Source organism: Rhinolophus sinicus, linkage group LG01 (genome assembly GCF_036562045.2).
Source record: "Rhinolophus sinicus isolate RSC01 linkage group LG01, ASM3656204v1, whole genome shotgun sequence".
Classification (NCBI taxonomy): domain Eukaryota; kingdom Metazoa; phylum Chordata; class Mammalia; order Chiroptera; family Rhinolophidae; genus Rhinolophus; species Rhinolophus sinicus.
The window spans coordinates 117,206,275-117,278,363 of record NC_133751.1 but is presented as its reverse complement, the minus strand read 5'-3'; the positions used below and the strand labels follow the sequence as shown (position 1 = coordinate 117,278,363).

General features: G+C 43.1%; 2 protein-coding genes across 3 annotated transcripts in view; both read left to right on the top strand.

The window, feature by feature from the left end:
• Positions 1 to 11,546, top strand: part of TSN (translin) — a 17,375-nt gene extending 5,829 nt beyond the window's left edge. For both annotated transcript variants that reach the window (XM_019749093.2, XM_019749092.2), the window contains one exon: positions 2,926 to 11,546. In XM_019749093.2, the coding sequence (XP_019604652.1) occupies positions 2,926 to 3,059 (134 nt within the window). In that variant the 3' untranslated portion in view covers positions 3,060 to 11,546. The remainder of the gene's footprint in view (positions 1 to 2,925) is intronic.
• A 26,684-nt stretch (positions 11,547 to 38,230) lies between these two features.
• LOC141570553 (uncharacterized) lies at positions 38,231 to 43,502 on the top strand. Its single transcript, XM_074327462.1, has 2 exons — positions 38,231 to 38,272; positions 42,366 to 43,502. The coding sequence occupies exons 1-2, from the start codon at positions 38,231 to 38,233 to the stop codon at positions 43,500 to 43,502; spliced, it is 1,179 nt and encodes a 392-aa protein (XP_074183563.1).
• Positions 43,503 to 72,089: the final 28,587 nt, after the last annotated feature.

Sequence of the window (72,089 nt, the reverse complement as noted above, 5' to 3'; positions counted from 1 at the left end):
TGATGGACACTTAAGTTTTTTCAATATCTTGGCTGTTGTAAATAATATTCAGTGAACATAAGGGTGCATACATCTTTTCACATTAATGTTTTATGTTCTTTGGCTAATACCCAGAAGTAGAGTGGCTGGATCATGTGGTACTTTGAGGAATCGCTATACTGCTTTTCATGGTGATTGTACCACTTTACATTCCCACCAGTAGTGTATATGGGTTCCCTTTCTCCACATCCCCACCAACGTTTGTTATCTCTTGTCTTTTTGGTAATAGCCATTCTAACACGTGTGAAGTGATATCTTACTGTGGTTTTGATTTGCATTTCCCTGATGATTAGTGATGTTGAGCATCTTTTCATGTGTCTGTTGGCCATCTGTATTTCCTTGGAAAAATGGCTTTCAGACCCTTGCCTATTTTTCAGATTTTTTTTAAGGAGGGCGCAGCTCACAGTGGCCCATGTGGGGATCGAACTGGCTCCTTGGTGTTATTAGCACCATGCTCTAACCAACAAGCTAACAGGCCACCTCAACCTTGCCTATTTTTTACTGAGGTTTTTTTGTTGTTGTTGAGTTGTATGAGTTCTTTATATATTTTGGATGTTAGCCACTTAGCAGAAATATCATTTGCAAATATCTTCTCCCATTTGGTTGGTTCCCTTTTTGTTTTGTTGATGGCTTCCTTTGTTGTACAAAAGCTTTTTAGTTTGATTTAGTCCCATTTGTTTATTTTTGTTTTTGTTTCCCTTTCCTTTGGAGTCAAATTCACAAAAACACCACTGAGACCGATGGCCAGAAGCTTAGTGCCTATGTTATTGTCTATGTATTTTGTTTCAGGTCTTACATTCAAGTCTTTAATGCATTTTGAGTGAATTTTTGTATATGGTATAGGTTGGTGATTTGGTTTCATTTTTTTGCGTAGGGCTGTCTAGTTTTCTCTCAACACCACTTATTGAAGAGACTTTTTTTCTCCATTATATATTTTTGGGTCCTTTGTTGTAAATTAGTTGTCCATATATGTGTGGGTTTTTTTGTGGGCTCTCAGTTCTGTTCCATTGGTCTGTTTTTTTCTGCCACTACCATATTCTTTTGACTATGGTAGCTTTGTAGTATAGTTTAAAATCAGGTAGTGTGATACCTCTGGCTTTGTTCTTTTTTCTCAGGATTTCTATTTGGAGACTTTTGTGGTTCTGTACAAATTTGAGGATTTTTTTGGTTCTATTTCTGTGAAAAATGCCATAGGGATTTTGAGAGGGATTGCATTGAATCTGTAGATTGCTTTAGGTCATGTGGCTATTTTAACAGTGTTAATTCTTCCAGTCCATGAACAGAGATTATCTTTTCATTTCTTTGTGTCTTCTTCAATTTGTTTCAAGAATGGCTTGTACTATTCAGTGTAGGTGTTTCACTTCTTTTGATAAGTTTATTCCTAGATATTTTATTCTTTTTGCTGCAATTATAAATGGGATTGTTTTGTTCATTTCTTTTTCTGATAGTTCATTGTTAGTATTTAGAAATACAACAGCTTTATGTATATTGATTTTGTATCCTGCAACTTTACTGTTTTCGTTTACCATTTCTGATAGGGTTTTGGTGGAATTTTTAGGGTTTTTGGTATATAAAATCATGTGATAGATTTACTTCTTTCTTTCCAATTTGGATGCCTTCTTTTCTTTTTTTTTTTCTTTCCTAATTTCTCTGGCTTGGATTTCTAGTACTATGTTGACCAAAAGTGGCAAGAGTGGGTATCCTTGTCTTGTTCCTGATCTTAGAGGAAAAGCTTTCAGCTTTTCACTGTTGAGTATCATGTTAGCTATTGATTCGTCATATATAACCTTTATTATGTTTAGGTACTTCTATATCCATTTTATTGAGAGATTTTTGTCATAAATGGATGTTGTATCTTGTCAAATGCTTTTTATGCATCTATTAAGATGATTATATGGCTTTTGTTTTGTATCACATTGATTGATTGGCAAATGTTGAACCATCCTTGCATCCCTGGAATGAATCCCACTTGATTATGGTGTATGATCTTTTTAATGTATTGTTTGAACTGCTAGTATTTTGTTGAAGATTTTTGCATCTATGTTCATCAGAGATATTGGCTTGTCATCTTTTTTTTTGTGTTGTCCTTGCCTGGTTTTCGTATCAGGATATGATGGCCTCATAAAATGAGTTAGAAAGCATTCATTCCCACCTCTTCAAATTTTTGGAAGAGTTGGAGAATGATAGGTATTAAATTTTCTTTGAATGTTTGGTAGAATTCACCAGTGAAGCCATCTGGTCCTGGAGCCATTTACTTTTTTGCTCTTCCCACTTCGGTGTCATTTTTAAAAATGGGTACCAAAATTCAGGAAGTATGATTCTTTTATAAGCCATCTGTTTATCACCAAGTAGTCATTGACTGTGCACTGTATGTGTTGTTTTGCTAGTCATCAGAGAGATGCCAGTTCTGACGATGAGGTAATTGTGTGCATTTATTAATGTATGAATTTTTAAAAGACAATAATACCTCTTTGTTTCAAAGTAGTGGCAAAATATATATTCTTGGGTAACTGTGTTAGTTCATATAATTTTTTCGAGAACAACTTAACATATAAATATGTGAATTATTCTTGCTTTTATCTCCTTAGTCTCTTTCCTGAGAAACTCTTATAAAAATAATTTAAAGATGAAAAAAGCAGTTATAAGGGTATTCACTATAAGCTTACTCATATTTATGAAAAATTGTAGACCACAGGAACTCCAACAAAAGGGAAATGATTTCTTAAGTTATTAAGTTAGTAGTAATGTTAAGCAGTTGTCAACAATGTAATTATCAAGGACAATATGCAAAAGTTCTGTGGCCTGAGCGTCTTGTAGTTGTGCTTCGGAGGCCATGCTTGGAGGAGCCATGTTGTAATGCGTCCCAGTTTCTCTCTCCCTGTGTAGTCAAGGCTGTCTGTCAACAGTGTGACTGCTGGAGACTACTCCCGGCCCCTTCACATCTCCACCTTCATCAACGAGCTGGATTCCGGGTTCCGCCTTCTCAACCTGAAAAACGATTCCCTGAGGAAGCGCTATGACGGCCTGAAGTATGATGTGAAGAAAGTGGAGGAGGTGGTCTATGATCTCTCCATCCGGGGCTTCAATAAGGAGACAGCCGCAGCTTGTGTGGAGAAATAGGCTCTTCCCTGACCCGGCCCTGCTGACCTCCCAGTTGCCAGGGAGGGTGAGCTCAGTGCCGCTCACCGTAGTAATGATGCCCTGTTGCTAAGCACCGTGCTGTATTTTCTTAGCCAGTTGTGTGCTGTATGTATCAGAATGGAAACACTTTTTTGGGGGTAAAAGTACAGCCTTTACAAAGACAGATTTTTCTTTGTTGTTTCAGTGAATTTGCTCTGTAATTCAGTATATTTTAGTTCTGTCAAAAGTGTAAATGTCAATCTCTTGGTAAAGTTCATTTCTTGCTTACCCCAATGCTGTTGATGTACTGATTGAAAAGTTTATTGTCTTGTTTGTGATTCTTCCAGAAGTGATCCTTGATATTTTCTATATCCAGATTAAACTTTCATACACAGGTCTAGTCTGGATAAGGTATGAAAATAGATAATTAAAAAGGATGGTGACCAAGCAAATGACACTTATTTTATATTTTCCTTCCTTATTTTAAACCTGGTGAGTAAATCAGATGTTGAAATTTTTTGCAAGGGAGTTTTAGCTCTAGGGTTCTCTCTCACTGCCATCAGAATATAGAATTAAATTGCAAAGTCAAGTTCAACCTTATTTTGGGAAGTTTTTATATTAAGGGATTGAGTAACACCTTATCATTTGGCTCTATTTACCAGGTGTCTGGGTTGGGGCTTAGTGTTTTAAAACACCTCTGTTTCCTGATGTTGCCTTAACATTTTGCTATTGCAAGCAATTACAAATTGTTTTCACACACATCTTGAACTAACATTTCATATGATACAGTTCTAAGACAGGAAACCTTTTTCCTAGTAGCCAGCGAGACTGTTTAGTCTGGTGTACAAGGCTACCCAGTCAAGTTAATTGGCAATACCCTGACTGGTATGTTCTGAGAGGAAAATGCTGGGCTTTGTCTGGGAGAAACAAAACCTTGGAGTAAGAAAAAAAAGTGCGCTGATTTGGTAATGTTTTTTAGACTAGGCAATTTCAAGTTGTTGATGACTCTCCCAACAGTCAGGTTTTAGATTTACAGTTTTGGGGAAGTCACAAACATTCTATTGGCACCCGCCTCCCTCTCCCCATTTTTAGGTAGTACTAGTATAAGAATACTTGCCATGTCATTTTTGCTGTTGAATTGAAATTATTAAAATGGTGACAATCCACAGTGCTTTGGAATCCACTGAAAGGAAAGTGCTAGTGTTTATAGAATAATCTGAAGTATTTAGATGTATCACCCTTTTGTGCCTGATACCAGTTTGGGCTTTCTGTTTGTACAGTGGGAAATCTGACATTGCCATCAGAGCTTTTATCAGGCTGAGTTAAGGACCAAAGTTTCCATCCTGAGGAAAGCAGTAGAAATGCATAAACTGCTATGCATTGTTGGATTTTAGAAAACTTTTCTTGACAGTTCTTCCTGCAGAAGAGTTTGTAGAAAGAAAGGTGTCAGGATCTTTAAAGTGCCTCGGATGGGCATCTACAATGTGTGGCTGCCTGGATTGAGCATAAAAGACTTTTAATTACATGGTGACACACAGTCAGTTTGATAACAGTTCTCTTTGCCTCTTTAAGTATCGATTCTGCTTGAGAATATTAAACTTCTTGGCAGAAGTTGTGGATTTCAGTTTTAACAAATGCATTCTAAGTGTAAGAACACTGTCTTATAAAGCTCCCTTTGAGAATGTAGACGTGTCCTGTTGATAATTATTCATTTGTGTTTGTTGCTGGCTTATTGTAAAGCAAAACCAGGGTTGGTTGTTTGGGGGGGAGGGGAGGTGTTTTTATAATTGAACGTGCTTCTGTGAGAGTGCCTCTATATGGAGGATAAATTCTGAGTGTTGTGTGAGGCTGAAGAAGACCAGAGGTGATGAGCACACGTTGCTATGTAAGTTAAAATAATCAAAACACAGCAAAAAGCGCTCAGAGTCTGTGCTGTCAAGTGCAGGTACCATTTGTGTGGCTACCTTGATTGTGAAATTACAAGTATTTTAACTGAAGTTGAGAAGAATTGGCGCTGGTTTTAGTACATCAAAATTGCTTTATTCAGTGTTAGGAAATCAAGCAGGTTAGAGAAAGTTGAGATCAGTTAGTGGATGCTTTCTTCATAGACTTATTTATAAGAAGAAGAGAACCCCATAAAAACATCGTAAGATTTGCCCTGTCTTAAAGTTGAACAATAACAAGAGTGATGCTTAAGAGAATTTAATAAAGAATGGGAGCTTCTCCAGCAGTGTCCTGAGACCCTTACTTAACCAAGTGACTACAGAGATGAGATGAATATGCAGGTTGCTACTGGCGTCATTTCATAATTGTCCACTCACAAGTGACAGCTCTCTTGTTTCTTGGTCTGGACTAAACTATTTGTCCTCTAGGTAGAGCAGCGTTGTCATGGCTGACACCAAAAGAAGGCTATCTGAGCCTGAAATAGTTTTTCTTAGTATTCATTGTAATAAGCATTAAGCAAATAAGAATAAACCATCTTCACTCCCCAAACAACAATAACAAACATTTAAGTGAGGTGAAATTGACTGGACTGTTTGGGTGAATGAAGGTGGGGTGAGGGAGAGGGAGGAGCCTAGTTTAACCGTGAGGTTTCTGGTCTGGGTGACAGTGGATGTAGGTGCCGTTAACCGAGGTAGGGGTTGTAGGAGCAAATGCACGTCTGGACGGCTTGGTGGATGGTGCATTTGCTTTTGGATGTGTTGGGTTTATGATGCTTGTGGAGCAGCCACGTTGGCCCAGCAGGACTTTGGGTATGAGGAGGACTCCGAGCAGCCTGGAGCTAGCTTTGGATAGCCTTAGCGTATGTGGTAACAGTCAGGGGAATGGGTAAGATCTCCTGCGTGCAGAATGAGCAGAGTAATGAGCTGAGGACAACACCCTGGTTAACAGGGTTTAGTGAGTTAGGGGGAGGAAGTAGAGTTCATGAGGAAATGGAGAAATGGTTAGAGAGGTCGACAGAAAAAGGAGCATGGCTTGTCAAGAAGCCAGGGGAATAAGTCTTTGGAAGGCTTTTTTGGGTGAGGGATTTAAAACACATAGCTTCACAGTCGGAGGGCCATGCGAGTTTGTCAGGCGAGGCTAGATGATGCTGTGGTAACAAGCCCCGAAGCTCACAGGCGTGGAACTAGGTTTATTCCTCACTCACACTCCCTGCCCACTGGGGCATCTGCTCCACGTCCTCATCTAGCTGCCAGAGCAGCCACCAGCTGGCCCATTGCTAATTGCTCTGGGAGACAGACAACTGTGCAGGATCTCAGACATGCACTGGCTTGGAAGTGACATGTCACTTTCATAGTTTGTTGGTTAGAACTGGACATGTGACTGCTAAACACCAAGGGGGCCAGGAAGTGAGAGTCAGACAAACTAAATGTTGAGAGTTGTGTTCAATGTTTAGCTCCTTTTGTTTAAGTGATTAGTAGCAGTAGTAATAGTCGTCATACACGAGCTTTAGTGGGCTTTGGGGGTGGGGGCCGGGGTAGATGTCCCAGGGCCACTCTTTTCAAAAATTTATAATTTTAAAATTTATTTTCAATTGCAGTGGCATAGGGCCACTCTTGCCTGGTGGATGGCAAGGAGGTTAGATCAGTCTGTAGTTGTGCTCTGTGTTGTTGAAGGTTCCTGTTGGAAAGAGATTTCTCTGGTGTGTGTGCATTTGTGGTTGGGTTTGTGTAAGCATGTTCCAAGCACTCGGCTGGACATTTTATCTAGACCATCACATTTCGTCTTCATAACAATCCTATGTGGCAGCTACCACTTTTTCTTTTTTCATTTTAGACCTGCGGAGTAGGCTTAGGGCAATTAACATGCCCTGAGCTCATAGCTACGAAGAGGAGCTGTGATTCAGACTTCCACACACACCATTTCTTCCTTGATGCTCTTTCTACAAATAGTTGTGAACACAGCGTATGGATAGCTTTGGATTACATGCAACTCATAAATTAGCATAAAAAAGTGGGGGACTTGGTCTGTGTTCTCAAGATGTTTAGGGTCTAATTGCAGGGGAGGGTGATGAGAAAAAATAAAATAAGAAATTAAATATTCAATTAATATTTGAGCACCTACTATAATTATAAATTTTAATGGTTTTATTGAAGTGCACTTTACATATAACATTGACTCATACCAAGTATACCATTCAGTGATTTAATTTGCCAAGTGGTGTAACAAATCCCAGTAAGTCCGTTTTAGAACATTATAACCCCCAAAGATCCCTCTTCCCACTCGCAGCCCCAGGTAACCACTAATCTACTTTCCATCTCTATAAATTTGTCTTTTCTGGATATTTCCTGTAAGTGGAGTCATACAGTATAAGGTCTCTTGTGTCTTTTCACGTAGCCTAATGTTTTTAAGGTTCATCTGTATTAGTAGTTTGTTCCTTTTGATCCTGAGTAGGGCTGTATTGTATGGATAGTCCACATTTCACCCGTTCATCAGATGATGGAGATTTAAGTTTCTGTGGTTTGGCTATTAGAAATAATGCTGCTGTGAACGTTCTGTGCGTCTGTGTGTGAATGGATGTTTCTGTTTCTTCTGGGTAGGTACTTAGGAGTCTATGGTAAAAATGGGAATTTTATGTTTAGCTTTTTAGGAAACTGCTAGTCTGTTTTGTCATCAGCAGTCTATGAGGTTTCCCTAGTATAAATTAAAATTCAAGATGCTACTAGGCAAGATGTCATAATAACAGTACTTAATTGCAAATAACTTGTGAACAATTGCTACAGAAATTAGGTTCCTATGAACCTAATGAACTGGTTCATGAACTGGTTCGTGAAAGAGGTAGGATTTAGATAAGCATGGAATTGGGAGTAAGAATGGAACCAGATCATTTTGGGTGGACAGAATAACAAACCAAAGCAGAAATGTGTCATACGTTTAATGGGGATGGGGATGTCACCCGTCCGAATGGAGGGCACATTCGGGCGAGGTTGGATTACTAGATTTAGAAAAGCCTGAATGAGAGATTAGGGAGTTTGGACTTTGAATAATAAGCATTGGAGGACTAGGTTTTTTTGAAGAGCGGAGGGTGCAGCTGTGGAATCAGACAGCCATCACTTTGAATCCTGGCTCTGTCACGTTGCCAAGGGGAGAGAACAAAGGTGGGGAGACCTGTGAGGAGGCTCTTGCTGTGAGGTTGTTATAAGGGTCAGCTTGGGGAGCCGGTCAGAGGCATGACTGGGTAAGGTGCAGACGAAACACTGCAGAGGAAACATTGAGTAAAGGAGCTGATTGGAGTTGGGGGTAAGGGATGCTCTGGGCTGAATGTTCATGTCCCCCCCCATTCATGTATTGAAGCCTAATCCCCAGTCGATGGTGTTAGGAGGTGGGGCTGTGGGAGGCAGGTGATCAGGTCATGAGGGTGGGGTCTTCATGAATGAGATCAGTGCTCTTCTAAACGGGCCCCAGGGAGCTTTCCCGCCCCTCCGCCCTGTGAGGGCACAGCCAGGAGAGGGCTGTCTGTGCGCCAGGAAGCCGGCCCTCGCTGCGCACTGGCTGCTGTGCCTTGAGCTGGGACTCCCAGTCTCCACAGCTGTGACAAATGCGTTTCTGTTGTTTCAGCCGCCCAATGTATGTATTTTTGTTACAGCAGCCTGAACACACAAAGACAAGGGAGGAAGAGTTGAGAGGCGGCAAAGGTGCCTGAGCTTCTGAAAGAATAAACAGGCGAACGTTGGAGCTGTTTGTGGGGTGGGGAAGATGAGAAGTTTAGTTTCGCTAGTGTTGAGTTTGTGATCGTGAGAGACTGCACAGGTGGCTGTACCTTTCGGGCTAGAATTTAGGGCCCTAAAACGAGAGGAGAGAGTCCTTTATGTAGACTGGATAGAGTTGCTATTTGAATCTGTGACTACGGACGAGCCTTGGAAGGAGGAAGAGAAGTGGAGCGGTCTGTTAATAGTAATCAACCCTGGGAGCCTGTGGAGGGGGTTGAAGACGTTGAGATGAAGACATGAGAGGAGCCGAGGCCTGTGTCATTCAAGTAGGAGCTGGGACTGACAGAAATGTGACATATGTACACTGCTTCCTTCTATTGCCATAGAAATCCTTGGAAGACTAGGGTTTTGGGCTGAAGGAAAATAAATCCATGAAAATACGTAGACTCCACAGACAAGAAAGTTGGGCTTGTTAGATACGTCTTTTGTCATTTATTCCCTCATTCACCCTGTCCCTTATGTTAGTTACTCATGATCCTCTTGTGTCGTTTAGTATTAATTAACATTTGCCCACAGCCATCTGCTCCAGCTGGAGCTGTGCCTGAGTCCATTTTGGCTGTGTGTTTCAGTGACGAGATGCTGGCCCTGCTATCTGCATGTACCAGCTGGACCTGCCAGTGAGACCCGCTCAGAAGGCAGCAAAGACTCCCCTTGGCTTCCTCTGTCATGTCCCTGTGGTCAGACCTGCCACTGATGAACTTTTTACTTGCTGACAATTGATAGGAAGCCAGAGAATTGTTCACATTTGGAAAATACAAATGGTTCGATGTTTGTTTTCGCTTTCTGGGGGAAGACTGCAAGATTGTTTCCATTATTAAGGAATTATTTTGGATATAGTGTCAATGGATTGGGCCCTTCTACTTGAATAGGAAACAAATTAGACCCAGAACTGACAACTAAGAAGACCCATAATCAGTGTTAAAAAAAGACTAAAATCAGTACACTTCATTTCTTCGCACCCAGAAGTTAACTCGCATATCCTCAAGAGGAAGCACAGAGGATGAGAGGGATGGACCCAGCATCCTGGCCATCAGGCTTCCTGGGACCAGTCCTGGGAGGTGGGCCTAAGGAGGGAAGCAACAGGCGTCCTGCCCAGGAGGGTTGTGTGGCTGAGGGAGCCTTCTCATGCTTTGCCTGTAGGCCCAGCCCTCAAAGGGCTGGACATGACTTCGTCTTGTTTAACCAACCTGGCCAAATGGGCCCCTGGGTTATGGGGCTGTGGATTGCCTTGTGTCATCCAGCACCTCGCACCTTTCCTTAAACTGAAAACAATCTGGGAATATGAATACCCCTGTATTTCCAAAAGATCCTCACTGAGGAAAAACAACGAAAAAGGAAAATAGGGTTGGCACAAGCATTTTTCAAGCTGACTTTAGAACTTTGACTTTAACCTTCATATTTTATACACATTGGAAAGAGAGACTAGATGATACCACCTGGTGTTCAGTTAAAGGTTATATGATAGGTGTTACTGAGACACTTGGAGGAATATGTAAATGCATGCCATTGCTTTATGATACATTTTATATTTTTTCTCTTTCAACTTATGTTACTTTTGTGATTATAAAAGAAATGTGGAAGTATTATAGAAAATTGGGAAATTACAAAAAATCTTAAAGATGCATATATATATTTTTTGCATTGTGGTTTATCCTTGAAAACAATTTTGAGGTAATTGTGGATTCTCCTATCAACTTCTGATCAGAATATCATCATTTAGCTAACTGCTGTGTGAATGAATGGCCATTCTTTCCCAAGGTGGAGACATTGGTCTCCAGTTCTCAGTAGGCTCCGTGGAGGGGCTCAGGTTGTGCAGTTAAGCTTCTCTGTCCTTCAGCAGCACACTTGACGTTGCACCTTTTGTACAAAGCTGGCATTGAAACAAACATACTGTAAATAGATATTGCTATGAAAAGAGAAAAAACTTTTTATGTCATTTTCTGCTTTGTCAAAGTATTTTTACATTCATCACATCATGTGACTTTCAGAGCTGTCCTGTGATACGTTCTGTGTGAAAACTCAGGAGGCTGAGGCCCAGACAAATGGAGGAGGAGCGTTCCCCAGGGGTTTCCTTCTTCCTTCCTTAGCCGTCTTCTCTCCGCTGTCATCTACTTGCAAGCTGATCGGCTTGTTCTCTGGTCTTGAATTCTGATCACCACTTTGACACCTCAGCGTCAAGGGTTCCAAACTGATCTTGTGCTGCTGTGGAAAGTCTGGCGGGTCCTCACAAAGCTGACCATGTGACCTAGCAGTTCCACTCCTGTGTATGTACTTGAGAGCCCGAAACATAACTATACGAAGACTTGTCCACGAATGTTCATAGCAGCATTATTCATAATAGCCAAAGAGTGGAAATAAGCTAAATGGCCATCAACTAGCAAATGGATAACAGAATGCGTTTTATCTACACAATGGAATAGTATTTGGCAGTAAAAAGTAATGAAGAACAGGAAGTCCTCACTTAACATTGTTGATAGGTTCTGTGACTTGTGAAACGACTCCTAACGGAACCAATTTTACCATGGCTGATATAAACAAGAGTTAACTTCCTACGGCATGTTATCAACATTATAATGAAACGATGTTATTCGAGGACCTGCTGTACGGATGGATGAATTTTTTATAGTATGCGAATTACATCTTAATAAAAGAATTGACTTGCTATTTACCTTCCCATATCACTGGTTGTGGTTTCTGTCTGTACCGTGGTGCTGTGGGGAGAAGCCCCGCCCGCAGGCGCTGTGCTGCAATCACATGCAGTGTTAGATTTAATCTGCCCAACAGTGTTTGTGGGCCCGTATCTCCATTTAAAGAGGAAGAAATGGGAGTTTGGGGCACAGGTGCCTGCTTGCTGTCCTCCAGCCAGTCTGTGGTTCAGACCCCTCTCAGCCCGACGCGCTCCGTGTTTCCCATACCTCTCACCGCCTCTCCGCCATTGAGGCCGAACACGTGGGGGCATCTCTGGCTCTTCTTTCTCCCTTGCCTCTCCCTCCTCCGCCCGTTCCTAAGTGGTCCACCTCCAAATGCCTCGTGGGCCTTTCTTTCCTGTTTTCAGTCGACTCCACCACTTTCCTAGATGAGAAGACCATCACATTACCAAGTGACTTAGCTTCCCAACTGTCACGTCGCTAACCTGCCCAGTACTCAGCTGCCACAATACTGTTGTGAAGTCTGAGTCTGATCACTTCTGATCAGACTCAGTGGCTACCTGTGTCCTAATGGATTCAGTATATACTCCTTAGGCTGGCATCCAAGGCTTTTGACAATAGTGCTTCTCTATCTTCGCGCCCACTCCTTGCTCCATATTGCTGTACACTCTGCTTCCTGGAGCACAGCCACAGCAGGCTGGAATTTACAAAAGGCTCTGACCACTCAGGCGACAAGCGTACTTTGACACTCAAAGGGGAAACGTTCAGAGGCCTTAAGGGCTTCTCAAATCTGTGAGTAACAAAAGAGCAGTGATTTTCCTTCTTTTTTTATTAGTTTCAGGTATACAAAACAATGTAGTAGACATCTCACCCCTCACAAAGTGATAACCCCCCTTCCCCAATCTATCGCTCCTCTGACGTCCTGTATATCTATTACAATTCTATTAACTCTATTTCCTGTGCTGTACTCCATAACCCGTGGCCATATATATATATGATTATAATTGACATTCATTATTATTCAGCTTTGTGTACAGCGCAGTGGTCAGGCATCTACACCGTCCCTGAAGTGGTCTCCCTAATAAGACATGTGTCCATCTGACACTCTACAAAATCTTTACAACAGTACTGATTGTACTCCTCAAACTGTCTTTCATATCCCGTGGCAATATTGTGACTACCAATTTGTGCTGTCTAATCCCCTCCCCTTCTCCCTTATCTCCACCCCCTCCCATCGAGCAACCGTCACGTTTTCCTCTATATCTCTGAGATTAAGAAACAGTGATTTTCAACTGGGGGAGTTTTGTCCTCCAAGGGACATTGGTCAGTGTCTGGAAATATTTTGGGTCATCACAACTGGGGGAGGGCAGCCCACTGGCATCTAGTGGCTAGAGGCCAGGGATGCTGCTAAACCTCCTACAATGTACAGGACAGCCCCCACCACAGAGAATCGCCCAGGCCTAAATGTCAGTAGTGCCAGGGTTGAAAAACTGCTAAAGCAAATAATTTTACTCTTTCAACGTGGTGAAGAATAAGTGAAAATGCTGAGTGATTTCAGACGTGCAATGCAAATCCCTGCGTGTCAGTGAAGAGAGCACTACAGGAAGGCCGTCCTGAGATGTGGGGCTGAGCAGAGGATGAGTTCGTTTACCAGCTAAGTGCTTCACGCTCACTTCCGGGCCCCTCGCCCCAGCGCCACAGCCCTACAGGTCACGGCATCGAAGCTGGTGTGATCTTGAGTTACGGTTGTTCCACTTGCCCATTTGCTTCTCTGCATTCCACACCAGGCCTGAGCTCTTTGTGGGCAGGCTTGGGTCTTGCCCACCATTGAACAAAAACCCCTTGCACTAGTGCCTGGCATGTAAAAGAGGCTCAACAGATACTTTTAGATTGAATGACTAAGTGACTAGAAGAAGAACATAATTCATATATATAGATATGTTTGTTTTTTTTAATTGTCTTGTTTTTAACTTTTTTTTTTTTTGGAGGGGGAATATTAGGGAATAGTGTGTTTCTCCAGGACCCATCAGCTCCAAGTCATTGTCCTTCAATCTAGTTGTGGAGGGAGCAGCTCAGCTCCAAGTCCAGTCGCCGTTTTCAATCTTAGTTGCAGGGGGCTCAGCCCACCATCCCATGCGGGGATTGAACTGGCAATTTGGTTGTTGAGAGCTCGCACTCTAACCAGCTGAGCCATCTGGCCGCCCCTCCGGAAGCTCAGCGGCAGCTCGTTGTCTTCAATCTACCGTTTCCCCGAAAATAAGACCTAGCTGGACAATCAGCTCTATCTAATGTGTCTTTTGGAGCAAAAATTAATATAAGACCCGGTCTTATTTTACTATAAGACCGGGTATAATATACTATAATAATATAATATAGTATTATATTATTATATTAATAGTGGGTCTTATATTAATTTTTGCTCCAAAAGATGCACTACAGCTGATTGTCCGGCTAGGTCTTATTTTTGGGGAAAAACAGTAGTTGTGGAGGGCGCAGCTCACCGGCCCATGTGGGAATTAAACCGGTAACCCTGTTGTTCAGAGCTCACACTCTAAATCAACTGAGGCCACCCCATAATTCCTGTTTTATTTCAGCAAATAGAAAAAGTGTTATTCGTTGTGGACTCCTTTAGTCTTTGGAGATAAAACAGGATGCTAGCCCCTCAAATGTCAAAAGCCTTTCTGTAAGCACAGAGAACAGTGTAACACTATTGGGACCCTGATTTCATGCCTCACCCCCTCTCAGCCTCTTATGTAGACTGCAGTTACAGGGGGCTGTTGCCTCCATAGGAAGATGGATGGGGGGAGCTACGGAGGAGACCCTAGGGAGGGGCTGAATGATCCTGTACCCTCAGAAAAGATGGGGGACAGAATCAGATAAAGAAATTCGGCAATGTCAGTGTTTAGACTGGGGTCAACCATGGGCTGCCCTGGAGGTGTTGGGAAGGGGGTCGCTTGTATGTATCAGGGAGAGACTTGGAGAGAAGAATCAGGGTGCAGTTTGACGTTCAGCTCTCTGCTGGTATGTATCAGACAGCTTGGAGCTTTCTTTGTTCCCATTAACTGGGTAACTGATATAAAAAATCCACATAAAGTTTGTGTAGTTCCAAGATTACTGACACCCTTAACACATTGGGGTGGTTTTCTTCCTGGGTATATCCTGCAGATGGACATTGCTAATTTCTTAGGAGTTAGAAGCCTTTAGTTTCAAGAATTACATACCATAAAAGGAATAAAAAAAGAGTTTATTGGAAAGATGTGGAACAGCTCACAGAAGCTATTCAAAAACTTATGGGCTGTACTTTTTTTTTTTAAATTGTGGTTGAATATACATAAAATTAACCATTTTAACCACTTTAAAGTGTACAGTTCTGTGGCATTAAATACATTCACCTTCTTGTACAACCATCACCACCATCCATCTCCAGAACTTTCCCATCTTCTTTAACTGAAACTGTACCTGTTAAACACTAACTCCCCATTCCCTGCTCCCACCAGCCCCTGGCAACTGCCAATGTACTTTCTGTCTCTATGAATTTGATTACTCTAGGTGCCTCATATAAATGGAATCCCAGCGATCAAACAATGATTATTGCCCTATCTCTGTTGTTTTCAGAAAAATTCTTTCCACAACTTTACAAAGCAGTAGAAGATCATTAGTAAATTAAAAAAAAATAGGAACCTATAAAAAATAAAATAATCTTATTTTCACCACCTAGAAGAAAGCATTGTTAAAATTTTGGTTTATATTGTTCTGATTTTTTTTCTATGTCTCTATAAAGAGTAATATTGATAGTCTCTCTGTACAAAGTTTCCAGTTTTTCATTATTGCAAATAATAGTGTAATGTGTACAATCTTTGATTGCATTTCTGAGGTTATTTCTTTGAAGATTGATTCCTAGAACTCAGGTTCTTGCACTAAGAAAATGAATATATTTAAGGCTCTGGATACATAATTTTAAGTTTTTTTTCCTGAAAAGTCCCAGTTTATGCTACCACCAAATGTATGTGAAAATGGCTGTCTCTTCCACATTGTCACTAACATAGCTTCCTCTTAGTTTAAAAAATTTGCCTACTGACGAGAAAAATTCTGAGATGTCCTAAATTAAATGACAGTGGGCCGGAGAGTGAGAAGAAGGGACAAGGAGTTAATCAGTTAACACAACCATGAGCAGAAACCAACAAAAGATTGCTCCCATTCTTGAATGTATGTTGAATCTTTGAATCAACTTCCAGGTGGCTATTTAAGCTCTTATCTAAAAAGGTGTAGCTGACCACCAGACTCTGGACTGTTGCCCACCACCAAGCACTTCCTAATTATGGACTGTGCACCTGTCCCAGAGCCAGCCCTGCTTCACCCTTTCCCGCTCTTGTTACCTATGGCCAATGTAAATTCCTTCAAAACATCTTACATCTTTCTTCTCCAAACTCATATTATAAAAGAGCCCTGTCAATCCCAGCACAGGGGACATGTTTGCCTTGTGTATCTGGCTCCGCTGCTGGTGGTTTAGATTGCATGCCTCAGGGCCTGGTCTTTTTTCTCGCTAGAAGATGGCTCTATAAGCCCTGTTTTTCAGAAAAGTTTTGGCCTCGAAAGTTTTTGTTTAACATTACTTTTACCAATGTATCTTTATTTTAAACCATTTTATTATTTATCTTTTCCTTAATACCGACATCTAAAAATATCCATTGTTAATATTTGTGTGGTTCTAAATTTTACATAAAATACAATCATACTGTACATTCTCTTATAAATTGCTTCTTTTAATTAGAAATATATAATGGATCTTGGTTTCATTATTTTTTTGTATCAATTTTAATATTATTTAACATTTTTTATTAGTTAAAAATTACATCAGTAGTAATGCTCATTATAAAAATCCAAATAGTCATGAGTATGAAAATTAAAAATATTTATACTTTAATAATATTTTAAATGTAAATGTAAATATATAAGCACTATATTTGTGAATTTTAACAAAATCTGTTCATATTATACATTTTATTTGCAACTTGCTTTTTCAATTAGTCAACATCTCAGGACATATAGATTTGTCTTATTTTTTCCTTTTAAAAATATTACATAATAGTTTATAGTGTGGCTATGTAATTTAATCATTACCGCTTTCAAAGACATTAAAATGTCTTGAGTTTTTTCATATTATAATTAATACTCTAATTATATCCTACAGCATAGTTTTAAAATGAAATCATAGAATGGATGAATGTTCCACAGTTGAATGCTATTGTTGAACATTTTGGTTATTTTCCTTTTCCATTTTTACTTTTTAAACAAATCTCTGGGAATGTCTCAATATTGTCTGAGGATTCCTAGAGTGCGCTCATTTTAAAGCTTTTGCTTTATATTACAAAACTGTCTTCCCGAAAGGTTACACTAATTTGCACTCCTATCATCTGCTTCCTTAGACTCTCCCCGACCGTGGATTTTACATTTAGAAACAGCTTACTGACTACGGAGGAAATAATAAGCTTCAGTCCACTTTAATCACCTCAGATTAGTGGTAGGGTTTATTGTCAGAATGCTGAGATTTCATGCAATGTGGTCAGGACTTGTGGGTGCAGGGCTGGGGACTTTGTAATGACATTTGACCCTAAGAGGCTAAGCTGGAGCCTCTTCCCTGTCTCTCCTGAGGCTTCAAGACCCCTCATGCCCCATTTTCTGCTCTGGGGCTGGTTTCCTCACTGTTCTCTCTTCTCCCCTATAAGCTGGGCCTGCCATGGTGCCCGACATGCATTTTTAGATTCACACCCTGTCTCTTAATTAAATTATTTTAAAAAAATGTTTAGATTTAACACATGTTTAGTACAGTATACAGATGAATTTTTACATGTGGTCATTCTCAGACCAAGATGCAGAACATTTCCAGCTCTCATGGCCCTTTCCTCTTCCTGAAGGGAACAGGTTCTCATTTCCATCACCATGGATTTGTTTTGTAGAACTTCATATGTATGTGATCAAACAACAGGTACTTTTTTGTGTCTGGCTTCTTTCACTCATTATGTCTGCGGGATTTAGCCATGGTGTTGTGTGAGGCAGAAATTCTCTTTTTTCTCTTTTTGTTGTGTACGTGTTCATAGCATGAATATACTGCAATTTTTAAATCTATTCTTTCGGTGGGCATTTGTATTTCCAGCTTTTGGGTACTATACACAGAGCTACTATGTACATTCTTATATATTTTTAGATGGGGTGGTCTAGACCTAGGAATGGAATTTCTGGGTCATGGGATAAAGGCCAGTTTAGTTTGAGTGGATACTACCATATCATTTTAGAAAGTGGCTGTACAGTTTCACCCTGTGCTTGTCAACACACCTGAATCCCAGCAGCTCCACCTTCTCACTGTCTCTTGGTACTGGCAGCCTTTTGCTTTAAGCCATCGTGATAGGTGTGTCATGATATCTCATTGAGTTTTTATTTCCGTTTATCTGATGTGTAGTAATGTTGAGCACCTTTTCATACATTTATTGGGTATTTGGATACCCTCTTTTGTGAAGTTGTATCAGTCTTTTATTTTCAAAATTGGATTGCTGAAAATAATTTCATAGTAATTTGTAAGGGTTCTTCGTATATTTTCGATCTGAGTCCTTTGAAAGAGAAATGTGTCACAAATTTTTTTTTTTTAGGGAGGGTGCAGCTCACAGTGGCCCATGTGGGGATCGAACCAGTAACCTTGGTGTTATTAGCACCACGCTCTAACCCACTGAGCTAACTGGCCACCCCCCTTTTTACTCTCTTGATGGTGACTTTTACTGAACAGAAATCCTTTATTTTAATGTAATCAAATTATCAATATTTTATTTTATGGTTAATGCTTTTTGTGTCCCTTTTAAAATGTATTTGTTTATACTTAGGTCATGAATTGCCTGTTTTCTTCTGGAAGTTTTATTTTGATTTTCATGTGTAAGTCTTCAAACCATGTAGAATTTTTTTTGTGTGTGTGTGTGTGTGTGTGTATAGTGTTAGGCACGGTTAATTACATTGTGAGTGAGAGAGCGAATCTGAGTGGTTACTGACCAGCGGCAGAAGGGCTGGCATTGGGCCTGGTGTCTGTCCCAGGCCTGATCCGCCATGGAGGTGTGGGGGGAGGGGCATGTTTGCTGAGAGGACTCAGGGACAGGTATGCTAAGCTTACCCAGTAGGGGATGCTTTTCCTCTCTGCACTAGATTCTATTAAAATTATTTTGATCATAATGTGATAGAAATTTCAGGTTGATCCTGGTTGAAGGTTTTTTTTTCCCCTCTGTCAATTACAATACCCAGATCACATGGAAATATTATTTGCTTGAAAATGGGACTCTTCAATTGTCAACTGTGGCCTATAGGGAAGTATAAAGACACTTTTCTTCCTCTAGTTTTTGGAATATAAAGCGATTTTCCCGAACACAGACCTGCAGAGGTAAACACAGGGTGAGTAAGCAAGAGTGTGACAGAGGAGCTGTAATTGGGAAGCTGCACATGTTGCTTGTGTGCGGGTGTCTCCTGCCCTTACACCCCCCCCCACTCTTCCCTCAGTGTCCTTCCCTGAGGGGTGCTCTGGCCAGCCCTCTGACCTGTGGTTGTGCTCAGCCGGGAGCACAGGCAGATCAGAGAGAGGGGAGGAGAGGAGGGAGCCTGCTCCTCTGGACGCTTGCTGCGTTGTCACCCTGCCTTGGCTGTGGTCCTCAAACGTCACACCTCTGCATGTAGCCCTTTCCACACAAGCCCCTTTCTGTACGTCCCAGCACTGCTTTGTCCTGTTGTCCCTAAGGATGTCTGATGTGGCCTGTGGTTTTGCACCACCCCAGGCCATTTCCCTACACCCTGCCCACGCCCTCAGGTATTTCTTTTATTAAACTCACTCCACATGATCCAATGTAACATACCATCTGTTTCCTGTGCGGACACTGACATAGTTCACTTTCCCTCAGTTCAGATGTGCAGTCTCTCTTCCAGGAAGGGGTCAGCCACTTTGACATACCTTGTTCAAAAGCTATGATCATAATCTGTTTGTCCCATGAGAGAGAACATTTGGTATAGGTATGAATGCCAAGGTTCCTGGCCTCTATGTGGGGATTGTCTTTCGGGTCTCCCATAATAGTGTAGTAGGCTATGGACCCTGTCTAGTGTAATCTCCATAAAATATCCAGAGGCAGCTTCTCTTCTCTGCTGTGGAATGCTATCTATACCAGAAAGGATTAGATTACCTGCATAGAACAGAACCCACAATAAGGGTGGCTCAACACACCAGGGTCATTCTCTCACATAGATAAAGTCCAGATGTTAGCGTCCAGGCTGGTCCTCACCAGTTATCAGGAACCTGGAGTTCAGTCCTCAGCATGTGGGCCCTGCCTCCAAAGGGGTCCACAAGACCTGGAATGTTTGCATTCCTGATCAGAAGAAAGGGGAATGGGGAAAGGGCAAATGGAGCGCCCATCCCAGCTTAGGTGCCTTGGGACTGCTTTTGTAGAAGCTCTGGCTCCAGTGTGAATACTCAGGGAGCAAGGTGGACATTTCACTGTGTTTTCTGACCTGGCCCCCGAGGTCTCGCAGCAGCACCTCTGCTGCGTTACAAATGAGTCACAACCTGCTTTGATTGAGGGAAGGAAAATTAGTTCACTTCTTGATGTGGCAAGCTTCTAGAATAACATGTGGGACAAGAGTACGTCCCTTTTCGGAAAAAGCAATCCATCACAGCTTCCCTAAATGCAGGAACTCCCGTGGGGACCCTGGAAACTCTTGTCTATGGACTTGTTACAGAGACATTGGGCCCATAAGGCTACCATGTTAGCACAGCTCCTGCACCTGCCATGTGGAGTTCTCCCCTGGCACCTAGCTCTCGCTGAGCTGGGATGGCCCAAGGGCTGCTGGGTAGGCTGCCTGGAGGGCACGTCCACAGAGGGGGAGTGCCTGGCGCGGCCTGCTGGCCAGCGGTGTCCCTGTCCTCAGGCCTCCCAGAGAGTGATTCTCCACGTGGCCCATGGTTGCCTTGAGTCGAATGTTTAATAGAACCTAAAAGGACCAGGTAGAAATTGTACCTTGAGACGTAGTCTGTACAGAAGAGGCAGGTAACTGCTTGATTCTTGCCCTTCAATTATCAGTTTTCAGAATAGTCAACTAATAATGCTCTAGCAAAACCCAAAGTCACCAATTAGAGTCCCCCCCTTCCTCCTTATTCTTAAAAACAAAAACAAAAACAGCCTTATTGAGGTATAATTAAAATAAAGTTCACTAATTTTAAGCATACATTTTGATGAGTTTGAATAAAATTATGTAACCACTACCACTATCAAGATGTAAAACATTTCATAAATCAGACGGAAAAAGTCGAGAACCATGTGATGTCACTCATGTGTGGGAAAGCAACAGATGAACAAGACAGAGAAAGAAACAAAAACTCACAGACACAGACAACATTTTAGTGGTTACCAGAAGGTAAGGGGGATGTGGTAGATGAGGGTAAAGGGGATCCAATATATGGTGATGGAAGGAAAACTAACTCTGGGTGGTAAACACACAATGTGATATACAGATGGTGTATTGCAGAACTGTACACTTGAAACCATGTAACTTTACTAACCAATGTCATACCAATAAATTTAATAAAAAGACGTAGAACGTTTCCACCAATGATTGCTCTCTGCTGTCAGTCCCCCCCTTGAATGCTGGCCACTGGTAACTGCTAGTAATTTGTTTTGTCCTTATAGTCTTGCCATTTCCAGAATGTCATGTAAATGGAGTTGTACAGTATGTATGTAGCCTTTTGTGTGTATGTATGGATTCCTTCCCTTAGCATGATGCTTTTGAGATTCATCTGTGTTGTAGATGCATCAGTAGTTTGTTCCTTTTCTACTGCTGGGTACATTCCATGGTATGGGTGCATCACGGTTTATTCATTCACCAGTGGACAGATATTTCAGTTATTTCCAGTTTTTGGATGTTATGAATAGAGCTGCTATAAACATTCCCATTTACTTCTGGGCATCCAGAACGTAAGCCCTGGCAGACAGACAGACAGACAGACAGACAGAACACCACACACACACACTCACACACACACACACACACACACCATGTAAGGACTATGGGTGGGATCAGAAGAGGCGCATACACAGGAGGTGACAAGAGGAAGAAAACAGAGGTTGGAGGCACCACCTACACATGGCAGCGCTCCTTCAGTTTTGTAGGTATTATTCCACATACGCCTGTGGAAATCCCTCTGCAGTACGTGCTAGAATAATCCCCATTGTGCAGACAGGAGACAGACGGGCCCTGGGAGGCACTAGAGCTTATCAGGGTCCAGAAGAAGTAAGAACGAGGAGCTGGGTCTGACCCAAGGTCTATTTCAAAGCTGGGACCCAGGCTGCATCAGATTTCCCAGGGGGCCGTGGGGAGTGGTGTGTTGGTGTCACTGTATAAAGACAAGATCTTGCATGGACAAGGGGGTGAGAAGTCAGCAGCTCAGGGGACTAGTTGGACAGGTGTGACTCGAGAAGGGGACTTAGGGATGGGGATCCCAGGAAGTAAGCACTTCTTTGATAACACAGCCCAGCAGAACTTGGAACCCCTGTAACCAGGCACCCACATTCTAGTGACAGCCCCACAGCCAGCTCATGTGGCTACAGGCACTCCCTAGTGAAAGGTGTCTTGCTGCTTCCCTACTTCCTGGGGCTCTTGCTTTAGGAAACCCCACTGTGAGAGCCTCCCCTGATGCTGCAGATGTTGACTCGACCCTCATCTGGCCATTTTCCCAGAGGTCCCGTAAGGTAACATTACACAGCGCAGGCCGGGCCCCTCCAGGCCACCGTACCTCTGTGAGCCCTGTCTGAGCAGATCCTCCTCTTCATGCACTGGGAAGAGGGACATGAAGGAAGGGCCTGCCCTGCACAGGAACACGGTGTTGGGCAGTGGGTAATGTGGTGGTCCTGTCACGATTACACCCCAGGACAGGGATGGCAGGGTGGAAAGGGGATTCCTGAGGGCACTCTAAACTGTGCCAATATGCATCAAATGTATACCTCAGTACGGTGGTGATGGACCACTGACCAGCTGGGAGTCTTCAGACTGTCACTGCATCTCTGAGTCTCAGTTGGCTCCTCTGAGCACTGGGTGAATGGAGGACCAGCCTGAGAGGGTTATTACAGGGATTCAGTAGGCTCCTCCCTGGAAAGCGCTTTCTGTGTGTCTGGCCCTGTGGGAAAGTCTGCTGGAGGCTGCAATGGCACTAACTTTTCCTTTGCCTCTTCCCCACGACGAAGCCTCTGCCTCATTCCTCACTGTCCCCAAGGCTTTGGGCTGAGCTGTGTTCTCATTGGAAAAGGAGACTGGAGATGCCAGTAGGGGTGCCTGTCCTGGGAGCAGCCAGGGCAGAAATGACGGGGCGAGCAGTGGGGCCCTGGTTCATTCACGTATCTGTGATGGGGCTGCTTGGGGCTCACTGATTCAGCAAATGTACAGGAAACCCTCTAGGTGCAGGCATGTTTCTAGGCATGGACCCTAATCCAGTACCCAGAGCATAGATCACAGTCCTGCCCTCCAGAGCCTGCATTCTATTTGGGAGTAAGACAGTCACACTTGCCTTCATAGGCAGGCAGTGTCCATTGTCCAGCCGATGTGATGCCCTCCTCGTCTCCTCTCAGTATGGATGTGTCCCCCCTTTACTCTGAAGAGGATGGTGGACCTCTGGACAAATTGAAAAAGTGCATGGGCTTTGGAGCAGAACTGTGAGGGGACGTGCTGGCAAAACCCTGCATCCCACACAGCATGTGATTTCTGCAAGAGGGCACAATGCTGCAAAGTCACCTCCACCCCTCTATTCAAGAACATTTTGTCAAAGAGAAACCCTGTACCTATTCATCACCCCCCACCTCCAAGCCTGTCCCCAGGGCTGGCACCCACCAATATTCTTTATGTCTTTATGGATCGATCAATTCGAGAGTTTTCATGTCAGTAGAATCATGTTGTGTCCGGCCATGTAATGTAGGAGGAGGCTGATTCCTGTTTGTTTTTGGGTTTTAATAAACATTTTGTTTAAAAGTTTTATTAAAATAAAAAGGCAGGTCAGCAAGTGATGTGCGCAGCCCTGGATGTGTTCAATCTGGGGGAAATTCTGAGTTGCAACAGCAGGACCCTTGAGCTTGTCTGAGCACAAAGCATCTTTACAAATTCTGTGTGGAGCTCGAGGAAGCTATGGGAAGGTCAGAGCCTCAGACCGAGGCTTTTAGAACTGAGCACAGCCCCTAACCAATCCTCAAGGCTCTTGCAGTAGCGACCCTCTGCCCCCCCCCCCCAACTTCCCTCCCAGTCAGCTGTTGCCTGGGAAGGAGCTCCACCTCTTGCCCAAGACTTCACCTGAGGAGGAGGGTGGTGCTATCATCTCCATCAGAGTAAGATCAGGAGGAGGAGTGTCCTGTGGGAGACCCTGCTTGCTGCGCCATTTGTCACGCGGGGCGGCCTGCGGGGTCTCAGCTCCCGCTCCCCACATAAGAATGCAGGACATGGTGAGGCCAAAAAGGAACACCCACGGAGCCATAGGTAGGGGAGTCATACCACTATGGTCTCACTGGAGGATGGATTCACACAACGTGTGACCTGCTGTCCGCTTTTCTGCCAACCGACCAACTTGCTAGCTGCAATCCGCCTCTGTGCAATCCGCAATCCACACTCTGCAGCTTGCTGGCTCAGCCACTATCTTCTCGCCAGCCCCCATTTCCTGCTACCATAGCCACAGCAGTTATATTAGTGGCCAATGGCTCACTGGTTATAGCTGACGGCCAACTAGCCACAGATGATAGCCATGCAATCACAGTTGATGGCCATTTACTACCTGAGCCAGCCCCTTTCCACGTGAGGCCGAGAGCCTGGAAACTGCACTCCTGGCTCTGTCCCAACAAGGAGTCTCATGTTTGGAGGCTGTTGAGTGAGGCTATGGCCAGGGACCACTCTCTTCTCTGCCTAGAATGGTGCCCCTGTGCGGAGAACATAGGTCCTCAAAGGGAGGAAAACAGGCCCTCTTGCAGGAGGAAGATAGAGAAAAGCCCCTGGGGAAATTGGCAGCAGGTGAAAGCAGACACCAGGGAGGACCAAGGGGAAAGGGCTGCCATGAGCTGGGGCGCTGCCTTCATGATTAGGCACACAGACTCTGGTTAGATTGTAGGAAGAGGCCGGGAATCATATGCAAGTCTCTATCCAAAACCAAACTCACCTCCAGAGAACGCTTTCAATACAGACCTCCAAAATGACCGGGGTCTCCTGACGGCGTTGGAAGCAGGAGACGCTGTCTCGCTGCTGAGCAGGGAAAAGGGATGGGGATGGGGTGCCCCAGGAAGCTCAGGGCAGCTCAGTGTGGCTTCCTGGGCAAGGGGAACACTGTCACTGGGAGCCTACATTTGTCCCCTCCAGCAGAAGACGTACATCAGGAAAGCCCCAGAGTGCAGGGCCCAGCACTCAGGAGAGTCAATGTTCGTAGTCTGGGTCTGATGGCATGGACCCCAGTGATGCGGGAGCTCAGCCTGGGACACCCCATCCACACTTGGACAGGAGAAGGATTGCTTTCTGGAGGAACAATTGAGTCAGAGCCAGCAGGGCCTGCCAGGCAGAGAGAATACAGCTGGCAGAGACAGGGTGCTGACGGCAGCAATGGGCTCTCAGTGGAGGAACCATCGGCAGATACAGTCAGAGTGATGGAGTCCTAACTGGGGCCTCTTTTCTGGACATGCATCATCTCACTGAGTCCTCAGAACAACTCCATGAGGTCCTTAGAAATACTTTCCCCTTTTTCTGGTGAGGAAACAGAGACTTCAAAACACCGCCCCCATCTATGCCCTGCAGAATGGCAGACGAGGATTGGGACCTAGTGCCTGTTAGAGCCCAGTGGGGTCCACCTGACTACACCCCCATGCCAAGACAAGGACGTCTCACCTCTCAAGCTGCATGAAACTTTGGTCCTGGTGCCCCAAGGAAAACCTTGTCCTGCCCAGAGATATGCTCCACCTGGCACTGGAGGAGTCTGCAGTGCCCATAGATGGTCCCTTTCTGGCCAACAAGCCAATTGCCTGGTACGGGGGGACAGCTCTTCCCCCTGAACCAGTGGAGTCTGGAGGCCTGAGGGGGACAAGGTATGTGGGGGTGGTCACCCTTGCAGGAATAAAGACAAATCTCCTGAACTCCTGTGAGGACACATGCAGAATGGACATTATGAAAACATACAAAATTTAAAGTCAGAGAGACATTTCTAGCCTCTGCTCAGCCTCTTTCCAGCGGGGTGACCCTAGGCCAGGCTCTGAGCCTCCATATCTTCGTACCTAAAGCAGATGAAAGAATTTGCTCCGGCTGAGAGGTTGTTGGGAGTGTTACCTGAGAGGACTGACCCGTGGAATTCTCGCCTGGTGCCCTGAGGGCATTAGAGCCACTTGTCAGCTCCTCACAGGATTCCTCTCAGGACCAAGGTCCATGAAATCCATTCTCAGCTGCCCATTCCCTTTTCTCTGCTCCAAAAAGGAACTGGGATGATTTCAGGAGGCATTGAGGACTTCCCATGATGGCAACCCATTGCAGATGGAGGAGGCTGAGCACTGCAGGGACCAATAGAAGCCCTTTGTACCCGTCATCCAAGACCCGTGCTCTGATGTCCTCTGGCCCCACGTCCAGGGGAGGCTCATTTGGATGGTCCTCTTATTGACTCCATCCTTAGTCACTCATCCCACAGTCATTTATTCTGCAACTATCCCTTGGTCCTTGCTGTATCCTTGCTGTGGGCACTCATCAGGTGGACTGCAGTCTGGGAAGACTCCCTCGGGGTGGGTTCATGCACTGGGAACACTCTCAAAGGAAGTGTGATGTTCTCTGTGTTTGACAGGCGAATGGAGTGGCAGTTATGTTTGTGAACATTTAACTCCTTGCTGCTCCAGCAACAGCTTCAGTGCCAGCTCTAAAACCAGCTCCAGAGATTCTGCCATTCCTAATGTCTGCCAGTCCTAGCTTCACCACCAACTCCAAAGATCGGAGGAGCTCAGCTCCAGCCCTGGCATCAGCTCCTGCACCAGCTCCAGAGTTAGAGCCATTTCTGCACCAACACCAGTGGTAGCTCTCATGCCAGCTACAGACCTGGAGTCAGCTCCAGCAGCAACCCCTGCAAGAGTTCTACAGCTGGGTCCAGCCCTGGCTCCAGAGCTAGAGTTGGTGCCATTTCCAGAATTAGAGCCAGCTCCAGCATCAACTCCAGAGCTACAGCCAATATCTACACCAACTCTAGCAAAAGCTCGTGGCTACCTCTAGCTCCAGCACCACCAACTCTATAGCAAGTCCAGAGATACAGGCAGCTGTCATTGACTCATAGGTCAGATCTAGCCCAAGCTAAAAATCCAGCTCTATAGAAAGTATGAGCTCCCACACCAATTTCTGAGTTACAAGGAAGGCCAGGCCCAGAGCTAGAGCCAAGTCCAGCACCAACTCTGCCAACACCACCAGATCTACAGGCAGCTCCAGAGTTAGAGCCATCTCCAGAGCTAGTGCCAACACCAGAATGAGCCCTCCTGGGATAGTGCAAGGTCCAGTACCAGCTCTGGCAACAGCTCCTGTAGCCAACTGAGAGCCAAGGAAGAGCTAGAACCATTTCTGTAATCAGCTCACACACTCTCTTATCAGATATGGTCAGCTGTGGCACACAATCTAGACTAGAGTTAGTGCCATGTGTAGAAACTAGATCCAACGATACCACCAGCTCTTGCTTTAACACCTGAGGCACAGCCGGCTGGCAACTCCAGTACCAGCCCTGCAATAGCTCTAAGGCCATGTCCGGAGTCTGAGCCAGCGCCACCACCTGAAGAAGAGCCAGCTCCATCCTCGACTTCTATTCCAACTCCAATAATAGCTCTATTTCCAGCTCCAGTCCTAGAACCAGCTCCAAAGTAATTCCAGGTTTAAAGGAAGTGCCAATGCCAGCAGCAGATTTACCTTTTAAAATAGTTTCAAGTGTACAAACTTAGGGCAGTGAGTACACTCACTGTGCTGTGCACCATCACCACCATCGCGTTCCAGAACACTTTCATCACCTCAAATGGGAACCTCAGACTCATTAAGCACTTGCTTCCCCATTTCCACTCCTCATAGCTCCTGCTAACCACTAATCTGGTCTACCTCTATTCATTTACCCATTCTGAGTTTGGTGCACAAGTGAGGCATACAGTATGTGTGAACTTCTATGTCTGTCTTTTATCACTTAGCGTAATGGATCTGAGGCTCATTCACGTTGCAGATGTACCAATACCTCACTCCATTTTATTGCTGAATAAGATTCCATTTATGAATAGAACACATTTTGTTTATCCTTTCATCTGGTTTTTAAAAAAATTTATTGGGGTGACAATTGTTATTAAAATTACATAGATTTCAGGTGTACCATTCTGTAATACATTATCTATAGCTCACATTGTGTGTTCACCATGCAGAGTCAGTTCTCTTTCCATCACCACATACTAGACACTGTTTACCCTCTTCTAGAGCTCCTCTCCCCTTTATCCGCTGGTAACCCCTAAACTACTGTCTATGTCTATATAAGTTTTTGTTCCTTCATTTGTTTGTCTTGTTCTTTTGTTGTTTTCAGTTTTGTATACCACATATAAGTGAAATCATATGGTTCTCTACTTTTTCTGTCTGACTTATTTCGCTTAGCATTATCTCAAGATCCATCCATGTTGTCACAAATGGTCCTATTTCATCTTTTCTGACTGCCGAATAGTGTTCCATTGTGTATATATACCACAACTTCTTTATCCATTCATCTATCGAAGGACATTTTGGTTGTTTCCATGTCTTGTTCACCATAAATAAAGCTGCAGTGAACACTGGAGCACACATGTCTTTATGGATGAATGCTTTCAGATTTTTTGGGTAGATACCCAGGAGAGGGACTGCTGGGTCATATGGCAATTCTATTCGTAATTTTTTGAGGAACCTCCACACTGCCTTTCATAGCGGCTGAATTGGTCTGCATTCCCACCAACAGTGTATGAGGGTTCCTTTTTCTCCACAGCCTCTCCAACACTTGTTACTATTTGTCTTGTTGATGATAGCCATTCTGACTGGGGTGAGGTGATATCTCATTGTGTTTTTATTTTCATTTCTCTGATGATTAGTGATGAGCATTTTTTCATATGTCTATTTGCCCTTTTTTATGTCCTTTTTAGAGAAGCATCTCTTCAGGTCTTCTGCCCATTTTTCTACTGGGTTGTTTTGTTGTTGTTGAGTTGTATGAGTTCCTTGTATATTTTGGATATTAGCCCCTTATCAGAGGCGCTGTTTGCAAAACTCTTCTCCCATTCAGTTGGTTGCCTCTTTATTTTATCAATGGTTTCTTTTGCTGTGCAAAAGCTTTTAAGTTTGATATAGTCTCATTCATTTATTTTAGCTTTTACTTCCCTTGCCTTTGGAGTCAAATTTATAAAAATGTTCTTTGAACCCAAGGTCCATAAGTTTAGTACCTATGTTTTCTTTTTTGCAGTTTATTGTTTCAGGCCTTATGCTTAAGTCTTTGATCCATTTTGAATTAATTTTGGTACATGGTGACAGACAGCAGTCCAGTTTCATTCTTTTGCATGTGGCTTTCCAATTCTCCCAGCACCATTTATTGAAGAGGCTGTCTTTTCTCCATTGTATGTTTTTTGGCTTCTTTGTCAAAAATTATTTGTCCATATTTATGTGGGTTTATTTCTGGGTTCTCAATTCTATTCCATTAATCTCTGTGTCTGTTTTCTGCCAATACCCTGCTGTTTTGATTATTGTTGCCCTGTAGTACAAGCTAAAGTCAGGGAGTGTGATACCTCCAGCATTGTTCTTTTTTCTTAGGATTACTTTGGCTACTGGGGGTCTTTTGTGGTTCCATACAAACCTGATGATTTTTTAAATTTTATTTCTTTAAAAAATGCCATTGGGATTTTGATGGGGATTACATTAAATCTGTATATTGCTGGGCCAGCCCGATGGCTCAGGCTGTTAGAGCTCCATGCTCCTAACTCCGAAGGCTGCCGGTTTGATTCCCACATGGGCCAGTGGGGTCTCAACCACAAGGTTGCCAGTTCAATTCCTCAAGTCCTGCAAGGGATGGTGGGCAGCGCCCCCTGCAACTAAGATTGAACACAGCACCTTGAGCTGAGCTGCCACTGAGTTCCCGGATGGCTCAGTTGGTTGGAGCGCGTCCTCTCAACCACAAGGTTGCCGGTTCGACTCCCGCAAGGGATGGTGGGCTGTGCCCCCCGCAACTAGAAAACAGCAACTGGACCTGGAGCTGAGCTGCACCCTTCACAACTAAGACTGAAAGGACAACAACTTGACTTGGAAAAAAGGCCTGGAAGTACACACTGTTCCCCTTCCCCAATAAAATCTTAAAAAAAACAAAAACCTGTATATTGCTTTGGGTAATGTGACCATTTTAGCTATGTTGATTCTTCCAATTCATGAACATGGAATGTCTTTCCATTTCTTTATGACTTCTTCAATTTCTTTTAAAAATGTCTTATAGTTTTCAGCATATAGGTCTTTCACATCCTGGTTAAGTTTGTTCCAAGGTATTTTATACTTTTTGTTGCAATTGCAAAAGGAATTGTTTTTTGTATTTCTTTTTCTGAGATTTCATTGTTAGTATATAGGAATGCGATGGACTTTTGTACATTGATTTTGTAGCTGGCAACTTTACTGTATTCGGTTATTGTTTCTAATAGCTTTTTTGGTGGAGTTGTTAGGGTTTTCTGTATATAGCATCATGTCATCTGCAAAGAGTGATAATTTAACTTCATCATTCCCAATTTGGATGCCTTTTATTTCTTTCTCTTGCCTGATTGCTCTGGCAAGGACTTCCAACACTATGTTGAAAAGCAGACGTGATAGAGGACAGCCCTGTCGTGTTCCTGAACGTAGAGCAAAGGGCTTCAGTTTTTCACCATTAATTATGAGATTAGCTGAAGGTTTGTCATATGTGGCCTTTATTATGTTAAGGTGTTTTCCTTCTATACCTATCTTATTACGTATTTTAATCATAAATGGATGTTGTATCTTGTCAAATGCTTTTTCTGCATCAATTGGTATAATTATATGATTTTTGTCCTTTATTTTGTTTATGTGATGTATCACATTGATGGATTTGTGTATGTTGAACCATCCTTGTGCCCCTGGGATGAACCCCACTTGGTCGTGATGAATAATCCTTTGAATGCATTGCTGCATTCGATTTGCTAGAATTTTGTTTAGGATTTTTGCATCTGTATTCATCAGAGATATTGGTCTGTAGTTTTCTTTTTTTGTGTTGTCTTTACCAGGTTTTGGTATCAGGGTAATATTGGCCTCATAAAATGAGTTAGGGAGTCCTGTGTCTTCTTCAATTTTTTGGAAGCGTTTGAGCAGGATTGGTATTAGATCCTGTTTGAAAGTTTGGTAGAATTCACTAGTGAAGCCATCTGGTCCTGGACTTTGCTTTTGGGAAGGTTTTGGATGACTGATTCAATTTCGTTACTGGTGATCGGTCTGTTTAGATTTTCCAGTTCTTCATGGTTCAGCCTTGGAAGGCTATATGTTTCCAAGAACTTGTCCATTTCTTTTAGGTTATTGTATTTGGTGGCATATAGTCCTTCATAGTATTCTTGGATGATCCTTTGTATTTCTGTGGTGTCCGTGATAACTTCCCCTTTTTCATTTCTGATTTTGTTTGTTAGTGCTTTCTCTCTTTTTATCTTAGTGAGTCTAGCCAAGGGTTTGTCAATTTTATTAATCTTTTCAAAGAACAAGTTCTTTGTCACATTAATTTTTTCTATTGTCTTTTTGTTCTCTATTTCATTTAGTTCTGCTCTGATTTTTATTATTTCCTGTCTTCTGCTGACCTTGGGTTTCATTTGTTCTTCTTTAAGGTGTAATGTGAGGTTATTTATCTGGGATTTTTCTTGCTTCTTGAGATAGGGCTGTAATAATATAAATTTCCCTTTTAAAACTGCTCTCGCTGTATCCCCAAAATTTTGGTATGGTGTATTTTCATTCTCATTTGTTTCTATGTATCTTTTGCTCTCTCCTCTTATTTCTTCTTTGACCTGGTCATTCTTTAAAAGTATGTTGTTTAATCTCCATGTAGTTGTGTTTTTTCCTGCTTTCTTTTTGCAGTTGATATCCAATTTCAAAACCTTGTGATCAGAGAATATGCTTGGTATGATTTCAATCTTGTTAAATTTGCTGAGGCTAGTTTTATGTCCCAATATATGGTCTATCCTTGAGAATGTTCCATGTACACTAGAAAAGAATGTATAGTCTGATGTTTTAGGATGAAGTGCTCTATATATGTCAATTATGTCCATTTCATCTAATGTGTCATTTAGGGCTGCTATTTCGTTATTTATTTTCTGTTTGGATGATCTATCCATAGCTGTCAATGATGTATTTAAGTCCCCTAGTATAATTGTGTTTTGGTCAATTTCTCCCTTTAGTTCTGTTAGTAGTTGCTTGGTATATTTCGGTGCTCCCTGATTGGGGGCATAAATATTGATGACTGTTATGTCTTCTTGTTGTATAGTCCCCTTTATCATAATGAAATGTCCATCTTTGTCTCTTGTAACCTTTTTCACACTGAAGTCTGTTTCATCTGATATCATTATGGCTACACCTGATTTTCTCTGGGTACCATTTGCTTGGAGTGTCAATTTCTACCCTTTCACTTTGAATCTATGCTTGTCCTTGTAGCTGAGATGTGTTTCTTGGAGGCGGCATATGGTTGGGTTTAGTTTTTTGATCCAATCTGCTACTCTGTGCCTTTTTATTGGTGAGTTCAGTCCATTTACATTTAGGGTGACTATTGCTATATGAGGATTTCCTATCATTTTATCTTTGGTTTTCTGGTAAGACTATGTCTCCATTGTTTCTTTGCCTTTTTGTTGTTGTCTATTATTTCTGTGTGGTGGTATTCTATGATTTTCCCTGTGTTTCTTCTTTTATTACAGTATATATTTCAGTTCTGGATTTTTTTTTTTGAATGGTTACCATTAAGTTTATGTAAAAGTAATTTTTATATTTAGAGTATTCCATTTTATTCAGCATGATCGCTTTCTCCAGTCCCATATTCTGGGTCAGGCCTTTATTCTCCCCCCCCTTTTATGTTTTGGTTGTCAAAAATTATCCCTATTTTTGCTGGTTGAATAGTCTCTTTCAGTATTTCTTGTAGTGCAGGTTGTGTGTTAGAAAATTCAGCTTCTGTATGTCTGGAAAGGTCTTTATTCCTCCTTCATATCTAAAGGATATCTTTGCTGGATATATTATTCTTGGCTCATAATTTCTCTTTTTCAATAATTTGAATATTTGATTCCACTCCATCCTGGCTTGTAGAGTTTCTGCTGAAAAATCTGATGATAATCTAATGGGCTTTCCTTTGTAGCTTACCATCTTATTTTCCCTGGCTGCCTTGAGGATTCTTTCTTTGTCATTGATGTTTGACAGCTTCAATACAATGTGCCTTGGAGAAGGCCTTTGTGGTTGAGGTAATTAGGTGTTCTGTTTACTTTTGGATTTGAGGATCCAGTTCTTTCTACAAGTTTGGGAAATTCTCATTGACTATTTGTTTGAATCTACTCTCTCTTCCCTTCTCTCTTTCTTCTCCTTCTGGTAATTATTCTTATATTGCTCTTTCTGATGAAGTCAGAAAGTTCTTGTAGAGTTCTTTCATTTCTTTTAAGTCTCTTTCATCTTCCATCTATGTCATTTCCAGGTTTCTATCTCCTGTGTCACTGATTCTTTCCTCCATCTGGTCAACTCTACTACCTAAGCTGGCTATTTCATTCTTCATTTCTTTCTTTCTTTTTTTTTTTTTTCAAGTCAAGTTGTTGTCCTTTCAGTCTTAGTTGTGAAGGGCGCAGCTCAGCTCCAGGTCCAGTTGCCGTTGTTAGTTGCAGGGGGCACAGCCCACCATCCCTTTCGGGAGTTGAACCGGCAACCTTGTGGTTGAGAGGGCATGCTCCAACCAACTGAGCCCTCTGGGAGCTCAGGGGCAGCTCAGCTCAAGGTGCTGTGTTCAATCTTAGTTGCAGGGGGCAGAGCCCACCATCCCTTGCGGGACTGGAGGAGTTGAGCCGGCAGCCTTGTGGTTGAGAGCCGACTGGCCCATGTGGGAATCGAACTGGCAGCCTTCGGAGTTAGGAGCATGGAGCTCTAACTGCCTGAGCCACCGGGCCGGCCCCTCATTCTTCATTTCTTTTATTGAGTTCTTAATCTCCAGAATTTCTATTTTGTTCTTTTTCAAAATTTCAATCTCTTTGGTAAAATGTTCATTTTGTTCTTTGATTGTATTTCTGAGTTCATTAAACTGACTGTCTGTGTTTTCTTGCATCTCGTTGTTTTTTCAGAACTGCAATCTTGAATTCTCTGTCCTTTAAGTCACACATTTCCATGTCTTTCAGTTCGTTTTCTGGAGACTTTTCATTTTCTTTCTGAGCTGTCTTGTTACCTTGGTTATTCATGGCAATTAATGATTTATTATTTCTCTTCCTAGACATCTACAGGAGTGGGTTCTGTAACAAGTTGATAGAAAGAGGTCTTTCTTTTGTTTTCCAGTAGTTGTTTGTAGAATGTTTTATTTTCTCTCCGACTGCAGCCTTTTATTCTCTCCCACACTGTTATGTTTTCTCTGCACTATTCCAGCTTCTCACACAATGGGGTGTTTCCCTGGAAGGTGGGCATCTCCTCTGTTAACAGTTCATCTAGGTCATAGGGCACCACATCCGTTTGGGGATGTGGAGAGCTTCTGAAGTTCCAAAGTTCTTCCTGCACCAGATTCAGAACCCGTGTGTTTTAGCAGTTCTGTTTACTCCTTCAGGGATCCGCCTAGATAGATGGGGACAGGGGCGGGGTGAGTGCTGAGAGGTGGCCCAGAGCAATGGCGGCGACCACCACCACAGCCGGTCCTGCTTCCACAGCTCCCTCCCCTTTGCCGGAACTAGTTGGGCTGCAAATCTGTGTCTGCGGTCCACAGTTCTCAAAACAGCAAATTTTCTTTTCTTTTGATCTGACACTGCTACTGTTCCGCTTCTAGCACCGGCAGGTGGGGGCGGGGTGAGCTCTGGGAGGGGAGGGAGGGGGCGGCTAGTCTCAGTGCCTAAGGCTCCGTTCTCTGCTTGGCAGTGCGGGCTTAAACCACCGTTTTCAGCCTTCTTCCCTCAGTCTTTGTTCCGAGGTCTCTGCCATGAGCGTTGGGTTCAGCCATGGTATATGCTGTCCCCTCAGCCCTGTGGAGCCCTGGCGGAGCCCTAGCAGTCCGAGTTCTTCCCTCTCCCGCAGCTGCGGTAGTTCCGGGAAGCAGCGAGGTCGGCGCACTGAGCGAGGTCTGCGTCCTGTGCCCGCGTGGCTCCGTCTCCGCACTTCTCCCTTCCCTCCTCCCCCACTCACGCGATTCGCCCACCTGTAGGTGATTTCAGTAGTGGGCCTCTTCGTCTTGCCTGTCTGCTGTGCAGGGAGTCCTTTGTGGAGTTATAGTTGTTCAATTTGTTGTAAATTCCAGGGGAGATTTCAAGAAGCTAACCCCATGCTGCCATTTTTATGATGTCAACCCCCCCCCCCCTTTTATCTGTTGATGGACATTTTGGATTGTTTTGGGCTCTTGCGAATTGTGCTGGTATAAATATCTATACAAGGTATTCGAATGTCTGTGTTCAAGCTTTTGGGCATTGACCAAGATCCTAAGCCTAACCCCAACCCTTAACCATAACCCCAATTCTAACCCTAACTTCTAATGCTAAACCCTAATATTTTATAACCCCAGCCCCTAACCCCGAGCCCCAGCCCCACTCCCAGCCTTAGCTGAGTGCCAGACCCAGCTTCAAGCCCAGTCCTAGCCCTAGCCCTAATCTCTAAATCCCAACCCCTAAACCCTATCTTTTAAACCCTAACTTAAATCTACCCCAAACCTACACCTAACCTCTAAAACTAAACCTATGTCTAACACCTAACTCCTGTGTCTAAGCCTAACCCCAACACTAAACCTAATTGTAATCTAAACCCTAACTCTAACCCCCTAAATCTAAACCTGAACTTTTCCCCTTCACCTAACCAAAACATAAACCCTAGCCCTAACCCAAACCTGTGACTCTAACCTTAATCCCTAACCTTAGACCTAACTCTAAACCCAAACCTAATCCCTAACACTACACCTAACCCTAACTCTATCTTTAATCCCTAACCCTAAACATGAAACTGTATCCCTAATCCTAACCCCTTGCCCTAAATCCTAACCCCCTAATGCCCACACCCTAATTCCCTAAAAATCTTTTTTTTACAAATTTAATTTTCTAATTGATTGTTGCTGCTGTGTAGCAGTGCTCCAGCGGTCGGCTGAGCACTCTCATTTATTCCAGTATTTTTTCTGTAGATCTCTTTGAGACATCTGCAAATCATCATCTGCAAATAGTGATTCTTTCAAAACTTCTCCTTTAATCCTTACATTTACTTATTTTCTTATATTTTGACGGCCAGGAGCTTTGGGACAATGGTAAATAGAAGTGATGATGGCGTTGAGCACACAGATGTGAGGGCAGGTGTCTTTGTCGTGTTTCGGGTTCCTAAGGGGATGGATGCATCTACTGTTGCACTGTTAACATTTGCTGCTCTAGGTTTTGGAACCGTGCTTTACCATATTAAGGAAGTTTCTTTTTATTTCTAGTTTCCTAAGGTTTGTTTTTTTAATTATAAATGAATGTTAATTTTATCAAATTGTTTCTTCATAATGTGAGTAACATTATCTTGTTGTTTTTCTCCTTTATCATGTATATGCACGTGTGAATGTATGTATCTGAATTTAAATGTTTATAATTTTTATTCCTGGATTTGCTTGTTTTTTCATGTTCAAAGGTAAGATTGGCTATAATTTTCCTTTTTTGCATTGTTATTTTCCTGTTTTTGTGTTCAAGGTTTCACCAGTTTTATAAAATGAGTCTAACAGAACTGACTAGTATAACTGCCTGGACTTACTTTATTTTGTAAATAATATTTTAAATACAAATTCAATGTCATAATAGCTAAAATTGCATTCAGCTTTTTAAATTAAAATATATTTGATATGTAACATTGGGTAAATGTAATATGGTTGTAATATGATTGCCAATTTAGTGATAGTTAGCACTTCTTTCATGTTACATAGTTATTTCTTTCTTGTGGTGGGAATAATTAAGATCTAGTGCTTAGCAAGTTTGACAATTATAATACGATATTGTTGTCTATATTCACTATATTCTGCATTAGCTCTCCAGGACTTATTTATTACTAGTTACAAGTTTGTACCCTTAAGCCACACCTCTCCTATTCTCCACCCCCAGCCTTTGGTAATCACCACTTTACACTCTGTTTTTATGAGTTTGGCCTTTTTAGATTCCACATACAATTGATATCACACAGTATTTGTCTTTCTCTTTCTGACATATCTCACTTACCATAATGACTGCAAGTTTCATCCATGTTGTCGCAAATGGCAGGATTTCCTTCTTCTTCATGGCTTTATAATACTCCATATCTATATGTCTCTACCTGTATATCGATATCTGTCTATCTATCTATATCCATATTAATATCCATAGTCATAGCCATATCTGTAATCTATCTAATCATCTATCTATATCTATGTCTAGATAGATAGATAGATAGATAGATAGATAGATAGATAGATAGATAGACAGGCATCACAGTTTCTTTATCCATTCACTTGTTGACAATCATGTAGGTTGTTTCTGTATGTTGGTGGCTGTGAGTAACCCTGCAGTGAACACGGGAGTGCAGACGTCTCTTTGAGATCCTGTTTTCATTTCCTTTGGGTATATACCCAGAAGTGGAATTGCTAAATCCCATTTCGGCTTTTAATTTTCTTCTTAAGCTAAGTTTGGTAATTTGTATTTTTCTATAAAATTGCCCATTATACCAAAATTTCATTTTTTTGACGTAAAGATGTTTGCAATCTTTTATGATTTAAACATTATTTCTATCATTTTTAAATTGGGTCCTGTACCATTTCCCATCCCAATGTCACTTATTCTGAGCTTGCTGTTTTTGTCCCTTGCTCCTTCTTGTCAATTTTATTGGTCTCTTCACAATCAGGTTTTAAAAAGAATATGCATTCTCTATTTTTTGGGTTAAAAGATTTATATGATTATATCTATTAAATCAAAATAATTTATTGCATTGTTCAGTTATTCTACACTCTTACTTTTCCTCCCCACATCAGCTTGACTTTTTTTCAGTAAAGGCCTATTTAAAATTTCCTGTTATGATTGTGACTTTGTTCATTTCTTTATTGTAATTCTGCCAATTTTTGTTTTATGTAGTTAAAGCTATATTGTTAGTTAGGATTGTTATATCTTATGGTGAATTAGTATGAAATGACCTTGTAAATATATTCTTAACTGATCCTGAAGATGGGATGCTGTAAGAAACAGAAGCTACAAGTGGAAGAAGTCTGGCTTCTGGCTTTGGGCACACAGACCCTGCAGACTGGAGAGCCAATGACCCTTGTTCCACAGCAGTGGGGACACTGGGGCAGATGACCTGCCGAGCACCTTAGGATGCAAGCCATGTGCAGTGTGAGTGAAATGGTAGGAACAGCTTAGCATGTTGGTGTTCGATGCTTTCACTACTGTTTTCAGTACTGTCCAGAAAAAGAATGATAAACTCAAGACTAGGCATAGCCAGGCTATAAGCAGATGTGAAGGGACTATGTTGGACCGAGAGGACACTGGTCTGCTCACAGGCCGAAGTGTAAATTGGCTGAGTGTCCTGCAAGTGGGAAAGTCCCAAGGTTGGAAGGTTCAAACAGAAGTGGCTGTGAGGGGCGGCTTTAGCAGAAATTGGACCCTGGGCCCAAGACTTTCTCACACAGCTTAGATTTAGCTCTGTCTGGCAGGTCAAGTACATGAGTTGAAGCAAGTTGGAGGTAGCTCCCTCTCAGGGCTGTCTGTTGGGTTGTGTCGAGGACAAAGGGCTGAGAACGCTTCAGAAAAGGGTAAGAAGAGGTGGAAGTGCTGCTCCCCTTCCTGACATCCATTCTGCTCCTTCTCTTTCATAACAGAGCCCCAAGTAAATTTGGGTCATAAGGTGCCTAGTTATAAACTACATTTCTCAGCCTTCCTTGTGCACTGTGTGATGCGCAGACAAGCTCTGAGTCATGAGATGTAAAAGAAAGTTTTGGGGTCCTCAGGAAATCTGTTTAAAAGTACGGCAATGCTCTTTTCCTTTTCAATGCTCCATCTTGCTGCCAGGAAAGTATATACGAAGGTTGAAGGTCTAACAACTATATGTTATTGTTTTTTAGTATTTTTAACTCTCTCTTAAAAAAAACACCCAGCTTTATTGAGGTATAATGTACATATCATAAAATTTACTCACTTAAAATGTATAATTCCATGATTTTTAGTATATTTACAGAGGTGTGCGACCATCACCATAATCTAATTTTGCATTTCATCACCCCCACAAGAAAATCTGTACCCATTAGAAGTCACTTTCCATGCTTTCTTTCTTGCCCCTAGCCACTGCAAACCACTAATCTACGTTCTGTCTCTATAGATTTGCCGGCTATAAACGTTTTAAATAAATGGAATCACACAATGCGTGGTCCTCTGTGACTGGCTTCTTTCACTTAACATAATGTTTCCAAAGATCACCCATGTTCTAGCATCTATCAGTACTTCATTTATTTTTATCACCAAATAATATTCTGTTGTGCCTGGATATACCACATTTTATTTATCCATTCATCAGTTGATGGACATGTTAATTGTTTTCACTTTTTGGCTATTATGAATAATACTGCTATTAAAATTTTTGTTCAAGTTTTCTTTTGTGGACATATGTTTTCTTTTCTCTTGGTTAGGTACAAATAAGACATTGTTACTGTTTTAAAAGTTAATTGTTTGAATTTATCCACATTTTAAATTTATTTGCTCAGTAATCTTGATGTAGGATGTTGCGTAGTGAATGCTGGGGTTCATAGTCTCGTGGAGCTGAAGAACGGATACATGGACCAAGGACAGGCACAGAGTTGCACAGGAAGATAGTTTAGCATAGCAAGCAAAGAGTTACAGCTCCCGAGTGGGAGGGGGTACCCAAAGCTGGGATGCCACTAGCTAAGGCAAAAGCTTGTGTTTATACACCTTCACTTCTACCTGGGAAGGGGATGTGAGGGCGATCTGGCTGTGACATCTGTCACCCCATCGATCGCCAGGGTTGATTCAGCTGATCTGGCTGGCTAGGTGGGTGTCCCCTTCCTCCTGCTCCGCTCCATGTGTGTCCCTCCCGAAGCTGTGTGCTCGGTCGAAGAGGACAACCTTCCCCAATAGACGAGAGGACCGTTCTTCGGTCAAGGGTATACGAGTAACTGTGCCCCCAGCTCAAACCTCCAAACAAGCTCTGAAGGTCCTGTAACCTGGATACGGACTTGCTCCACTCTTAATCCTACCGACTTCGCCAATTGAGGCAGGTCAGTTAGTATGACATCAGGCAGTTAGCAATTCCTTGGTAGACTGAGCAGAAACAGAACAAAAACAGAACTTTCCTGTACGAGGGCAACTGAACCAGGACCACCGTACAAGGGCAACAATATCATCAATCACGCTCTGGGGAAGCTGAGTTGTTTCAATGGTCTCCCCCAAGCTGAGCAGTAGAGCGAGTCTGGGAAGCATTGTATCCATAGGCACCCACACCCCAACATCCCCCTCCCAGGTAGAAGTGAAGGTGTATAAGCACAAGCTTTGGCCTTAGCTAGTGGGCATCCCAGCTCCAGGTACCCCCTCCCACTCGGGAGCTGTAACTCTTTGCTTGCTATGCTAAACTATCTTCCTGTGCCACTCTGCCTCTCCTTGGTCTCTGTGTCCATCGTTCGGCTCCACGAGACTACGAACCCCGGCATTCACTAAAGAACAGCCTACATCATTTGGGGTCTCGCCTGGGGTTTGGGAGAGGTAAATATTATCTGTGCTTGTCTACTTGCCCACTTATAGGCTTTCATTATTTTTGTCTCTTTCTCCTGTCACACAAATATTGGGCCTCTGTCAGCCAGTAAAAGTGAATAGCATGGCTGCCAACCTTAAGACTCAGAAGGCAGGTTTTGCAGAAGGGCTCTGGTCAATCCCCTCCAGCTCTGAGCCAGAGGAATGTTGGCCATAGTCCAACTGCCTGTCCTCTTGCCTTCTCTCTTGTAAGGAGGGGAACCCAAAGATGGCACAAGGTTGGGGTGAATGGCTCTTGGCAGCAATTGAGGGGCTCTGGGCGCGGCTACTCTGCGGTAGGTCCCGAAGGCTTCCTGGATCTTCCCCTGGCCTGACTGCCTGAAAGGTTTCCATCAGGAGGTTATCCCTCCTCCTCTCTGCTGCTTTCTCCTACACTTCTGCTGCTTTTGTCCCCTTTCTGTGAGGAAGGTGAATATTGGCATGTGGTCAGGATCGTGGGCCTTTGCAGACAACTGAGGGACCCTGGTCGTAGCTACTCTACGCTGGGTTCCAAAAGTCTCTCTGGTGCCTTCCCAGGCTGACCACCTGTAAGGGTGCCAGTGGGATGACTTCTCCATCTATGCTACTTTTTTTTATCCTGTCACCATCTCTCTGCAGCTCTTGAAATGCTGGTCCAGGGTCTCTTCCCAGTAAAACCTCCTCAACACCTTAAGACATCTTAAGGTAAGACTAGCCAAGATACCTTAAGGTAAGAACATGCATCTTTGTCTCTATAGGACATCCCTTGTTGCTCAGGATAAGATTTTCTGGCATTTAGCTCACCCTCTTATATCCTCTTATTGGGATCTCCTTCGGGTTTTAAAGCGCAGGTGGAAGTGTCCTGATACACACCCCAAATCTCTCTGTTGTTTTTGCGACCTTCCTGATAAAAAAAAAAAGCAGTTAACAGGAACAGGCTTGTAAGCTGGTAGCATGGGACAGACAAAAAGTTAACAGAAGTAAGCTTATGGCTAACAGGAATGAGCTAAACATTAACTGCTTGGCTCTCACTCCCTTGGCCAGCACAGCACTATAAGCTGACAAGCACCTTACATTTATCATAAGTGGAAACAAAATAGTTCTCAATCTCAATGGCAACCCCCTACACATTTTTATTTTGACTGAATGCCTTCCTTACAAGCTTTAAGCATGTACTCCCTCCTTTACTATCTTTATGAAGAAGGCCATTACTATTTAGACCGTGGCACTAATTTTCAAGACGTCCAGAGCCGAGCTGTATACCCTTCCACCTTATGACACCTCATTATCAGCCACAGCCTTTACCAGCCTGTGAGCCGGCGCCAAACAACCAGAAAGGGATATCCAAGGACTTGGGTAGGTGCCCACCAGGGACATTGGCGGGCAGCCTAGGTAAGCATGATTAACCCTGGTGCTGTGTCTCCCTGCACACCTTGGAACCGATCGCGCGGTCTCTGTGGTCCAGATGTCTAGGGGACGCCCTAGACAAGGTGGTGGGAGATGAATTGCAAGGGACGCCTTTCTGTTCTTCCTCCCTTCCAGATGGGCAATCAGCCCTCATGTGCCTTCACCCCCCTGAATTGCATCTTGAAACATTGGGACAAATTTGATCCTCAGACTTCAAAGAAGCGACACCTGGTTTTCTTTTGCTCTGAGGTTTGGCCTCAATACAAGTTGGAAGATGGGGAAACTTGGCCTTCTGAGGGAAGTGCTAACTACAATACTATCATGCAGTTAGATCTATTTTGCAGGCGGAAAGACAAATGGTCAGAAGTTCCTTATGTACAGGCCTTCTTTGCTCTAAGAGATAACCCAGATCTTTGCCAAAAGTGTAAGACAGACCCAGCCCTTGTGGCTGTAGTGTCTTGTCCCCCTCCTCCTTAAAGGAGGCTCCCCCATCAGATCCTCAGCCAGAGGAACAACCCAAAGCTCTACACCCTCCTGCTCCTCCTGAGTCGGCTCCTAGCCCAGCTCCGTCTTGTTGGCCTCCATATCCGGGACCTCCTGTACGAAGGCGCTCCCAGCTAAGAACAAATCTCCTTCCCTTACAGGAGATGCCAGGAGAATTTGGGCCTGTCAGTGTGCAAGTCCCTTTTTCCCTACAGCATCTCAGACAAATAAAGGGGGACCTAGGGAGGTTTTCAGATGACCCTGACAAATATATAGAAGCCTTCCAGAACCTAACCCAGGTCTTTAACCTTTCTTGGAAGGATGTTATGTTACTTTTAAATAAGACTCTCACTAACTCTGAAAAGCAGGCGGCTTTACAAGCAGCCGAAAAATTTGGAGATGATCAGTTCCTAACATATCATGATGAACAAACAGAACGAGCCACTCTGGAGCCTTTCCCTACAGGAAAGCAAGCAGTACCTGCTGCAGATCCACAGGGGGACCCTGATACAGCCATGGGAAATTGGCAGAGAAAACACTTTCCTGCATGCATTTTAAAAGGACTGAGGAGAACTAGGACTAAGCCCATCAATTATTTAAAACTATCTACCATTATCCAGAATTTGGAAGAAAATTCCTCAGCCTTTTCAGAAAGACTCAGGGAAGCCCTAATCAAGTGCACTCCTATTGGGCCGGATTCCCTTGAAGTGGAAATCCTTTTAAAGGATAAATTTATAACTCAGGCTGCCCCAGATATCTGCAGGAAATTACAGAAATTGGCTATTGGTCCCGAAGGCACCTTGGATCAGTTACTCAAGGTGGCCAGCACCATCTTTTACAATCAGGACCAGGAGGAAGCCCAGGACAAGGAGAGGAGAATAAGAAAAAGGTCAGAGGTATTAGCAGCTGCCTTACAGACCATAGCTCAACAGACTATCCGAGGAAAGTCCGACTGCCACCATTGTGGACAGTCTGACCACTGGCGAAGGGAGTATCCACGACTACTAGGGCCAATTCCCAGACCTCCACAGCCCTCTCCTATTTGCCAAGGGGATCACTGGGAGTCAGACTGTCCCCAGAGGCCTACACCCCCCAGGCCAGCCTCGCCCAGTCGGATCCCCGCTAGGGACTGATGGGATCCGGGGCTTCTACCAGTGGCTCCCTTGTCCCATTTCGCTATCGGGACCCCTGAGCCCCGGGTAACCCTAGAAGTAGAAGGAAAGACTATTGATTTCCTTCTAGATGCAGGAGACACATTTTCTGTCCTCCTCTCCAATCACCCTCTCCAACCGACATGTTACTGTCCGTGGAGTAACGGGCAAGCCAATTACTAAATATTTCTCCCAGCCCTTAGGCTGCATATGGGGTGACCTAATGTTCTCCCATTCGTTCTTAATTATGCCAGAAAGTCCTACTCCACTATTAGGAAGAGACATTATGACAGCAATGGGAACTGTTGTTCTCCTAGCCCATGGAAGTCCTCCGAGCTGCCTCCCAGTAGTAGAAACCAACAATAACCATGATGTTTGGGCCACACAGGGGATAAGCAGTCACGCCTTAACAGCCACCCCAGTACACATCCATCTTAAGGACCCCACTCTATTTCCTTGCCGGAAATAATACCCTCTAAACCCGAGGCAGGGAAAGGACTAATACCTATCATTAACAGTCTCAAACGACAAGAACTCCTTAGAGAATGCAGTAGTCCTTACAACACCCCCATCTTAGGAATTCCCAAACCAAATGGGGAATGGAGATTAGTCCAAGACTTCTGGGCCATCAACGAGGCAGTTATTCCTATACACCCTGTAGTTCCAAATCCTTACACGCTCTCAGCCCAAATACCTGAAATAGTCAAATGGTTCATGTTGTTAGATTTAAAAGATGCCTTCTTCTACATACCCGTGCACCCTGACTCCCAATATCTCTTTGCTTTTGAGGACCCTGAAGGCCAGATTTCACAGCTCACCTGGACCGTCCTTCCTCGGGTTTAGAGATAGTCCCCACCTCTTTGGACAGGCCCTCTCTAAGGACTTGTCAGATTTTTCTTATGACAGTTACACACTCTTACAATATGTTGATGGTCTCCTATTGTGTGCTCCATCTGAAGACCTAGCAGAGGCACCACTGCTCTTCTGAATGTTTTAGCCTCTGAGGGCTACAAGGTTTCCAAGGCCAAGACCCAGATGTGTCAGACTTCTGTCAAACACCTTGGGCTAATTATCTCTGAAGGAACTAGGGCCCTAGGGGAGGACAGAATTCGTCCCATCTCCACGTATCCCCCCTACCTAAGACCCTGAAACAATTAAGGAGTTTCCTAGGCATCACAGGCTACTGCCACCCATGGATCCCAGGATATAGAGAAATGGCCCGTCCCCTCTATTAACTGATTAAAGACACTCAAAGTATAAATACCCACTTGTTACTTTGGAGCCCAGAAGCAGAACAGGCTTTCAGCCTTTTAAAACAGGCTCTTTTAAGTGCCCCGGCTTTAAGCCTGCCCACAGGAAAATCCTATCATATATGTAACAGAGAGAAAAGGACACAGCCCAAGGGTCCCTCACAACAACCGGGGGACTGTCTAAGAAAGCACCTAGACCCCGGGCGCGTGGCTGGCCAGCTTGCCTTCAGGCAGTAGTAACAGCTGCTCTTCTGGTCCCCGAGGCAACCAAACTTACAACGGGACAAGAGTTAGGACAGGTCGGAGAAACAGTTCTCAAAAACAGAGCTGCCATAGACTACCTGCTCCTCAAACATATTCAAGGAAGTGAAAATTTTAAAGGATTATGCTGTTTCAACATTTCTGACAATTCTTGGTTAATTGAAAATAAAGTTTAACAAATTCATAATATACTTTCAACATTAAACAGCAGACAGGATTTTTCGGCACAGATCTATCCTTCCTTCCTTCTTGGCTTCCTAATCTAGAGGGCCTTAACAAAGCTTTTCTAATTTTCCTTTTATTCATTATTATAGGGATTACTTCATGTGTTGCCTGCAATATATCTCGGCTTGCAGACCAGCCCTTGGGCGGCTACGATGGCCTGGGAAACAGCACTGTTCCCATCCGAAATCGCTCGTCTACTGTGGTCCTTTAGATAGACCACTAGACAAGCCCTAGCTGTCGGTCTCTCTATGACCCTCCTCAGCCTGAAGTAGCCAGAGCGGTCTTTGCCCCTATTCCCTGACGGCAGTTAGGGTTTCGTCTTCAGAGGAGTGATTGAGGCAGTTTAGTTAGTATGATGATATCAGGCAGCTAGAAATTCCTTAGTAGACTGAGCAAAAACAGAACAAAAACAGAATTTACCTGAACCAGGGCAACCATACCAGGGGAACAATATCATCAATCACACTCTGGGGCAACTGAGTTGTTTCAATGGTCTCCCCAAAGCTGAACAGTAGAATGAGTCTGGGAAACATTGTATCCATAGGCACCCACATCCCAACATCCCCCTCCCAGGTAGAAATAAAGGTGTACAAACACAAGCTTTTGCCTTAGCTAGTGGGCCAAGCTTCGGGTACCCCCTCCCACTTGGAAGCCGTAACTCTTTGCTTGCTATAATAAACTATCTTCCTGTGCCACTCTTTGCCTCTCCTTCGTCCATGTGTCCATTTTTTGGCTCCACGAGACTACAAACCCTGGCATTCACTAAGGAACATCCTACATCTATCTTACTTGTATCACCCACCTTATATTTGTAATCATTGTACTCCTGTAAAATATACATCTTTTAGAGTTTCTTTCTGTGAGGGCAAACTTTCTCAGTTTTTGGTCTGAAAATTTCTTAATTTATCTCAGTCTTGAAAGATAGTTGTACTGGGTTCAGTAGGTTGAACTGTGTCTCATGCAAAGATATGTTCAAATCTTATCCTCAGTACCTGCATATGTGACCTTATTTGGAAATAGAGTCTTTGCAGATGTAATCAGGGTAAGATGAAGTTACACTGGATTAGGATGGTTCCTAATCCAATGAGGGTGTCCTTACAAGAAGAGGGAAATTTGTGCACAGAGACATAAAAACGAAGTTCACATGATGATAGAAGCAGAGATTGGAGTGACGGCTGCAAGTCAAGGGATGCCAAGAATTGCTGGCAACACCAGAAGTCAGGAAGAAGTTAGGAAAAGATGAGGAATGATTTGTCCCTCGAGCTTTCAGAGAGAGCACTGTCATGTCCACATCTTGACTGAGGACATCCAGAACTATAAAAGAATACATTTCTGTTATTTTAAGCTACTCAGTTTGTGCTAATTTGGAATTATAGCAGCCCTAGGAAACTAATACATTGAGCATACAATTCTATGTTGACTGTTTTTATGAAGATGTTATTCCATAGTCTTTCTGATTTCCTTTCTTCCTCTTCCTCCTCTTCTTTTTCTTCGCCTTCTCCTCCTTCTCCTTCTTCTAAGTTTTTTTTTTTTTTTTTTTTTTTTTTTTATATAAGAGTTTATTGGAGCCAAACTGATGACATATGCTGGGGAGCAAGATCTCAAACACTGGAGAATGACAGTTTTGCAGCTTCTTTTATGCATTTGGAATTAAAGATCGGCTGTAAAGAAGATTACATGGAGGTGGGAGAAAGCAAGGTGGGGATTGGATCACAGGACAGTTAACAAGATTATGTGCTCTCTGGAGGGTGGTTACAGATTAGCCCAGATGTACAGAAACAATGGGCAGGGCTTGCTTAAGGCAAAGATAAGCCTTTCACTAAAGAAGTTATACACCTGGGGCGTGACTACCCACCAGGACCTGTCCAGTTAGGAATCCTATATCAGATCATCCTGTGAGGTTACTTTCCATAGAAACCACGTCCCGCCCCCCATACTTTTTGGTCCACAAGATCCCCCTTTTGATCATAAATCAATTTGAAAGCTGCATTGAGGACCAACCTTTTGATAGGATGGTGTGGTCTCACAGCGCTAGAAAGGCTCTTTGCTAGGAAGTCTCAGTGTCAACATGGTCTTATTGACCATTGGGGATAAGGGATCCAATTTGAGGCCCAATTTTCCCAAAAAAGGAAGGGCAGATAAATGGGAAGCAATAAGATCTTATGTCCTTCATTGCAAAATCAAAAAACAAAAACCACAAAACAAAAAACCAAAAGCTCCCCCGTCCCCTCCCCTGCCACAAAGAAGCCACTCTGGATCATTTCTGTCCTTTAAATTATCGTGATCTGAGTTTTGCTTCTGTCTCATTTTTTTGTACTTGGCATCTAGTATAACATTTACATAAGCATGGAAAGAGTATTAACAGTTATCTTATATATGTTAAGTAATCATAAACAGTTGGACTATATACAGAAACCCAAAGAACAAATATAACTATCATGATGACTAATGTTATTAGTGGGCAAATAATTTAAAAAAATGGATTCTGTGTTCAATATCAATTCATAGGTATATGGGCCTTGTCCATGTCCTGGGACAGCTGTCTACCTCTGGTGTCAGCAGCATCTCATCCTCGAGGAGTCTTTGATGTCCATGAACAGCGGTTAGGTGACTGATAAGGTCCCTTCCAATGAGGTTGGAGAGTGCCTTTTATTTATACACTTTCAAAAAAGCCACAACAAACAAACAAACAAACAAACAAACAAACTACCCAAATCCTCAGGTGGCTGTTCATAATCTTAAAAGTCATTGTCTACTGGGAGATTCCTTGAAGTGACTCTATTCAAACCTTGGCAATGGTGTAAGATGCCCCTTTCAATAATGTCAGCTCATTAGATGAAGTTCCTTCACCTAATTTAAATCCAGCTTAAATGATCTATGATCCATGAAGGAATGCAAAAACAAAAACAAAAAACAAAATAATCCCGCTGAAAAACAGGGAAGCCAGGGAACAAGGAAAAACTAAGTGCTAAGTGTCCATCTTGGGTTTCCTATAGCCCTGACTATTCATTTAATTTACAACCTTTGTTTACCCATACAATATACCCCAAAGTTTTCATCCTTTTTTAAAAATAATGCTTCCCATGCAATTTAACATAAAAACAAATCTTTGAGGTGTTCCAGGAATAACCATAAAGTTATTCCTCCGTATATTGCGATTTTAACCCTTAAAACTTCGATGTCTAATGCAAATTAAGAAGTAATCAATTAGCCTTCTTTAGCTTGGACATTTTCTAACCTCTAGAAACATTTTTCATAGACATAAAAGTCAATTAATGACATGGACTTGTTTTTGTAAAACCCAAGCAAAATAAAGACATGTCTGTTTTACTTAACCCAACAAACTTAAGCTACTTTTACACACTAAATATTAATCTTAGATCACGTGAACTTGAAAAGTACTTGAATTATTTTGTATATTTCTGAGAGTTTTAGCATACCCAATCCTTGCAAGTGTTGCCTTTAAATTAGTTTTAACCATACCATCCGGAGGTGTAAAATTACCTCACATTTACAACATACACACACATATAGACTCATACAGACAGACACCAACCAAACAGTTGGATCCGAGTTTTGTTTTGGAAGCCTTTTATTTATGTCCTTGATAAGTTTCAAATGTCCTTCCCCATTTTAAAATAAGGACAGCCATTTATTTTATATTCTTTAAATTTTTTATTGGGGAATATTGGGGAACATTGTGTTTCTCCAGGGCCCATCAGCTCCAAGCCGTTGTCCTTCAATCTAGTTGTGGAGGGCGCAGCTCAGCTCCAAGTCCAGTCACCGTTTTCAATCTTTAGTTGCAGGGGGTGCAGCCCACCATCCCATGCAGGAGTTGAACCCGGCAACCCTGTTGTTCAGAGCTCACACTCTAACCCACTGAGCCATCCGGCCGCTCAGGACAGCCATTTTAAATACCTCAAAGAAATGACATCATAGGTTGATCTATTTATCTAAGTACTTTTTTTTTTTTTCTCTCTCTCCCTTTTTTCCCAGAAAACCCTTCTCATAGTTTCGTTTCAGCTTAGGGGAGGAGGCCTTTTTAAGTTCTGACTGAGTTTCTAATAATTTTCTTTCCAGTCATTCTGCCTAATTTTATAGCTGACTTTTTCTAATGGTGCGAGCAAAATTTAATTTAGAGGCATCAAACGATCCTCATTTCGACCATCTTAGTATTAATAGGAAGCTGACTGTCATGGGGCTTGTTAGCCTCAGAGTTATGATTTCCCACATTAATTTAGAGATCTGTCGAGTCTGAACAAACTTCTAAAGGGGAAACCAGCCTTTGTGTGCCTGTCTTCAGATGAGCCGAATGCAGTGGATATCCCCATGGGACTGTTTCATGCCCTAGAGGAAAATTCTTCCTCAGGCAAAGATTATTAGTTACCTAAGAATACCTGACCAAGGGCCAGCAAGAGCCTACAGGATGCCACCAGAACTGCGATGCTATCCATGGCATGGCCCCTCTCTTGGGGTGAACCCATTCCAGGGCGCCCTGCCCTTCCTCCCAGGTTCCCATTGTCTTCTACAGGATTGGCTGCACTATTGCACTGGATGACTTCTGGCGCCCATCTCTGCCCCTCTGGATTTGGGGATCTCAACAACTGTCATCACCCCATTGGCTATTCGGAGTGGGGAAGCAGTGTCTTTCTCTTTCAGAGCCAAAGAGAGTTCAGACTCTCTCTCATTTAACCAGCAAAGGTTTTGTTCAGACTCTCAATATAACAATCCAATTAAAAAGCCAAAATTAAATGCAGCAACCCATTTTTTTTCTTTCCCTGGGTTGTCTCAACCCTATCCACCTTGAGGATTTTCTAAGAACAGCTTAGATAAAGTCATGGCCTGCTAATTAAAGCAAGGAGGCCTGGAATTCCAAGAGAAACTCACTCAAGTTCACCTGATGCTAAGCAGAGAGCCAGTGGGGCATAATGGGTCTTTGCTTGTACTCGCATGGGGTCTGCGTCTGCAGGGTGGTCCTGGGCGGGCTTCTGTATAATTCTGCTGACTCTGCCAAGTACGGTTGACATAAGAAACATGCACACCTGTAGAGAATTTTTATGAGTTTATTTGAGCCAAACTAATGACATATGCTGGGGAGCAAGATCTCAAATGCTTCCTTCTTTGTTCTTCTTGAGAGGTTAATTGTATATATCTAACAGTTTTCCTCTGTAACAAACTTATCTTTTCTTCTTGACTGGTTTTAAGATTCTTGTCTCTAGTACCTGCACTTGCACTATGAAATGTACAGGTTTGGATTTATTTTTATTTATTTTCTTTAGGATTTATTGGACTTCTGAATCTGAGGGTGTGTTTCTTTCATCAATTCTAGAAAATTCTAAGCCATTATCTTACTAAATATCTTTTATTAAAACTTTACGATATCCACCAAGAAAACTGGTTAGATGGAAATGAATCCTTTTTACTCTAATTTCTATCTTAACCTCTTTCATATTTTCCCAACTCTTTGTCTTTCAGTGCTATGTTCTGAGTTATTTTTTCAACTCTTTCTTCCAGTTTACCAATTCTCTCTTTAGTTCTTTCTGTATATTATGCTGTTAAACCTATCCACTGAGCCTTTTTTTTTTTATAGCACATGTAAAAGTTTAAATGTGTTTTAATTTTGTATTGTTAATTGTAGTAAACATGCAGAAAAGTATGTAAAACACAAACACATAGCTTAACAAAGTGTGACAAAAGCTTGTGTAATTGCATCAACTGAGGATATAGAGTACTGCCAGGCTCCTAGAAACCTTGGCATGACCCTTTGCAATCATACTCTCTCCCTCCCCTCAGCATAACCACAATCTAGACTTCTACAGCATTCTTTTTATTGTGTTTGTTTTACTACCTAACTATGCATCCCTTAACATATAACTTAATCTTGCTGTTTTTCAACTTTACATAATGGAATTACCCAATGGTATTCTGTTGTGTTTGATTTCTTTTTGCTTACTGTTATGTTCTGAAGATTAATCTGTTATATCTTTGTATCTATGATTCATTAATTTTCAATGCTGATCGTATTCCCTTGCATGAATATACCTCAATTTCTTTATCATTTCTGCCATTGATGGGCATTTAATTTGTTGTCATTTTGGCATTTTCCAAAATGTATTCTAGTGCACATAAGCAAGTATTTCTGTGGGGTATATATCTAGAAGCAAAATTGTCAGATTTATGGGATATTACCAATACTTTTCCCACCGTGGCTGCACCCTTTACATTCCCACCAGCAATGTATAAAAAACATTGCTGCTCCTTACTGACGCTTAGTATTGTCAGACTTCAACATTTTTGCGAATGAGGTATGTGTGTGACACTGTTCACTGTGGTCTTATTTTGCATTTCACTGATTACCAGTGATGATGGATCTACATTTTTATGTTTATTGGCCATTTGGATATTCTTTTCCATGTGGTACCTCATCTAGTCTTTTGCCAATTTTCCTTCTTGGTGTTTGCCTTTTTCTTATGGATTTGGGTACTTCTTTACATATTCTGGCACAGGAGTTTTGTCATTCATCATTTTTCACTTGGTGGTTTGCTTTCCAAACTGTTACTAGTGTCTTTTTATAAACCAAATTTCTTAATTGTAATGTAGTTAAACTTATTAATCCTTTCTACTGTGTCTGGTGCCTACTACCTCTTGTTTAAGAAATATTTATTTACCTGGAAGATAGTCTCCTAGATTGTCTGCTCAAATATTTATTGTTTTGCTTTTCACTTTTAGGTTTATAATCTACCTCGTAATTTTGAGGAATAGGGTGAGGTAAAGATCCAAGTTCTTTTTCCACTTCTTCATATGGATATCCAGTTGTCCAAGCACCATTTGACGCAAAGCTGGCCTTTCTCCAGTGCTCTGCAGTATCCCATTTATGATTTTTTTTCTGGAATTTCTAATAGTTTCCATTGGTCTTGTTGTCTGTCCTTGTGGCAATACTATGCTTTCTTAATTGCCACTTGTGATGGTTAATATTATGTGTCAACTTGGCTGGGCCACAGTGCCCAGGTATTTCCTTGAACAAACATCTATTATTCTGGATGTTTCTGTGATGGTGTTTGGGGGAAAAAATTAACTTCTAAATTGCTGGACTGTCCACAGTGTGGATTCTCATCCAATCAGTTGAAGGCCTTAATAAAACAAGAATGAATTCTGCCATCAAATTGTCTCTGGATTCGAACGGCAACCCTTCCCTGAATTTCCAGCCTGTTGGGACACCCTGCAGATTTTGTGCTTACCAAATCCCTAACTGCATGAGCCAATTCCTGAAAATAAAGCTCTCTGTACATAGACACATCCTGTTGGTTCTGTCTGAAGAATGCTTGCTAATGCACCATCATTTTATAATGTTTTGATAGCCAGTAAAGCACCTCAATCCACTTTTTTTTTTTTTTTTTGGAAGAATGCCCCAGGTAATCTGGGTCCTTTGCATTTCCATATGTTTAGGTCTTCTTCATTTTTCTTCACCAATGCTTTGTGTTTTTCCGTGGTAGAGGTCTCGCACATCTTTCCTCCCTAAGAACATCCCTAGACACCCTAATGTTCTATTATAGTCTCAGCACCAGACTGTGGGCTCCCTGAGGGTGTAAATGCTGACATTTCGTCTCTTACCCTCAGCACCTAACGCAGGGTTGCCCCAACTAGCTGCGTAACAAATATTTCTTGCATGATATAATGAATTCTACCATTCTTACAGAGGGTGACTGTTTTCAGTGGTCTGCCAAAAGATTAATGATGCAGCAGTGAGTCATCAAACATTTATTGAACACCTATCATAGTTAGGGATGCATATAGAGCATATCTTTTCTATTTTGTTATATAGCTGTTACCAACACCTGCATGAGCTGAGAGAGCAACTCTGGGGTCTCCCCAGCATCAGGAGCATACTGTGGTGAAGCTGGCACACAGTGGGCACTTCAGGTGTGCTTCTCTAACTCAGTGTGACTTCAGGTGGAAGGCAAGCTGGCCCTGAGGGTCCCCTACTAGAGTTGTAACTCAGAATTTTGTGTTTGCAGTACCACCTGGGTCCCGGCTTCTCCCTCCACCCAGGCCTGTCCCCCAGGCCCCACCATTTCCTTATGAATTCCCTCTTCTTCTCTTTGCACAAAGCTCAATTTGCATCTTGATGGAGATGAATAATTAGAACCCTCCAGCATGAATAATTCTAAGCAAGTTAATTTTCATGCCAATCAGGGAAAATTAATTGGCTTCATGATGTTTTATATTTTCCAGGTGGGGTTCCCCAGGCTTCCCCTCCCCCTCTTCCCAGCCTTGGGCTCTTCTTCCCCAGCACTTTGGAGAAAATTGCTTGTTAGTTTTATTGTTTGTTTGTTTGGCTGGTTTTAATGCTTCCATAGGCAGCAATGCTACCCCTCCTTGCAACTAAATGACCCATTTTACAAGCATGATAAAAACCTCCTTAGAGCCGCAACTGGCTGAGTCAAATCCACCTGGTCTTTTACAGCCCAATGTCTTTTTTAACCTTTTTATTTGCTTTTGTGGAGTACAAAAACATACAGAGAAGCACATACTAGATAAAAATATGCAGTCTAACGTATTGTTATAAAGTGAATACTTATAAATATCATCTTACATTTTGTGGCTTATATTTTCTCTCTCTTAATATCTTTTGATAAAGAAGTTCTTAATAGTTCTTAATTTTAATATAGCCAAAACTATATCAATCCTTCCCTTTATCCCCTGATTAAAAATTTATTCCAAAATGAAGTATTTACACCGTATTTTTATGAGAAAACTATAGTTCTTCCCCATTTTCTCCAAAATGAAAATAGCTTTATTCTAATAATAAAATAATAGGTGATCTTAGTATTTGTTTTACACACACACATGCTCACTATAATTATTTTAACATAGTTTGCAAAATATCGTGACACTTTACTCTTAATTATTTCAGATGAAAGATAACACCATTATCACACCTAAGAAAATAACAAATCTCTAATACTGTTGGATATCCAGTACTTATTCACACTTCCCTAATTATCCCAAAAATGTCTTTGATATATGCAGAAGTATTAGTTTGCCTCTCCTTGAATTGCACATTAATGTATATTTTATATACTCTTGTGTTTCTTTTACTCATCATTATATTTGTGATTCACTCATTGTGTGTGGCTATAGTTCGCCACCAGGTAGTATTCCATTGTATGATATGCCGTAAGTTATATATCCAGTCTACTGCTGATGGATAATTGAGTTGTCGTCTTTGTTCTTTAATGAATAAAGAATAAAGCCACTATCAAGATTCTTTTACATCACTATTGGTGAACACACTCAAGAGTGGAATTGTTAGGTTATAGGGTATAAGGAGTTGTCTTAACTGTATTCCCCCCAGCAATGTATGGGAGTTTCAGTTACACATGTCCTTGCCAAGATTTGTCACTTCTTTTAATTTTAGCTTTTCTAGGGATATAGTGGTATCTTACTGTTGGGACGGTTTTTCCTGCAGGCCCCCCCCTAAGAGCTCAATCTCCCCCTTATTGGACATGTCCCCGGCAAGCGCCCCCTAAGAGCTCTGCCCCCTCCTCCTCCCATACCTTATCAGAGATGTCTCCCGCAGGCACCATAGTTAGAGGCCTCCCTGTCAAAACAAAGTTGAGGGATCACAGCTGCTAGGGACGGATCTCCCTGGCACCCCGGCCAGATTTCCCCCCAACCTGAAGGCCTGAACATATAAAATAAAGCGCCTGACCCCAGTCAGTGCTCAGTTCTTTGGGAACAATCCCACTGGGCCCACTAGTGTAATAAAGCTGAGTTCTCCTTGCCCTCTGGGAGTGCGTCTTGTGTTTCTTTGTCCTCACCATTTTTCTGCAACATTATGATGGTTTTAATTTGTATTATGTTTTTCTGAAGAGTAATGATGTTGACCACCTTTTCATAGACTTTTTGGCCATTTGGGTAATTCCCTTTATAAAGTATGAGCCTTTTGCTTATTTTTCAATTGTATTGACTATTTTAAAAATAATCAATTTGTTCTTTATATTTGGATTCTATGCTGGATTTATGTAATGAAAATATCTTCTAGTCTGTGGTTCATATTGTTACTTTTTTATAATGTATTTTGGTAAATTTTTAATAAATTCTAGTTTTATTTTTCAATATGTTCCGTTTAAGAAATCTTTGCCTACCTTAAGTTCATAAAGATATCCTCTTATATTTTTCTGTAGAGTTTTAGTGTTTAATCTTTTATACTTAGATCTATGATCTATTACAAATTCATTTTTGTAAGGAGGAGGGCCAAGTTTTTTTTTCTTATGTAAGTATCTAATTGCTCCAGTATCTTTTATTAAAAAGGTCATTGTTTCCCCTGCTGAATGGCAGTGCTGCCTCTGGCATAAGTAAAATGACTATAGTGTTCCTTGAAAATAAGCCCTAGCCAGATAATCAGCTCTAACGTGTCTTTTGGAGTAAAAATTAATATAAGACCCAGTAATATATTATATTATATTATATTATATTATATTATATTATATTATATTATATTATATTATACCTGGTCTTATAGTAAAATAAGGCTGAGTCTTATATTAATTTTTGCTTCAAAAGACACATTAGAGCTGATGGTCCGGCTAGATCTTATTTTTGGGAAACACGGTATATATGTGTGGGTCTTTCCTGCAATTTAAAAAAGTCTATTCCATTGTCTCTATCTCCATCCTGTGCCAGTCCTACACTGTCTTTATTACTGTGGTTTTAGAGTAAGCCTTGAAATCTAGTAGTCATTTCACTTCATTTTTCTACTTCAAAATTGTCATGGCTATTCTAGGTCTTTGCTTTTCCATATTAATTTTAGAATCACACAACAATTTGCACACACAATCAAGTTTTGATTGACCTGCAAAAATGGTAAGGTAATAACTTAGTGTTTTCTTAAGTCACTAAGTTTATTGTAATTAGTATGTAGCAAAAAAACCTAAATACAGATTTTGGTACCAAGAGTGGGCTGCTGCAGTAACAAACAGCTAAAATTTGGGTGTGGAAAGTAACTCCCAGTTCTCATGATTTTGGAGCAATGCTGTTCCTCCCTTGTCCATCCTCATCCACACACAAATGTGAATTTCATTTCTACATGCTAACAATATAAAGCTGAAATTAAAAACACAATAAATAATCCAAAGAAAATGAAAATTTTAGGTGTCAACCCAAAGGCCCCAACATGACAAAGAACTTGAATGTCACAGGATCTCACAGAATCTGGCTAGTGTGGGCAGAGACTCATGAGCAAAGGGAACAAGGTACAGGATGAGGTTTGAGTGAAGGCAGGTATCAGATCTTAAAGAGCAGGATGGATCATGGTGGGGAAATTGGGTTTCATTCTAATGGAATAGAAAGATCTTAATTTTGGGGTGGGTGGGTGACAGAATTCAATTTATGTTTTTTAAAAGATTACTTTGGCTAATGGAGCCACGACTGTGTGGCAGATTCCCAATTATCCATCACTCCTTTTTGCATAGCAATGAAATTTCTCACTGGGCATATGGCCACCCAGCTAAAGATAACATTCCAGCCTCCTTGGTCATGGGTGGAGACATGTGACCAGGTTCTGGCCAGTGGAAAGTAAGTGGAAATGACACTTGCAGCTATTAGGTCATGCTCTCTAAGGAAATGTGTGTGCCGTCCCTTTCCACTTCTTTCTTGTGACTGACTGGATGGGACCTGTGGGTGGGAGCTTCACCTGAGATGGAAGCCACATGATGAGGATGGCAGAGCAATAAGTGAATGGAGGCTGATGAGGTGAGGCTGCCTCGCCAGCCCCAGGTCACTTAGCTGGATGTTTCCATCGGTGAATAATAAATGTCTATCTTACTTAATCTTTATTAAATTGGGTCTCTATTATAGTGGGCACACCATATCCTAATTACAGGGGAGATGGCCCAGGGCACAGCAGGAGCTGAGGGAACTCAGATCCCTCCCTTCCCACAGGCATCTAAGTGAGACTCTCAGTTTTCACTATGGCGGCCGCTGCTTGCATTATTCCTGTGAGCAAGTGGCCTGGAATTTGGTAGCCACTTGGTAAACATTTCATGAAAAGAATTAATGAATCACCTCTGTTCTCACTTCTGATCTAACCAATTTATTGAAGAATCTCAATAATAAGTCTTACAGAAATATAAAATGGTCATATTCCCCCCAGTAAGTCCTTTATTTATGTTCTGTGGACTCTCCTTCCCTTAAGAATACCTCGGACAATTTCCATTATCCTGAGATCTTGTACTTTCTCTTGGTGCAAGCTCATTCCATTTAAAATCCCATTCTCATGAAAATGAAATGTCATTTCCTCCCCTTTTCCAGCTGTGGTCTGGGCAGGGGCCCTGGCTTCTTGAAGTGGAAGGGGAGGTACAGTCTGGCAGGGGGACCACCTTCCCTCTTCAAGTCCTTGCTTCTCCCATTTGACAGTGAAGAATGAGTGAGAGAAGCATGCACTATTCTATTTCATTTCATTTCATTTATTAACTCCAGCTGCCCTTGCAGTCACCTCTTGAATGTCAGTCACCACACACTAACAGGTCCTGGTTATAGGGATTAGCCTTGCTGGGTGAAACTGGTTCTTGTTTTTCTCCAGCTACAGGTGTTGGATACAGTCCCTTGTTACTTGTGTGACCAGTGAGGTACCTCACGTTGTATCCTGGAGGTGTTTCCGAGGCTACCTATCCTGCCTCAGTAGTTAATCAAGGTAGGTCCCTTTCTGCTAACTCTTACTTGTCTCTAAGGGAGTGTCTGCTGCCCAACCATTGGTGGCCCTGTTTAAATAAGGACTTAGTGACTCTTTCTTCAGTTTTGGTCCTAGTTGCCAATTCTGTGTAACAGGGGAAGTCTTTACCAGCAGCTATTAAATCACTATTGCTATAGTTACTATCACAATCATTAACAATGTCAGCTATATCATTATGATTATTAAAATCGTCACCATCGACATCACTACCACTGTCACTGCCATCCTCACTGTTACCGCAGCTGCATAACCACAGGCCATCTTCACAATTATCACCACTATAAACACCATGACCTTTCCCAGCATCATTGTGACAACCATCTGTAATAGCCAGGTAGTACTAGCTGCTCTAACAGATGGACTACAAAAGTGTGATGGCGCAAATACAATAGAAATTTATTTCTCATTTACGTCATTGTTCAAAGTAGGTGCTCTTGGCTGGCAAGAGGCTTCCTTCCATATAATGATTTAGAGTTTAGTCTCTGTCATCTTTGAGTACCTCATTGTCGTCTGCATGTAGCCAAAGGAAGGAGTTAAGAGGATGTGGGTGGGCATACCTGCTTCTTAAAGTTTTCAAGTGGAGCGGCACACATTATTCCTGCTCACATTTCATTGGCTAGAACACAGTCACATGGCCATGCCTAGATGAGAGGGCATCTGGAATGTGCGGTGTAGCTGCAAAATGAAGTAGAGTCTTTGATCAAGTGGTAGCTACCCTCTGCCAGGCGACCCTCACAAGCAGTTCAGTTCATGTGCTCTGTGCCCAGCCGGTGCTAGAACTTGTCTGTCATACAGCACCAGGAAGCTATAAGGTTTCTATAATCAAAGGCCTTATGATCCAAGTAAATGGCAATACAAAGCAACATATTTTGGGTCCGATTATTACTTTGGATTGTTAGTATTGTAGTTGTTCAGAGTATGCATAGGTGGTCGAGTTGAATCTTGGAGAATGGGTAGCATTCCTTTGGCTGAGAAAAAGTGGGGTTTGAGGTAAGGAGGGTGCTTTTTGCGGAATGGCCTGGCCACAGACGCAAATGGGCTCAAATTGAGCAGAGAGGAGACTGGCCTGGCTGGAGTGGGTGAAGTGAGCATTGAGGAATGAGGACAAATCATCTTTGAGCAACTGGGTAGAGTTAAAATGCCAAAGGCGTTCTGTATACCTTTTCAGACCTATTTAGATGTATAGTAAAGATCTTGGGTTGCAAGCAACAGAAATGTACTCTATCTAAATAAAGCAAGCCAAAAAGCAAGAAAGCAAAATATATTGGAAGGATCATGGGGTTTCTACAGAAGCAAAGGGAGGACTGAAGTGCCAATTCCCGGGTTTTGGCACCCGGCAGGGGTGGGACCTGGGGCACTGCCAGTAACAACTCTGTCCTTTCAAAATCCATATTCCAGGGAGAGGGCTTTCTATAGCCCTGCTGCGGTCAGTTGTTTTCTGGATCCCTCTGCCATGGGGGAGGGGCTCTTTTATTGCCGACAGTGCCCACCCTTCACCCTGCCCCAGGAAGTGCGTCCTGTCGAAGACCCAGTGTGGGTGCCATTAGAGCAGTGGAAAGAAAGGTGCTCACCTGCTTTGAAGGTAGTTATTCCTGTGTTCAAATCCCAGCTCTTCTCCTGACTGGCTTTGTGACTAAGGCAGCAGAGCTCTCTTGCTTCTGAGCCTCAGTTTTCTGATTTATAAAATGGATATAAAAAAATAAAAACTATCTGAGAAGATGAATTGAGAGAGTGAATGGGGAGGGCTCCCTAGGCGTGCGTTTCCTCCTGCTCTGGTACCTGATGTGAGGCAGGGGGCCTGGGCAGAGCAGAGGAAACTCAGAGCATCTCCACTAAGGCTTTTCCTAGAGACCAGTATCCTTACCACAGCCCGTCTGCAGGCCCTGCAGCGTGGTGCAAGGCTGCTGGGGGTCCCGCTTTGTGACCATGTTTATAGAAGCTCTGATAGCTTCTGGGGCTGTGGGCTGTGATGGAGCTGGAAATGTAATTTTCAATTAAGAGCCTTACTTGTTCTTGCTTACATTACACTCTAATTAAATTTCAGTGAAATGTGGCACATTGAGGGGTTGGGCAGGGCAGGCAGGCAGCAGCTTCCCTTCCCTACAGCTGAGGCCTCCCTTTTCCCTCCCCTTGAGCAGTCACAGTCTCCCCCACCCTCGGTCTCCTCTAGGACTGTCTAGAGCCAGTGTCCTGGCCCAGTGTCCCAGCAGGCCTCCCAAGGTCATGAGAGGGCTACACAACCACAGAGACACTGACTCACAGGGGTCCCTCATCAGAATTAAAATGGATACTGATGTTAGAGTCCTCGCCTAACTGGGCATGTTCCCTCCACTAGCCGTTCAGTCTAAGCTAAGCGAGGTGTTGGAAGTAAATAGGAGGCAGCATCAGGGTGGGGGATGGAGTGGGGGGAAGCTGACTGCTTCCTGGTCAGCTAGGCCTGCTGGGGCCCATGCATCCCAGAAGGAGATCCTGGGTCGCCCTCTCTCTGTTCTCCCAGTTTTAGCTAGTGAGGCTGGGGTCCTGGGCAAATTACCCAAAAAGGTCCTTTACAGCAGACAAAGCTGTGTGTGTGGTGGAGGCAGAAAGGAAGCCATGAGGGGGGAGAGGCACCTTCGACAGGGGCCTGGGGCCCAGGATGGGCTATTAGCCCAGCTCAGGCTGGCTCCTGGAAGGCTGGCTGTGGCTGAGAAGAGCTGGCCAGCATGGCTGCAGAGGCCTGGGATGGGACTCTAAAATTTTCAGTCTTTTAAAATCACACCTTACATATTTTGCTTCTAAAAACATGTTGATGGCCAGGCAGAGCCAGATTATCTTTCATTCCCAGCAGCAGGAGAGGGCCCTGGTTTCACACACTCACTGGGAGGCTGGAGTATTAGGAACAGCAGCTGTTATTTGTGAGTGACCTAGGACATCCTCCGTGTACAGGTGGAGGCAGGTCTGGAGCAGGGATGACTTGTGGCCTCTCATGGTGAGACCTGAACTCACTCCTGGATGCTCTTGGCCTTTCTTCCGCTCCCTCTGGCTGAAGTCCCGTCTTTTTTCCTTTGCTTTCAATGGAGACAGAGCAGTGTCTCTCCCATTTGGGAATAACTGACCATTTTCTTAATGCTTGAGCTGCTGTCCCCATTTTTCAGTTTTTCTCTTTTCCTTTTAGTGGTGCTCTTTCCATCAGGAAAATGATTTCTTTTCTTCTTGCTGCATTTCCTGTTGGAGACGGGAATTGCTAGGTCCTCTTCTCCAGGATCCATCACGTTTCCTCCTCTGCTTCAGCTCCCTCTCACGTCCGGGCCCTGAGACTAGGGCTGTGGAGAGCGCCCAGAACTCACCCCAAAGACAGGCTAGAGTATGTGTGTGACCATGAGCGGTCACAGTCTCCCCTTGAGCGGTCACCGTGCAAGTCCCTTTCCTGCCCTTGTGCCCAGCTTTTTATCAATAGAATGGAGACAGTGTGGGCTGGACCGGAAGCTCTGGTCACTTCCTGTATCATGAACCACTTTGGTGGTTTAAGAAGAAAGCTATAGACTCGGCCCTGAAAAATTCCCACAATTTCTAATTTTGTTTTTGTTTGAGGGTTCACAAACTTTCTGAAACCATTCAATTAAAAACCCATGACTAGATGGTCTTGAAGGTTTACAGCTCTGAAGTTCTGTGATTTTCATGATGTTAAGACTGGAGGTTGAGCTGTTCGAACTGAGAGCAGGGACACACACATCCATTTCCTTAGGACTCTGTGGAATTTTGCCTCCCACCTTCATTCATCCCACCTTCTCAACACCAGGACAATAAATACCTCCTCTGGAATGGGAATTCGGGCTCTCTGCTGCTGGGGCCATGTTGGGTAACTTGGTGGTGGTGTCTGAAGCCAATTTCAGAGGAAGTGTCCTCTCCTGAACTACGAGGTTTGAATTTGGTCCTCCCTGCTGGAGGTTCAAAGTAGGTTGGATGCCTGAATCATCCTCTCCACCTCTCACTCTCTTCCATCTGGGGTTTTGACCAAGAGAGGCTAAATCAAGTAGGGCAAAGTGCCTGTGTCACCTGGGGACTTCCTGCTAATAGCTGGTCTGGAAGACTGTGATGACGCTTCCTCCTGCCTCCCTGAAGCTAGACCTTGAGTCCCACCTGACCCCGTCCTACCCTCCCTGGGAACACAGGGCAGGGCCCACAGATCATCACAGGGGCTCTGCCTCTTGAAAAAGGTGACTCCTCAGGAGATGCTGTTCTGCTGGAGAGGTGAGAATAAATAGAAGCTGATCTGGAAAGGCCTTCTTTTCCCTTTTCCCATAATATCATCTGAAAGCTACTGCCAGAGTCATTATCTCTGCTGTTATCATGAGCTTGGCCAAGGAGAGCTGTGTGGGGCACAGCGTTGGCTACAGAGGTAACTGGGCTGGCTCGGGGCTGGCGTGTATGTGGGAAAGACAGTGGTGCACCACATAGCCCCTTGAGGGGAAGGACTGCTTGAGTTTTGGTCTAGGAGGGAAGGAAAAAGATCAGAGATTGTGGAAAAACAGTATTAAGGTTCAGGTTTGGGAAGCAAGAGTGAGCCCCAGTGAATGAGCTTTGTCACTTTAGGAGCTGGGACAAGGGAGAGTGGACAGATGTGAGGGTGGGGAATTTGGACACACACAGCCCTGACTTCAAGCCCTGACTCTGCTACTTACTGTTGACTTTAGCAATACTCATTATTTACAAAGTGTGAAGATAATACCTTCCTCACAGGGTTGTAGGAATGAAAGTATTTGTAAAGCAGTGACAGGTGATAACTACTCTGTAAGTGCTTAATATTATTAACCTGATGGGTCCGGGCAAGAGGCTTAAGAATGAGGCCTCTTAACCTCAGGTTAGCCTTCGCTATCCTGGGGTAGGGCTGAGTAAGCAGATAGGAATAATTACATCTTTATTTCATTTTTTAAAGGAATAATTACATCTTTAAATTCTGTAGTCAACAGAGAGAAAAAGAGTACTTAAAAAAAAATCCAGAAAGAAGTGAAAGTAGGGACTCAAAGAGATATTTGTACACCCATGCTCATAGCAGCGTTATTCACAGCAGCCAAAAGCTGTAAGCAATCCAAGTGCCCACTGATGGATGAATAGATGAAAAAAATGTAGTATAGGCCTTCAATCTTAAAAAGGAGTGGGATTTTGACACATGTACAACATGGATAAACTTGGAAGATATTATGCGAAGTGAAATAAACCAGTCACAAAAGAACAGATAGTATATGACTCCATTTACATGAGGTACCTAGAGTAGTCACATTCCTAGAGGAAAAAGTAGAATGGTGGTTGCCGGGCCTGCCGGTGGGGGAATGGGGAGTTGTTGTTTAATGGGCACAGAGTTTCAGTTTGGGAAGATGAAAGAGTTATGGAGATGGATGGTAGTGATGGTTATACAACATTATGACTGTAAATACCACTGAAACGTACTGCTTTAAAATGGTTAAAATGGTACACTGGATGTTATGTACATTTTACCACAATTAAAAAATCCAGAATTTACTTTTGGGGCGGCATTCCCTGTGGGTGGAGTGGCAGGTACTGGCTTATCCCCTCAGCCTCCTGAGCCCCACTCCTGTTCCCTGACTGCCCATCTGGCTCCACGAGGATGACCATTGTCATCCCCATGTTGGGAAAACCACTTTTTGTTTGCCAAGCCCTCCTTGGCAGGCTCACTCATGGCAGGCTTTTAGATTGAGGGCTGCCCCTCCACTGCCAGCCCTGCTTTCCATTTCGCCTCTAGAAGCCCCTGATTTATGAGGAAAATGTTTACTGCTGTTCTCTCAAATCCTGTTGGCAACCCTAATGAGCACAGGGGCTGGCTGCTTTGATATTGGTCCTGGCAGCTGGGGTTGGTACAACCTCAGGCCCCTGCTTCACAGCCAAGGGTTCTTGGCAGCGGGAGGCTTCTGGGGATGGCTGCCTCTCCAGCAGGAGGGAGGGCTGGAGGGCGACCTAGCACAGCGGCAGCAGGCCTGGCAGGGAGCTCTCTGCAGTGCCTGCTCCTCTCCGCAAGAGGGAGATAGAACCCCACGTTTGGCTCTGCAGCCTATGGAGGGCGAGCCTCGAAGTCCTTCGGGTACGGTGTTAGCGAGGGAGTCTTCTTTGCCCTGACAAAGCCCCTGCCACTCCCCATGGGAGTGGCAGGGGCTCAGAGGTCCACACCCGAGCTGCGTGTGACCCTTGTCATCAAGGCACTTGTTCTGAGTACTTATTTGCTATGTAAATCACCCCAACACTTAGTGGCTTTAAACAGCCATTTTATTATCTCTCATGATTCTGAGTTCTGGCTCACATGGTGTTGGCTGGGGCTGCTGTCTGAGGGCCCGTTGGCTGAGACGTCCAAGACGGTGTATGGGCAGCTGGCGCCTGTGGTGGAGTGGGGGTGCAGCTGGGGCTGCTGATGGTAGTTAGTGCCCATTAGTGCCTCACTCCCACCCCTGCAGGCGGCTGTGTTCCCAGAGGGAGGCTCCTAAGAGAAAGGGCTCCAGGAGGGAGGGAGTGGAAGTTTCCACTTCCCAGGTGGGCACGGCATTACTGCATTACTACCCCTGACTTCTGCCGATGAAGCCTTGCCGGTCAGGGCCAGCCCGGATGCTGGGGGGGGGGGGGGGGGAAGAGAGTGATGAAGAATTTATGGTCATCTTTAAAAATCTGCCTTAGTGCTTGATGTCTCTGGGCCTCAGTTTCCCCTTGTCAAATGGAGCCATGTACTACGTGTTTCCCCGAAAATAAGACCTAGCCGGACAATCAGCTCTAATGCGTCTTTTGGAGCAAAAATTAATATAAGACCCGGTATTATATTATATTATATTATATTATATTATATTATATTATATTATATTATAATGTTGTGTTATATTATACCCGGTCTTATAGTAAAGTAAGACAGGGTCTTGTATTAATTTTTTCTCCAAAAGACGCATTAGAGCTCATTGTCTGACTAGGTCTTATTTTCGGGGAAACAGTGTAGACAGAGCTACCATTTGTTTCACAAGATTTTAATAGATATTTCAAATCCCACATGAGAGTCTCTGGAGCAGAAAGAAAGGCTGATGGCATAGCTGATGCAAGGAAGGTAGAGGAAGCCAGGGGGGCTCTTGTTCAGTGGGCAAGCAATTGGCTAGAGAGGAGTTATTTTTGACAAGGAAGGAAACACACTAATTGAAAGGTTATTATGTACCAGGTCATGTATTCTACTTTCATGTCCTCTAATCCTCAAAATAATCCAGTGACATGGGTAAAATTGCCACCGTTATATAGATTAGGAAACTGAAATCCTGTTGGTGACTTGCAGGATTGACCCAGCTAGAGGGGCGGAAAGGTAGGCTCTGAACCCAAGGAAATCTCTCTCTGGAAAGCTTGTGCTCTGTCAATGCACTGTGCTCCCCAGGAAGAGACATCATGCTTTGTTTGCAGCTCCTGAATCTTCAGAGAAGAAGAACAAGGATGACTTTGACATCCAAAGGGTCCTTCAGAGCCATTTATGGCAGGGAGTGCGGGTTAGCAGGGAGCTGCCTGGCAGGAAGACTTCAGGAAGGAAACCAAGCAGACAGTATGTCTTGGATGGGGCAGCTCCAATTGGGAAAAAGCTCCTGGGAGTGAGTAGAGTAAAACTGAAGCCATGAGCAACTCAAGGTCCTACTAGGCAATGGAGGAAGAGCCATGTCTTACCAGGAGCCAGGAGGCAGAGAGAGAGAACACCAGGAACAAAATGAGGGAACTTCTGAGCAGTAGGCATTAAACCTGGGAACTGAGACACAAAAGCTCTCCACCCTCTTATCTGTCTGTCCATTCTACCATGAATCCATCCATCCATTCATGAATTCATTACTGTTTTCAACGTCTGAATTTGCGTCATGTATCTGGCCCTATTTTGTATATATGATTAAGATGCAGCCCCAGCTCTTGGGGAGCTCAGGTTACCCTAGGGCAGGCAGACCTGTAACCAGGTGATGGTGTTATTGTGTTGATACTACATGTAGAAGGAGCAGATATGGGAGACCAGAGGAAGGACAGAAGACTCTACAAAGCAGAGACCCTGGAGAGAAGACAGGGGAACCAGAGAAGACAGGGAACCAGGATGTAGCTGGGCTTGATTCTGGAGAGAATGGGCCTCAGGCCCAGGGGCTCAGCCGCTGAGCCTGAGAAGAGCAGCTGTGGCTGAAGAGGGTGTACGCTTCCCTGCAGTGGCAGGGACTCTGAGGCAAGGCCTGGACACTTCCAGCCCTTCCTTAAATGTGTGAGCTTTTGGACAGTTCCAACCTTTGAGTGTGTGCAGCAGGAGTGTGACATCCAGGAGAAAGGTGTCTGACTACCTTCCCTTCAGGGAGGGCCACACATGATGAAGATACCATTGAATTTGGAGCATGAGGAATTTGGGTTCATCTTAAGACAGAAGTTGAAGAAAAAGATTTTCTCCTCTTGATGTAAAAGGAGGATGCCTTTATTATATTGGGATATATATAATGCAGACATAGCAGACTATTTTAATACTGTAATAAAACTGGTTTATCTTTGGTAATGCCTTTTACACTAAAATTGTCCCTTGTTTGGGAAGCTGAACTGTAAGTATGACCATTGTCTGAAGCGAGGGGGTAGGATGTTGCCACAACAGAATTAGAGAATCAGAAATTCTAATCCTCAGGTATGAGATGACAAAAGGAAGAAATGTGATCATTTGGAAGCATTTTCTCCTCAAGTCCCATTGCCAAAAGACAACAACTGCCATCGTTTTCATGGTTCCAGATGTTTTCCAAGTGCAGGTATATTTCACAGGGCTGTACAAATATGCAGCCTACCCAAGACTGTATTGTATACTATTGTCTATTTGCTCCTCTGTGTTTTTTCTTTATTAATCATTATAGGTTGTTTTGTCATCACGCAGTCCTTGCATTTACTTTGTGATGTAGATTCTTCCATTCTATTGGTGAAAAATGGAGGGTCCTAGATGTTATGTTGCCTGCCCAAGATGCCACAGCGGAATTGAGACTTAAATCTAGGTCTGATGCCAAGCCTGAACTCTTTCTGCTCTGCTGAGCTGCTTCACTTAAGAATTGAGGCACCTCCATTGGTCTGGTGATTGGAAGCACATGAGAGAAGTTTGGACTCATATGCTGCAGTTGCATGAGACCAAGTACTGATTGATTCCCTGTGTATCTTAAGTAGTTTGTGGAAAACAAAGTGCCTGGTCCTTTGTTTGCAACCTAGCTATTATATTGGGTCGCCCAGCAGGGCTCTCTCTTTTCTCCCTCTTTTGGTTAATGTACCTGGTCCTCAGGTCTCCTTCAGATCACAAGGTTATGTAATCCATACCTGGCCAATCAGAGCATCACAATTTCCCTGGCCTCAGTGATATACTCAGGAATATTAATTTGGTCCACCTGACCAATTAGCATCTTTGCCCAGGATCTTTCTCCTGTGGGTGGTGGAAAGACTGTCTTTTACCTTGGGGTCACAAGGCTGGAAGAATGTGACTCTAGGCTGCTGCCAGATGTATCTTCCCACTTGAGGGAGGAAGCTTATTTGCAAGAGGAGAGGAAACTTAAAATATAAAGGGCCAGGAGATAGCAAGAGAGCTTCCCAAGGACATGACTGAACATCCTGGATTCAGTTGTGTGGGATGCAAGCTACTCCACCCCATGCCATCCTTCTCACTTATATGAGTGAACACATGATGGGGCCGTTAATGCAGGGTCTTCATCACTTGCAGTCAAGAGTTCTGATCAGTACAGGGATCATTTATTGCAATGAATGGAAACCTAGTGAAATTAGCTCATGTATAAAGGTTATTTATTCTGAGGATTTAGGGAGTATATTGGAGTCACGGAGAAGGATGTCCATAGATCTTGTGAGGAACAGAAAGTGATGAGGAAGCTCCTCTAACCATCTCTCCTCTTCTCACCCTCAGGGGCCTCATGGCTCCAACTCTGCTTCCCTCTGTTCCATTCTTGTGTTTCTCTCTGTAGACTAGTTTCCTTTGTGATTTATTAGGCCCCTCCTATACTTAAGCACACCCATGGGTTTGACCTGCTGTGGTGGCCACTGTGGCCCTGAGATACATGATTTTGCACCTCAGCCAATCTGTCTCTAGGTGTGATGTACTAATTACATGACCTGGGAGGAAAACAAAAGCACGTGTTCATTTCTGGGTCAATTATCTGTGACAACAGGCATAAGATCAATGGATATAGTCCTGCTTAGACCACCCCTTCAACAAGGGCTGTGGGTGGGGCAATTCCTCTCAAATGGTATGACAGGGAGGCAGCCATGGCATGGGTGGTGCAAGGTCACTGACACCAGATGTCACAGTGAGAAGGGGGCATTGGAGCCCTGTCCTTCCCCTCATGGTCAGTGGTCCTGTGGACTCCAGTGGTCCAAAGTCATTCTGCTATGCTTCTTCTTGCTTTGAGAGAATTCCCTCACTATCTAGTTCCAATCCTAGCACTTTTGTCCTAGCAGTGGGGATCTGCTCCTATCTATCATGCTTCCCACACTTCCATTCCCACAACTGACCAGATTCCTGCCCTCCATATGTGCCATACTACATGGCTTTGCCATCCTACTGTCCTCTCTGATCCTGGCACGTATCTCTTTAGCAGCATCTCTTGCTTGATCACCAAGAAGATCCAGCTCAGTTATCTGTTCCTTTCCTGAGACAGAAACTTTCTTCTCCTTGCTCCCCAGTCCCTTCTTTTTTCCCTTTATTAGAGTATTTATCGTATTGAGTGACAACTACATTTTTTATTTGTCTGTCTCCCACACAAGGCAGTAATTAACATGATGTAGTGGGAAGACTTTGGAATAAAATAGAAATCCTGAGTTCAAATTCTGAGTTTATCACTCATTAGCTGTATGCCTATAATGAGTGACACAATGTTTCTGAGTGCTAATTCCTAATCTGCAAAATGCAGACAATAATGGCACTTACCTCATGGATTATTGTGAATATTAAATGAGATAACGTATCTAAAGTGAATAGCATAGTGCCTTTCTTGAAGGCAGGAAGAGTGTGTAACTCATCTTTAGTTCCTTAGTGCCAAGGACAGGGACTGTAATATAGGAGATTTAATATAACTTTGTTGAGTGGAAGAATGTTTAATTCAAAGAATAAAGTTCTAAGGGCAGAATAACAGGCACTGTGATAAAAAGGATGCTTTGATGTTGGGACATCTCTCCTAGTTGACTGACAATTGGTGCATAAGGCACCTTGTCTCCTGCCCCAGAAAGATGAGGGACCCTAGCCCCACACTGGGCTTCCCAGCCAGGAGTACTGGTGCCTGGGAGAGGAGCCCCCACAACATCTATCTGTGAAAGAAAGTGGGGATTCTGACTGTCCAGGTGGGACAGAAGGCTGTGGGAAACCCAGACATCCTCTCAAAGGGCCCACACACAGACTCACTTGCTTGTAGTTACTCCCCCTGGGCTTCAGCGGAGGAATGGTGACTCAGGAAGTATCAGAGACATAAAGGGAGAGAATGAGTTGTGTGGCCTCAGAGCGAGGACTGGAGGGACAGTTACCAATTTCTCTGTGTAGAATCCTCCTGTACAGCCAGCCAGTAGGTGCCATTTTTCCTGTGTTGAGCCCTCCCCCACATAGCCAAATCTGAATTTACATTGGCCTGGCAAACTCTGTTTTCCTCACCTTAGTGACTTTCTGGAACCCCACCCCACCCAACACAAACAACCCGAGAGGCACTTTCTTGGCCAGCAACCAGCCCTGACTGCATCACACTCTTTCATACACAATCCTTGAGGGAAGAGGGAAGGGTCTGTGGACCTTAGGCAGATTGTGGCTGGCTTTGGTGTGCTCTGAGGCTTTTGCTGAGTAGCTCCAAACCAGAATCTACATTAACCCGAGGAACACCACTTGTCTCACCCTGGTGACTTGCTGAGATCCCCACGTCCCCCAACTCACATACCACAAGAGGATCTATTGGCAGCTGAGCCTTATGGGAGCCAGCAGGTGGCAGAGGCCTCGGGATACCCTGGGCTTATTGGGGAGCTACCCCAGGCCTCATACTGATGGCAGCCACTAGTACTTGGTTCATCAGTGGTCTCTCCTATATGCCTCCAGGTATAGCGCAGATATAGCACCTGTGCTATATGGTGGGTCACTTTGTAACTTGTACCATGTAGTCCCTAGCTGGTCACAGGTAATGGCTGACCTGGGCCTGCACTGAGCTCCTCTTAAGAGGCCTCAGAACTGAAACACCTGGAAATCAGCCTCAGGCCATAGCAGAGCATCACCCAATTAGCCCCACAAGTGGCATACCCAAAGGGAAGTCTCAGCAGGCACTAGAGACCCCTGGGGCAAATCCTGGTCCATGAGGTAAGCACAACCCGCAGCAGCCCATAAGCTGTGGATGTGGCCAAACCCCGTAGTCAGTCAGCCTGAGGTTCAACCCCACCTGCTGATGTACCAATAGCAATCAAAACTCAACTATAACAGGAGAGCATAGACAAACTACACAAAGGACACTTGTAGCAGCTCGTACAGGTAACCAGGGAGATTATGCTCCTGCAGCCCACAGGACACCTACTACATAGGGCAACTGGGCCAAGTCTGGAAGATATAGTAGATCTACCTATTACATAGAAACAAACACAGAGAGAAAGCCAAAATGAGGAAATAAAGAAATATGTCCCAAATGAAAGAATATGAGGAAACTCCAGAAAAAGAAGTACATGAAGTGAAGCCAAGCAACCTACCAGATACAGAGTTCAAAACAATGGTTGTAAGGATACTCAAGAAACTTAGTGAGAACTTCAACAAAGAGACAGCAAACATAAAAAGGGCATAGAAACCGTAGAGAAGAACCAGTCAGAAATGAAGAATACAATAACAGAAATGAAAAATGAACTAGATGGAATCACAGGTGACTACATGAAGCAGAGGATTTAATCAGTGATTTGGAAGACAAGGTAGCAGAAAACATCCAATTAGAATAGCAATAAGAAAAAATAATTTTAAAAAATGAGGATAGTAAAATAGACATCTGGGACAACATCAAGCATAACAATGTTTGCATCATCAGAAGGAGAAGAGAGAAAGCAAGGGATTGAGAAACTATTTGGAGAAATAGTGACTGAAAACTTTTATAACCTGGCAAAGAAAATAGACATACAAGCCCAGGAAGTACAGAGAGTCCCAAGCGAGATGAACCCAAATAGGCCCCACCAAGAAACATTGTAATTAAAATGGCAAAGGTTAAAGATAAAGAGAGAATCCAAAAAGCAGCAAGAGAAAGGTGGTTAGTTACCTACAAGGTAGCTTCCATAAGTCTCTCAGCTGGTTTCTCAACAGAAACTTTGTAGGCCAGAAGGTATTGACATGAAATATACAAAGTGATGAAAAGTTAGGACCTACAACTAAGAGTACTCTACCCAGCAAAGCTTTCATTTAAAACAGACAGATAAAGAGGTTCCCAGATAAGAAAAAGCTAAAGGAGTTCACCACAACCAAATGAGTATCACAAGAAATATTAAAGGGACTTCTTGAAGAAGAAGGGGTGGGGAGAGAAAAGAACATAAAGAAGAATAATAAAATAGCAATAACTATGTATCTATAAATAATCACATTAAATGTAAATGGATTAAATGCTCAATCAAAAGACCAGCTGAATGGTTAAGAAAACAGGACCCATACATATGCTGTCTACAAGAGCCCCACTTCAGATATAAAGACACACATAGGTGAAAGTAAAGATATTGAAAAAGATATTTCATGTGAATGGAAATGAAAAAAATCTGGGGCAGTAATACTTATATCAGAAAAAATAGACTTTAAAACAAAGGCTGTAATAAGAGATAAAGCAGGACATTACATAGTGATAAAAAGATCAACCCCACAAGAGGATATAACCCTAGTAAATATCTATGCACCCAACATAGGAGTACCTAAATATATAAAACAAATATTGACTGACATAAAGGCAGAGATTGACAGTAATATAATCATAGTTGGTGACTTTATTACCCCATTGACATCAATGGACAGATCTTCCAGACATAAAATCAACAAGGAAATAGGGGCCTTAAATGACACAGTAGACCAGATGGATTTAATTGATCTTTTTAGAGCATTTCACTCCAAAGCAGCAG

Coding starts and splice junctions, on each gene's coding strand:
- LOC141570553 (XM_074327462.1), top strand. CDS start 38,231: ATGTTGGACCGAGAGGACACTGGTCTGCTCACAGGCCGAAGT. Junction 38,273..42,365: donor GTCTGCTCACAGGCCGAAGT/GTAAATTGGCTG, acceptor TCCTCCTTAAAG/GAGGCTCCCCCATCAGATCC.